Raw genomic sequence first — 72,089 nt, 5'->3', positions numbered from 1 at the left:
TTTATGTGATGCTATAGAATTCCAATCTAGGTGAATATGTTATATTGAGGCATTTTCAATGAGCAGCAAGTAATAACGAAAAAATGTCGCCGTATGAAATAATTTCACACAGCATGTAAACAACAGTAATAATTACGCTTTTATTTATAGGCGATAAAACACTTTCATACATCTATGTATAATTAAATAATATGTTACTGGTTATTGTTCATCAGTAGTAACAGTTTTGTACAAAATAGATTATCTTTTAATGAGTCTGAAATTTATGGTGCTAATGTAGACAAATTAAAAATATCCCTATATTTTAGACTGAATTTGTGCTCCTATTTGGTATAATAATCACAATAAATATTGAACAGCATGCTTTGAAGCATATACAGATTGGTTCAAAGTTGTAATTAAGTCGCCTTATTTTCAATATACAACAATATCAGCTATTATTACAAACTGACATTGATCATGATTTCAAATTGAACATCGAATGAATAAAACCACAATAGAATATTTCTCAATATTAACTATCATCCAAATAAACCCAACTTAAAACCTTCAAGTTTGTCAAAATGTTTTGTGTATCATAGTCATCAAAAGGTTGTAAAAACTTTCTGACCAGGAGGAGGTTTTATGCTTTCATTTCTAACAACCACGTGTAGAGTGTGACAAAACTGACATAAAACCTATGCTCCTTAGGTAGTTCGCATATCAAGTTTTAATGATTGCATTAAAACTGGGCCAATTGATCATGACATGGCTTTATAGCGGTTGACAGGAGGTTGTTAAAGTAATGTGGTCGTCAGTGAAGGTGTTATAATATGGTTATATCAACTGCTATAAAACTTCAATAAAACAAAAATTGTTGCTTGGGTTGGGCACAGGTTCCCAGGGTCAATTTTCTGGTCATAACTCCATATTGATTCTGATAAGACGCCAATGAGTGGTTTCGAAAAAATCGGACCTCTAAGCTCAGTTTCACGAACTAAACAATTTTATGGATGTTGCGGATCTTTCTGGTGAACCATCTCGTGGTCCCAAGGGTCCATTTGCCGGTCACAATTCTCATTTTATTCTGATGAGCAGACTTGGTAAAAACACCGCTCGGTGCGGCTCGGTGGCAACCTACTCATGTATGCACAGCACTGGGTTTCTTCGATAAAGCACCCGGTGTCGGTGCAACATGTTGGCACGCCACCGAACCAAAAGAGAAACCCAAACGCGGTGCTACGGGCTTCGGCTCGCCACCGTGCGGCACGGAGCCAACGGAGCTCATGATTTCGTATCGTTCGTTGTTGGTGATGCGCTATACTCGGTCCCATTTGCGTTTTTGTCAAAACTGAGTTTTTCAATGGAAGTGGTAGCAAGTAGCTCATAGTTTAATTATACTCGATGAACTCAAGAAATTTGTTCTGAAATAGTTTAGAAAAATGGGTTAGTAGGTTTTCCCTTTACATAAGAATCCATGGTGCGAAGCAAACTTAAAACGCGTTCTTAATTGCGTCCGTCATTTCTCTCGACAGGAACAGGGTCCGTTCGGATACGGATGTGTTGGCCATTTTCGAAATGTTGAAAATTATGAATAACCGGGTGAAGCAAAATGTCTAGATCAACCATAGAAAAGGGCCCATCAGCATTTGTAAACAAATCGTTCTGAAGCCCTTTCCTAACACAGCAAAGGCCGCCTACGCAAACCAACACCATCATCGGATAAGGGAAAGTTTCCCCTACATGATATGGCGTTGGTTTGCGTGGGTGGCCTTCGCTTAGTGAGGAAAGGTCTTTAGAACGGTTTGTTTACAAATGCTGAAGGGCCCTTTTCTATTGTTAATACAAAACTTCTTTGGTGCTCTGGTGCTAATTTTACCACTCATCATTCTCGTCTACGATTATGTTTGGTACATGTTGTGCCGCGCTGCGTAAACTAGAGAAAGTTTTCTAAATAAGAGGCTATTCATAAACTACGTAGACAGTTTAGAGGGGAGGGGGGGTTGGTAATTATCCACGGCCCATACAAATTTTAAAATTTTTGAATGGACAATTGTTTACGCAGGGGGAGGGGGGTCAAGAATCCCAAAAAACTGTCTACGTAGTTAATGAACAGCCTCTAACGTTATAGTGCAGCAAATTGTATTCGCCAGTGAAAATAAGAACAAAACAATTAACTTGTAATTGACCTTTGCGGAAAAAAAACTATGGTTTTAAGGCAATTATATTTGCCGCATTAATGCTACATGGTGAAAATCGCTGTTGCATTAATTCGCATTGACGGCATTGGCTCTTCACAGTGTGATAGTTCCTTAGGTGCTGTTCATAAACTACGTAGACAGGTTGGAGCGGGGGGGGGGGGTTGGCAATTGTCCACGGTCCATACAAATTTTAAAATTGCAGGGGGGGTCAAGAATCCCAAAAAACTGTATACGTAGTTAATGAATAGCCCCTTTGAGATTTTTCATTTGAGCGACAGAGTACGGAACAGCCCGCCATGCTTCACGCACAGAATGACAGTTGTTTGTGGGGTTTTCCCATAGGAGTAAAGAGCTACAGTATCACCGGAAAGGTCAATCAGAAAAGGAACGAAAAAAAAGATTAGCTACAGGTAGACTGCGATAATGGAAACAAAGAAGAAGAAGCACGGTATGTTGTCTGGCACCGGACCCTGGCACGGAGCCGCACGGAGCGCACCGAATAATCATAGCACGGCACCAAGCCGAATAAAACGGCTCCGCGTTCAGGTTTCTTGTTCGTATCGGTGGCGAGCCGACAAGAGGTACCGAAACCGAGTGCGAGTTAGCTTTGAACGGGGAGCAATATTATTGCACGGCTCGCAGTGCCGGTGGGTGTTTTTCCAAGTCTGCTGATGAGACATCTATGCGTGATTTAAAAAAAAATCATATGAACTCTATGATCAGTTTCATGAGTTTACCTCTTTTAGGGATAATTTAATCCCGCCGGAGGCCCATTTCGTGGACCCAAGGGTCACAACTCCGAATTTATATTATAAGATGTCAATGAATGGTTTTGAAAAAAAAACCATGCAGCACTAGGATCAGTTTCATGAATTGACCACTTTTGCTGATGTTCTTGATCTTCCAGTGGACCGCCCCGTGGTCATCTGAGTCTATATGCTGGTCACAACTTTGAATTACTTCTGATAAGATGTCTTTTTGAAAAAAAAAAACGCGGAAGTTCTAGGATTAGTTTCCTAAATTGACCACTTTTACGGATGTTCCGGATGTTTTAGTGGACCACCCCGTGGTTTTCAGTGACCAAATTCCAGTCACAACTTAGAATTCATTCTGATAAGACGTCTACGAGTGGTTTCGAAAAAATCCGCGAAGTTTTAGGATCAGTTTCATGCATTGTCCACTTTTACGAATGTTCCGGATCTTCTAGTGGGCCATCCTGTAGTTTCAGTGTCCATATTCCGGTCACAAGCCCGAATCCATTCTGATAAGGTATTTATGAGTGGTTACAAAAAAAAACGTGGAGCACGAGGATCAGTTTAATGAAGTGACCACTTTTACGGACGTTCCAAATCTTCTAGAGGACCATCTCGTAGTCCACAGCATCCATATTCCGATCACAACCTCGGATTCATTCTGGTAAGACGTTTATGAGTGGTTTCGAAAAAAAAACGAGAAGCTCCAGGATCAGTTTATAAATTGATCACTTTTACGAATGCTTCAGATCTATCGGAGAACCATACCCTGGCTCCCAGGGTTCATATTCCAGTCACAATTCCGAAATAAATTATGATAAGACTGATGGTTTAGAACAAATCACGGAGCTCTAGGATCAGTTTCATGCATTGACCACTTTTACGGATATTCCGAACTATCCCGCGGTCTTAAGGTTTCGTATTCCGGTCACAACTCTGAATTAATTCTGATAAGGCGTCAATGAGTGGTCTCAACAAATCCGCGGAGTTAAAGGATCAGTTTAATAAATTGACCAGTTTTACGAATGTTCCGGATCTTTCGTTCGATGAGACCATTTACCTAGCGTCTATACTCCGACAACAACCCTGAATTATTTCTAAAACAAAGTTTATGAGTGGTTTTGAAAAAAAACCCATGGAGCTCTAGCATCAGTTTCATGAATTGAACACTTTTACGGATGTTCCGGTTCTTCAGGTCAATCATCCCGTGGACCCCAGGGTTCATATTCCAGTCACTACTTCGAATTCATTCTGATAAGACGTCCAAGAGTAATTCAGGATAGTGCCGTTTTGATTGCACCGACTGTTGCCCCAAGCTTTCGATGGCGACTTCTCTTCCCCCAGAGCTGGTTCGATCAAGCCTCACTGTTTCTTCGAGAGCGTGGTTCTAAGGTCTGAACGTAAGTCGGGGATTCATTCGCGTGATGTCAAGACTTATGTCCAACCACTTCGCTAGACGCACATCTCTACAGAATAAACCTCGTTTACAGCAATATGTGTAGGTGCAGAAACGTTTATGATGCCTCCAGAGCACGACTGTTGGATACCCTTGTGACCCGAGGTTGACAACCCTTCCGTGAAGTAAGAGATGTATTGGGAACCCGTGATCTTCCCTACATGCAGACGATCTACGAATTCCTTTGTTTGCCTGATGTTAGAGTTTGATGTGACCACCCCTCCTTTCCAAACAATTTCCAGCAATTGTGTCCCAGTCTTATTATCCTTCTGTTTCTGTGCTACTTGCCCCTGCCTAGCCAGGATTTGGTCAACCGTCCGAGAGTTCTGAAGGAGGCTTCAGAAACCAGTTTCCTACCTAGCTTCTTCCAATCGAAATTGTAACCCATTAACCTCGAGCCCGCCACGAGTAATTGGTACTCAATACTAACATAGAACTACTGCTGTTTAAAATGTAAATTCAAGCATTGCTGATATTTGGCTCCGCAAAGTGTCACACACGACTGAGCCTAGTAAATAAATGAACTAGTTAAAAAAAAGCCTCACTAGACGGACATCGGGAAAGTTGACGTTAATTTCGGACTTCAGATGGGGCTCAGTTATGAGGAGGGCAATATCTATGTTTCGTTCATTGAAAAGCTCAACGAACTCCCTGTTCCTGTTCTTGAGCGAGCAAGCAATCCAGTTGACTAGCTTCAACACTTCAGAGACCATATTCGATGACGAAAAGGCCCAGAGTGTAAATTTGACCCTAACGATTTTTGCAGCTGTGCAAACGAGTGGCAAGCTGGATAAATCGAGGACTAGTTGCTCCGTTGGAAACAGAGTGTCTGTCTTCGGTGGTGAGTCATAATTACGCCAGGATCGTTCCAAAGAGGGGAAGTACTTCTGAATGCAACGGTTGTCGCATACGTTTGTGGATTCGATTTGAGCATTCCAGGAACTGATGCAGCAGCAGCACTAAAGCAGTTATTGATTGGAAGCGGCGGAAGCACTGGAATTGGACGCCGTTGTTGGATGGCAGGAAAGTTCTGTTCATTGTTCTCTGCTCCGGTACCCTTTTCCGGCCTGGTTGGTTCTGCGTGAAGGCCCTTTTTTTGGCACGAGTTACTAGTTGTCCGATGAGCAGCCTTATAGTTTGCGCATGCTGGGTCGGCTTTCTCCATCATCTCACAGGCATAAAGCGCGTGCTGCTTGCCACAATCGTTGCATCGGTAAACCATATGGCAATTGTTCGTACCATGCCCGAATAGGAGGCAGTTAGAACATTGGATGACGTCACGGTTGACGGGCTTGTACTGTGCCCATTTCACCACGATGTGGAACAGAATTCAAATATGCTGCAGATCATTGAGGCACGTTGAATTCTTCCCAGTTGAACTGCTTGACATTCAAGAATAGAATGAAAAGCGAGTGCTCGGCGCCGACATCCCAACAAACACTTTGAGCTGATTATAAGCTGAATAAGCCACTTTCTATCTGAAAAAAGTTAAGTTAATTTTTTTTATTAAGGCGACTTCCAGTCTAGGGCTGGTTCACCTACAGTGCTGAAAAATAATATGTTTACCTGCATAAGCTCTTGTTCAGCTTTCAATGTTTATTGGTAATGCTATCTTAGTGACTGCTGGTTGACTGAAGTCATGCCACAACATGGTTGTTACAGTATTTTGAGCTCTCCGTCTCTTCATCTTTGTTATTTTCGTTCCCCAATTTTTCAAAAGTATATTGTTGAAAATCAATAGTTGGAATCGATACGTAGAGACAAGTTCGAATGATTGATGCAAAAACATTGTAATAACCGAGTTATTATCGTTAAAAACCTGACCACTTTTCGTTACATGTTAATTTTTAAGCGTACCTTCACATAGAACAAACAAAGACGTCAAAAATATCTCGATTCAGTGGTGTCCATCTCAAACTGTGATGGCGTTGCTTGGAAAATTATTGGACCGATCGATTTTAGCATACGCAACTTGGAGGAGTACTGCCTACTATTATTCATGAGGAGGAGAAACATGACGAATGACTGTGCTTTCACTGAGGTGCTGCTCTAGGACTATCTCTAACAGGAGCAGTTGACGGTCCTACTTAGGTGAGTAATTTACTAACGTTTTTTAATTCATGTTGAAAATAATCTCGTTGTATCTGTTCTACAGCCTGACGATCATTACCCAGACGAAAATTAGACGCTCCTAGACCGCAACATGGACTATTTATATCCTGATCGTGAGCACTACCATAATAATATATAATTCCCGTAGTACACCACATCGCTATATACTAACTTGCCACCGGCCGGCAAGGATCTGCCCTTTCTTTGGAGCTGCACAAAGTGACTGCCACAGAATACGGGACTTCATATAGAGCTGCGGTTTTCTGAAGCTCATAATGCTGAGAGAAGGCTTCACAACGGCTATCACCGCACCAGAAGCCAGACGACCTGCCTGATTTTAACATGCTGCTGTACTTCAACTTTCTTGTGCACGGGAATGATTCTATGAGTGTTGCTGCGTGAATAATTAGCAATAATGTTTTATTTTAATATGACTTAAAACAAACGATTTAATTATCGAACGTGTCTATTCGTATTGTTTTTCGATTCAATTTAATGCTAATGATTTGTGGGTTTATGAATGATTAGTAATATTTCCAATTCTTGAGTTGTTTCCTACGTGTATATAGGGGAAATGACGGCTTCGGCATGACAGACTATTTTCGGCAACCCAAAAAGAAACACTATTTTCACAGGATTTTCTTACGAAAACACTTCGCTGAATGCATGCAAACGATTCTTTATGCTTTCAGCTTCAATTTGACTATATTTTTACCACTGAAAAAAAAGCAATCTAGCAGGGTTTTCTTGAAATGAAACACACGCTCTACAAATTGTAGCTGATTTCGAGTTGCCGATAATAGAACAGCAGATTTACATGCAGTTCAAATGGAACGGTTGCCGAAGAAAAACTGCCGACAATACTCGCTCTCACTAGAGAAGATTGGAGCTTTGTAAAAGCGTTTCAAAACAGTTTTTGACAATTCTTTCGGCTGAAATTGTTAGAGCAGCTGGCAGCAAAAGATTGTAAACAAACCGATACTGCATATGTGTGCGTTCCATAGAGAAAAAGGCTATAGAAAGAAGGTCGCTGCTTAGGTTGCCGAGAATACGTAAATTCCCCTAGTATTTATTTTATGAAACATTCGTAAGGAGTGTCGCAATGCTTCATAAATTATAAGAATGTTTTGGGGATTCAAACGAAGCTAGCTTCTTAGAATGTACGAATAAATTTCGTTGCAGAAAACAACGAATGAATTCTCGGCACAAACGAACGCTAACTAAAAATTATTTTCAGTGTAGAAAGAATCAATGAAGCCATAAAATGTAACGAACCGCTAATTTCGATACATCAATGCTGCTTCTACCTCCGGCAAAATTCTTGCCATAAATCTCAATTCTATTAACGGTTTATTACAGGCTCATAAACACAACTACCACCTCACCTTCCTCTTACCATCCACCACCCACCGCAGTCGTAATTTGTTCAATATAACCCTTCTGGGCCACAAACCGACCGACCTGTTACACTCCCCGATGTCACACACAGTCTCAAACCGACGAGAAGCTGTTGTGGTGAAAATGTTGTCAGATGATATGGTCGCATCATAAAACGATAAAAACAAGTCTCAGGAGAAAAAACCGCAACGAATTTGCCTGCGGCGAATTACTGCTTGTGCCATCATACCGCCACGCGGGTCGGGCCAATTTAGTACAAACCCAACTAGTCATCGCCGTGCTATTTGGTCACAGCACGTACTTCTGGCCACCTAGTTCTTCCACTGTTGCCAAAGCAGCTGTTTGAGCATGTCTCTCAAGGACTGGTCCTCGCAAATTTTGCGATGTGGGTTAGTAGTGTCATGAGTGTCATCCGCTGGTCAGACGCACTTGTTTTTGGCAGCCTGGACTGTGATCATCTCTTGACAACCAACCATCAACAAAGCAACGATCGTCCTCATCTTCGCTTTGCGATCTTGATTCGAAGAGCCGGGTCTTTGACAAAAAAAAAGATCTTCGTATCTACATGCACAACACGCAGTGAAATTGCGCACGTGATTTGAGTTTGCAATATCTGTCCAATTTGAAATCCTTCACCGGTGGTACACACCGCGGTGAGAGACGGAGAGGTTCGTGTTACCGGTTTTCGTTTGATGAAATCGGCGAAAAGTAATGTCAAACCTGTTCAATCTCCGGGGCGGGCGCTTTATTGAGCCACTTAATTAGGTTCTTTTGTTGACATAGTAGATGCTTGCACTCTCTATTGTGATATGAGACGGCAACGTCCAGCCGCCGCCGGCTTCACCCCCAATCGTCGAAGCCCGGCCCATTGACATCGATAACGACCGCAAAATTGATTGAAGGAAGATTGAAATCAAACGAATCATTTGCCGAGGAGCGTTTCGCTTGCATAATCCTCCTTGAAGCGGTACTCGATCGTGCGTGGTGAACAAGTGTGTGCTCACTCTCCATAAAGCAAGATGTGCACATGTGATTTTTCCTCTCCTGTACCTTCTTCCCGCCTCCAACTCCAATATTCGATTCGAGGAGTGAGAGTTATTAGTATTTTGAAGATACTTTTCGCCTTTTGTCCGATAATTGTTATGAAATCGAGAAATACCGATGCAAAGAGCTGCGGTGTAGAGATTTTGAGGTTAGGAATGGGTGGGCATTATAGGATGACAACGTGGGTTTCTGCTGTGGGAATTTTGATGGAGTGCGATTAGGCTGCATTTTTTCGGATCGTGAGGTATTTTTATTGCTTCCTTTTTAAGGTCTTCGTTAGGAGTTTGAGAATGGCAGTCAGCTGACCGAGTAATCTAAATTGATCTTTTACTAATGTTTACGTCCTAATTTTAAGGGATTTATATCCTCTTTACTGGTTAGACGTGTAAACTTTGCTCATTGAATTATGTCAATCGTCCTAGCTTGCATTTCATCGATACGAGTAACAAGTTCAAACATTTACGAAAGTTTTCAAATGAGAGTTCAGATGCCCTAGGGGCAAGTCTTTAAAATTATAATCGATTTTCTCTTCGCATAACCACAGTTCAGGGAAACAATTTTCCGAAACTATTACACTACAGTGTAGGAACGGTTGTATTAGATTGCTAATGCTTATGATTCTCAACGCTAGATATCTTGAAGGCCAGTCCAAAGAACTCCATTAAATTGCATTAGGGTCTGTTCACAAATTACGTAACGAGGGGAAATATTGAAAAGTATTACAAATTGTCCATTAAGCATTAGCATTTGAAAAATTGCTGCAAATTTCAAAAAGTTCTGAGCATTTCCCGGAATTTCCAAGAATTTAAAGGAAGTTCCGAAACCTTCAAAACCATCCAGAACAACATAGTATTTAAATACCTGTTATGGTAAGCTCCAATAGCTTTAGGGCAATTCAATCGATTTTAAGAAAAGTTTGAGAACATACGTGCAGATCAATGAACTTCAGGGCAGTTCAATTAACTTCAAGAAAATCTCAGGAACTTTACCGAAGATGCCAAAACGGACGGCTCCGGTAGTGTAGTGGTAAGCGTGACTACTTTCTCACCCCAATGGGTCTGGGTTCAATCCCAGCTGAGGTCGGTGGAATTTTTCTGAGGCATACAAATCTCTAGTCACGTCTTCCTTCGGAAGGGAAGTAAAAGCCGTTGGTCCCGGCCCATGTGTGTTGAGTGGGTGCGATATCCCACGCATGTGTGGAAGCTGTCTTCCTGCACATTCGATTTCCATCAATGGATGGCAATCGATGTCCGTCGGTGATTGGCACTAGATTGCGGAAAGAGACCGACGTTAAATAAAGGAATGGAGAAGAAGAAAAAGAAGATGCCAAAACTTCAGTAGAGGTTAATGATCGTTACGGAAGTTACATAACTTCAAGCACAAGTCCATGATTAGGAAAGTTCTGGGAATTTCAGGAAAGTTCCGAGAATTTCAGGTAAATTCGAGTACTTTATGACAGTTCCATTAAATTCAGAAAAATAGCGAGAACTTTCAAGAAGCTCCAAAAATTAAAGATAGTCTTGAGATCATCAGGAAAGTTTAGATAACTAAAGAAAAAATGTCCGAAACATCATAGTACTTTCGTGAAATGCTTGAAACTGTAGAAAACATGTGACATTTAGAGGTCTTACTGGAACTTTTATTAATCCCTACGCTTTGATCAGAGAGCGTATAGGACATCGTTGCACCAGGTTGGTCGTGGTACATTTCGAGTATGAGAAGGAGATTGCAGTTTGCTCAAAAGTGCCAGGGTAAAATGCAATTACTTTCAATGATTACCCGTATTCGCGTACCCAAGTAACCATATAATCACAAAATAACTTTAAATGTAGGTTCAGAGTGAGAAAATGTCACTGCGATACGATATGGTAAGTTGGGTATTCAGATGAAACTATTACTTTAAAAACTAATCCTGGTTGTATCTCCTTTTCGTTTGCATGTAACACTGATATTACTAACGTACTAACTTGCAAAAGAAGAAGACGACTATACAGGATGAGTGGTACCATAAAGTCCCTTCTCGGAACGAGTGTATTGTTAATGGACTACGATTCAAAGTTGGCTTCTGTGATGATAAGTATCACATGAAAGGTAAAAAAGGTAGCATCATCTACACCGAAATGTAAGTATTATTGACAATAATCATAACAATCTACTCGCATAAGTGATGATTCATTATATATATAACATATACATTCAAATACATATACAAAAGGAAAAGAGAGTCTAACAGGGCACCCGATTGAAGCGATTTGGATACGTGGAGAGTGGGACTGCCAACTACCTGTTGATAACATTTCGTGGATAAAGGGTGGGCTCTTCTCCCCACTCATTGGGGATCTTCCTGTTCGGGGGCTTGTCTTTTTGACCAATTGTGCGATCATATTGCTAGAAGGTGATTCTTTATTGTTCTATAGATGCGAATAGGCGACTTTGCCTATCGATCCACCCAATCCGTTTTTTTGCCCTTCATACAGTGACGTATTGAGGACATTCAGAGGTTATTAAGCTTGATCAAGACAAACAGAGAAGAGTTTCCACTGCTATCGGATTTAGTTTCCGTGCTACAATGGGTGGTAAACCACTATCATCAACATCACAGGAACTTTTAATAATGTCAGGGCCAGGCATGGCTCTGGATAGATATACAGTTTTGAGTTATTGAAAAAGATTGTAGCTTATATCAAAACCTACAAAAGCTTCATACATCATTTCATGGAATTCTGTTGATGAAAAAAGTCAGAGGCAAATGAATGTAAATGAATGCACGAAATTAATGTAAATGATTTGCCATGCCTAGTCGAGGCTACCCATCGAACAATTTGAGCTGATTAAAAGTTGGATAAGCAATTTTTCAGCTGAAGAAGCACATATTTGCCTGAATAAGCTCTTATCCAACATTCAATGTTTGTTGGGTACTGCTACAGGGATATCCAGAGAACTTTGGAAGGTCAAGAGAGCCTCAGAAGTCCAGAGAACATTAGGAAAATTGTTAAATCTTTAGTCTCTTTATTTCATTTAAGAATTTCGGTAAAATTCAGAGATCAACCGAAAATTTAAAAAAATATAGACATATTTCTGGAACTTTTAAAATTTCCAGAGTTTTCCTACGCCAAATGACAAATCTATCTGATGAAACAAACTCCAATTTGTATTAAACTTTCTTCTTTTTTTTTCAACGGTTTATTTGTTAGGCTCAAATGTCCAGAAGGACTCCCCGGAGCCGAGAACCATTAAATAATTTTATAATTACATTAAGATATTAAGACGGACATAGTTTATGCGTTCTTCTTACTCTTTCTTGGAGGCGATAGAATATGTTTCGCTTTCATTTGAGGAAATGCAGTGAGTTCAGAAGACTCGTACACCTATGTGCATATCGAGGCCCAAGACAGGTGGAAATTTCTCCCGAACTACACGCTTCCATCACCGTGTTTCCCTAGCACCAATGCTAGATTGCTATCCGGGACATCTTCTGGAGGGAGGTTATACACTCTGACATATTGAACGGTGCCCCCCGCAGGCGACATGCGTACCTCGACTGACTTCCCATCGGGATAATGGAAACTTAATTGTTCACGGTTGTTTAGCAAACAATGAAGCAATGAATCCTATGATTTGAACTTGATGCACATAGATTCCTCCGCTATACGATATGAAGCGATCATTTGAGTTGGATCCGAATGATGTTTAATCAAATGGAAAGTTACAAGCCCTATTTACATCATGAATTCAAATTGAATATTAAAAGTAAACTTTTGAATCTTATGCAAGAAGATTAAAAAAATGTTCGTTTTGTAACCGAAATTAAACATTCTAAGTATTTTAATGTTGCTTCATACGCGAAGTTTGCGATTTTCAGAGTTGGTTGGAAATGCTATCTAACATGAAGCTTTAGTGTGATAATTGATTGGCTAGAGAATGGTCTTAGAAGAGGGTAGGTAGATAGTTCCGTTAGAGTACGGCGGTATGAAAATTTAATATAAGTTGAACCAACTCTGAAAATCGCAAACTTCGCGTATGAAGTAACATAAAAACACTTTGAATGTAACAACTCAAGGTGGGAGTAGCCGTCAACAATGCTGATGATGGTACAACAGCACGCAATAACCACCCTACTGCTTTATCTCTGAGATGGGTGTCTAGCAATCATTTATGTAAGCTGAATTTCTCGGTAAAAAATATTGTTTGCTGTTTTTCAGTATAGCATTTGATTGCTGATGATCAAGCAATCTGTTTTACTGATATTGAAAACTTAAATTTGGTGTGTACAGTCATATTTATGAAAGGAATAATGCAAAATTGAAGAATTAACGCTGGATGTACTTAAGTAATATTTTGTTAAGAAAATCTTTAATGTTTATTAAAATCTAGAAAAACGTCGTGTCATACCTATAAGAAACCAATTACCATTTATAAAGCTGCTGAAGGAATATCAACGATAAGTTATAAGATAGACCTTATTTCCTGATTCAGAAATCTTATAACTGTTTTGAGAGTTTGAGCTGGTCTAACATTTTTCGAATATTTGCTGTAGAGAAAAGTATTTCGTTAGACTTAAATGACTATCGTTGAAGCAGGCTTCAAGCATTAAACCTTCAACAGCTTGTTTGTAAAATATATTCAATAATTTTGTATTTAAATCGGTGGCCACATTGCAAAATTGGTCAGATTGCCCCACTTTCCCCTAGTAGACGAAATACGCGTAATAACGAAATTAATAGGAAATAAATCAACACACTCAAAAAGCTCTTCAATTATGAATAAATTTAGTAGAATTTTTCATATATTTACATGGGAGTTGCAGTTCGTAACTTCGACTGCCATTTTCCATATGGGACTGTCGTACAATTATAAGAAGTAAACGCAGCACAGTTTTGTAGTATGTATTTTCAATCGAACTATTAAATTATAGTGCTGTACAGTGTACTCACTAATCCTCCAATATATTTTTCTCTTCCCTTAATTTTTTAAAAAAACACAAGTTTACTTTTAAAATTCTGCAAACCCAATCTTAAAGTGTTCCTTATAAAATAACACTGTACGACAAACAGGAATTAGGGCACCAAAGTTCATGAATATTGTCATTGATTGTAAAACATCGTCCAAAAAGCACTGTTGCCATCTGTGCTCAACAAATGGTGGTAGTGTTCGAACGACAAACTGCATAGTAGATGGCAAATCGTGCTGCTGGTGGCAACATTACCAATTGCCAAAAAATAAACTTACCGTTGAGTTAAAATAATCATTATGTTAAACATTTTTGTCTGATTGTCTGTGATAATTTACTTTGGATCAAGACGATGGAAGTAAATATTAAATAAAAATGACAATCATTCGAAGGAATACGTCTGGGAAGTGATTCAATTTGCTTTAAAAAACTACAAGTGATAGCCCAATGGAGTTGTACGAATAGTTGACGTAGGACTACGCTCACAAGGGACTGCCCTATGGTCCAAAACTTACTCTTTAACAAATTTATGGTGGTCCTGAAAAGGACCGTTTAGTCGTGATAGTTGAGTAATGCTGAGTTATTAGGGTGATGAGGCTGGTGAGCTATATGTTGTTTGGAATGAGGGTGACGCGCTTGGCATAGATGGCCCACAGCGACTCACGAAGAGCTACTGATTCCGATCAATAGCGGTGCGGCTTCTTCCTCCTTCTATGGATGCTCATGTGGGCTGCAGCTCGCTGCTTTGAGAACAATGTTCAACGCGCCGAAAGCACTGCTGCTGCTGATGCCAACGACCGGACACCACAACACACGGTGATTGGAACTGAATCCGATCAGCGGTTGAGGGCAGTCTTGATAGCTAACTGCTCGCGGGGAGCATTTCGTTGTATACTAGAGAACACCACCACTCACCACGCGGTGATTGAATAAACACCGTTTGGTGAGGCCGGATGGAATTCAACTTTGAAATCTGTATTAGCGAAATCACTTTTCGCAGGCAATCAGTGATAATTTTAATTATCATACGTGCAATTTTCATTCATGCAACATTCGTGCAATTTTCAATAGTGGTATTTAAAAAATGATAAACTCTTAATTTTAACAGATGCGTAGAAATATTTCTGATCGATTTGTGTTAAAATTATTGAAATTGGTCCAGGGACAGCTTAGCTGTTAACGTTCAAAATCTTTCATAATTTCGTTACTTGATCCATTTTTTATTTTCACAAAGTATATCTGCATATAGAAATCACAGACATAGTCCTACGTCAAAAATGGAAAAGAAAACTCATATTTTTTGCCAAAACTCTTTATCACAGTAACTATACTTGATATTTAATGTTTAATCTATCTTATATGTGAAAAAGATTCAGGTGGTGCTATCAAATCAAATATATCCAAACAAAAAGTTTCCTAAATTTGGCAACACTGCAAATACTTTTTAACTTGTTTTCACGTTTTCTTGCTTCAAAAAACATTTGAAACAGTAGGCAAGACCAATCAGATTTCTACCTTAGAAGAGCGGGCGAAAATAAAATTGAAAAACATGTTTTTTTCTCATTCTTTGTTTCAAAATGCTGTATCTCAGGAAAGACGCAAATTACTTTTTGTCGACAAATGCTTCTGTTGTAAAAAAGGATGGGAACCATGATGGTGCGGTCAGATTGGAAATCTAAATACACACATGCTGAGATAATTGCGTTTCATGTTTTTAAACGCAAATATACAATATTTGGCAACGCTGTACAAAAATAATAAATTCATATCTAGATTCTTTGACAAATGTTCTGATAAAAAGTATATAATATTAATTGTGTCTTGGTCTCCTGGACCAAGGGGTACATCGTTCGTCCCAAAAAATTTGGATTCTTAAAATCTAACTAAAATAAACATCTGGGTTGATGCATATATTATGTGACGCTCTAAGCGGGGAGGGAGGGGGTCTAAGATTTTGTGACAAGCAATGCATTAGGAAAAACGTCACGATAGGGGGGAGGGGGTAATTTTTTGCTCGATTTAGCGTGACATAATTAATGCATGGGCCCTCTCCTCCAATCTGGTCTATTACAATTGTAAGAGGTAAATTACACTTTTGTATTTTTACACGGTCACTTGGCGCGGAATGTTTCATATGTAATTTGCATGGCAATCTTTCTCGAAGGAAAAGCGGACAAAGAATAATGGTTTGGATCTCTATACAAGCATATCTGGTGAACTTAGTCAGCTACTTATGGCTATTGGGATGGTTATGGCAATTTCTTATTGCATATCCATTTACGCTTCTATACAGCTGTTATTCTACTGTTTAGTTGAGTGTGAACTAAAAAGGCGCTTATTCAACCATTTCCCTATTATCCAATAATCACTACACAGCTTGATCTTGAAGCCGGGTTAAATATTGTTTGCTTTTAATATGATGGGAGGATTTATTGAATGTGTTTTACTGCGAATCAAATTACTCGAAATGTAGCTAAAGGACACACACCCCCAAATTATTACCCTGCATCGAAACCTGAACTCGAACTCGAGATGACCGCATCGGCAAACCTTGACACTACAAACTTCGCTACGCCAACACTTTGAATTGACGTAAACACATCTACATGACTTTCTACAACAAGATCGCTGAGTAGAGTGTTTATAGTAGTGCACATGAATCAACTTTCTCAACTTCAGCTTTGCAAAGGAGCGGAGTAAAAGCTGTAAAACTGCACAGGTCTGAAAATAAACCTAGGTGACTTTAAAGTAGCACTATCACAGTTTTTTACCTGAGTACAGGTTGTGTAGTTGTTAAAAAAGCACTTTATTAGTTTTGTTTTGCAGCTACAAGTTGAAAGTTGATTAATATTTGCATAGAAGTGACATTAGCGTTTATTGGCTGCTTTACAGCACAATGCTGGAAAAGGTGGTTTATAAAGCTGAAAATGTTAGTTGGGTTGACCTTCAAAAAACTTCATATTTCTGCAACTAAAGTTGGGGATCGGAGACTTTGAAAAAAAATAATTATGAGAATTTGAAAATTTGGAGTTGAAGCTTGACATTTTTTAAGAATCTAAAACTTATAAACAAATATAATGGCGCTGAGCTAGGGGGTAGTGGCTTTACCACTGCTGCAAAATCTTGACCATACACGGCGATATTCGTCACTCACTCAAACTAAAAATGATCTTCAAAGATACAATTGTCAATTAAAATCATAACAGTCCCACGTGGAATTTTTATCAAATATGAGTTATCCAATAGAAACGATTGTAAACTACCTGTATTTATTACTAATAGTCACATGTTTTGTTTAGAAAATATGGTGAAAATATCAAAACTTAGTTGTCCTATCCATGTATTTTCAACAGCGTTTTTCACGGCTTGCTGTTTTTCCAGATGGGACTGATCTGCTTTTATGTAGTCGGTGACAAACATGTGCTGCTGTGTCTGTAACGAGATTATATGGATTAAGCAAAAGTCAAAGTGAACACCAGTTTGTGCATTTAACAAACATGTAAAAGAGTAACAACAAGGGGAAGCCCACAGTATTAATTCAAATTGGACAAACAATTTCATCTCAGCTGTGTATTTTCTTTTCTCTTAGGATACTGTGAATATTAAGACCATACTGATCCTCCCTAGCAAGAAAGGTGTTCAAGCACTAAACAAAACAGCAAATGAAGACACAGAAGGCAAAAAAAATACATCTCCATTCCAAGACGAAAACAAACCGATCGAGGATGATGGCACAGAGTTGATGAGATGTGCCGATATTTAGTATAATAATAATACTAATAATACTGTTCGAAGAAGAAAGTTACGAACGAAAGTTATCTCATCGTCGTTGGATGGTCGGTATAGGCATTGTCAACTGTGGCGGCGATCGTTAAGTGGGTTGCGGCTCTCAGTCTGTGTGTGCATGTACAGAAATCCTCCGAATAGCACGGTGGGTGGTGCCGTCCACCCATTACAATTTCTCGGCTGTCTTCCAACCCATTGAGCTGATTTTCAGCTTAGATGACATGTGTATGGAGGACCCTAATCACATACAAACAAAAATCAGCTCAATTGTATGGATGACAGCCGAGAAATTGCCTAGGGTGGACGACACCACCCACAGCGCCATTCGGAGGATTCCTGTATTTTGAAATATTGGCGAATTTCTTTAACCTCGATTCATAAACTTGGCGTCGTTGACATTTTGATGGAAATTTTGCCGATTGGTACCGATTGTGATGCATGATTATGAATGGAAGATTTTTTCGTTTTGAATTAAATTGTGTTTGATGAAATCCAGCTGCAGGTGCAGCTTTCTTACATAAACATGATTTGAAATGCGATTTTCAAAGCAAATCAAAGTTCAACATAAACGGTGCGATAGAAAAACGTAAGAATCGTCTGAAAAGAGAGATGCCATTATCGTGATAAATCAAAAACCTTCACAATGTGAAACAACCAATTGAAGGTAATTGAAACCGCAAAATGAAACAGCCAATTGAAATTAATTCAGCAGAGTTATATGGAATAATTTCTAAAAAAAACATGTTGCTTGAAAATGTGTGTTTGAAATTACGGTCAGCGGCAATTTTATATGATTTGATACCAAGACCTATTCGTGAGGATTATATCAATCACTTTACTCTAATCAATATCGTCAAAAAACTGATCGAATAAATAAGGTCTACCGGTGAGTTGACATTTGCGCTTATAACCTTTAAATTCAACCAATTTATGTTTGTTTTGGAGTGACATCCAACGTATTTACCCACATGCAATCTTCACGCATCATCATTCGGTAGTGATTCGATTAAGCATATGAATATTCATAAAACCATATACGCCTATACGATGCCTGAGCAAAGTGGATTGCGGTTGTTGATCTAGATACCGTTTTTATGACTTTATTTCACCAAATCAAAGGCAACCGATTTACCTATGCGAAATCGTTTCAACCTGTTTAAATGTGCATGCCACCATCTGTAACATAAAAAAAGACGACAATCAAATAAATTTACAAGCTCGCTGCTGCCCAGCCACAAATATTGACATAATTCAACTTGACGTGATGCTCTAACCCGCATCTCACCGAAGGTCAGCAAATGAAGCGCGCTTCTCCACAACCACGGCATTATGATGCAACCGATAACGATGCGTCTCTTCTTTGCCATCATAAATCGCCCCTCAACTACTACTACCTAGCTTCCTTCTACGGACTTCTGGCTGCTTTGAAGCACCTTTTGAAAGGCCTTTTAATCATTTGCACACGCACGATCGCTTATGTATACTTAGACAGCTCCAAACATTGTTCATCATAGCACATTCAAGGGGCGGCGCAAACATCCAAAATAAACAATAATTAGCCAAAGATCGTATTTGTATTTCCCCTCTCCATATTCAACAACAAATGTCACTTGCATAATTTTCGCTTTTGCTTGAATAAAGCTCACAAAATAAATCACTTGCGCTGGCCGACGTCGGCTTGCTCCACGCGGCACACGATCGGGACGTCCGCCAAGCGGGTATGGTTCTGACGACCGCGCCGTTGAATAATCTCACCGACCACCTTCCTCCGGTAGGCCATCCAATTAAGATCGTCCAGAAATTGCTTGAACAGTTGCTCCCGGCTGGGAATCGCCAGTTCCAGATACATCTTGACACGTTGCCAAACGTTTCCGGTATTTTGATGCTTCATAAACAGCCAATAACGGGGAATCAGCATGCACTGGACTTGACTCCGGGCCACGATGGAACGATCCTGCATGCGTTCTCCCAGGCCGAATACCGACCCGCAGCTGAAGGATCCAACGTCCAGAAAGTGGTGCTCCAGTTGTTCCTCGGCGGTTGGTAGCTGAGTCAAAAGAAATTTTTTTGAACAGATTAGTTTGTTGAAAATTGAAGCACAGACAAACAGACGCAACATATGCTAAACGCTGTAAAATTTCATTGACATTTTTTCCCCTTGATTTGTTTTCCGTCGATCTTGTTTTCCGTGCTGAGCACCAATGCTACCGACGCCAGCTCCCACACCTGGATCCTACCTATCGACCCATCAACTCATGAACCGGGGACCAACGGCTTTACTTCCCTTCCGAAGGCGTAATCAGAGCCTCAAAATCACGGCGGCGCCATCTGGCATTAAACCCAGGCCCTTTGGGAGAGAGGCAATCACGTTTACCACTACACCGCCGGCGCCGCTCGTTGTGCTATGTTAAATTAGGTGAGTATACGTTGCATCAACGAAACACACGGACGCGGATACAACGTATGTATGTTATGAGTCAGGTATGACATTAGTTGTCAACTAGGCCTACAACTCGTAAAAAGTTGACTGAAAAGAAATTTTAAATTGTCCCTACAGTTCTCTGAAGTAGTCGCTAGTATACTTGTGAAGCCTTAAGAGTTACCCCCATAGTTCACGCCTGCCTGAGTTAATCGACCCCTCTTTGCATATACACTACTTATCATAAGTATGGACCCACATAGAAATGTATTGCAACACTCATAAGAACATTACATCTCCGTGTAGAGTTTAGCATCACTCAAAGAAAATGTGTCAAAGTGTTCGACATTAGTTGGGAATACACCGACTAGCTGCAGAAGTGTTCTGAATCACATCGGAAAGTACTTAATCACATTAGAAAAGATTGGAATCACTTCGGAAAGTACTGAATCATTTATGAAAGTACTGAATAACTTAAGAAAGCACTTCAGAAAAGTATGAACTTAGTTCGGAAACTGAATCACTTCATAAATGTATCCAATCACTTCAAAAAGTATTGAATCACTTCGGAATGTATTGCATCACTTTAGAATTATTCGCAATTACTTCTGATAGTACTGAATCGATTCAAAAAAAATAACTTAATTAATTTATTTATTTTTCGTCAAGCCAGTGAAGAAAGTACTGAATCACTTCAAAAATTAATCCAATCACTTTGGAAAGTTTTGAATCACTTCATCACGGAAACTGAATAAATTCAGAAAAAAAAAATCACTTTAGGTAGTGCTGAATCACTTCAGTAATTAAATCAATCGCTTCGAAAAGTATTGCATTACTTTAGAAATGTTCGGAACTACTTCTGAAAGTATTGAATCGATTCACAAAAGTTTTGAATTACTTCAGATTCTGCTGAATCACTTCAGAAGAGTTTAGAATCACTTTCGAATGTATTGAAACAACTCAGGAAATTTCTAAATCACTTCGGAAAGTACTGAATCATTCCATAAAAGTATGTAACCACTTTCGCAAGTACTGAATCACTTCGAAAAGAACTGAATCATTTTAGAAACCTTAAGAATCACTACAAACAAAGTACTTAATAATTTTTAATCATTGAATAACTTTGGAAAGTAATGAAAGTTTGAAATAATTTCCGTAAGAACAGAATCATTAACGAATGCACTGAATGACTTCAGAAATGATCAGAATCACTTCGGGTAATATTGAATAGCCTCTGCAATGTTCGGCATCAATTCGAATCTACTGAATCGCTTTAGAAAAGTTCATAATCACTTCGGAGAGTACTGAATCATTTCAGAAAGTACTGAATCACTCCGGAAAGTCCGGAATCACTCCGGAAAGTCCGGAATCAAACCAGAAAGTTTGTAATCACTTCCGGAAGTAGTGAATCACTTCGTAAAGAATTGAATCACTTAGTAGTGCACTTCGGAAGAACTTATTCGCTTTAGAAAAAGCCGCAATCCTTCCGGAAAGCACTGAATCATTTCACAAAGTACTGATCCATTTCTGAAAGTAAAAATCCCTCAATAAAATTTGCAATCACACTTTATAAAAGTTTTGAATCATTCCGAAAGTAATGAATCATTCACTTCCGCAAGTAGTTTCACTTTATAAAAGTTTGAAATCACTTCAGAAAGTACTGAATCACTTCAGAAAAACTCGTCAACTCTTTGGATAGTATTAAATCACTTCAGAAAATTTCTGAATCACTGCATCTGTCTAGAAAGTTTCTAATCACTTCCATTCGGAAAGAACCTGAATCACTTCACAGAATCTCGGAATAACTTCTGATATTACTGAATCACTTCAGATTGTTTCAGATACACTTCGGAAAGTACTGTACAAATTCACAAAAGTTTTCAATCACTTCCCAAGGAGCTGAATTCTTTTAAATATCAGAATCACTTGATAAAAGTTTGAAATCTCTTCACAAAATGTTCAATCACTTCAGAAAAAATAGAGTCAGCGCAGAATGATTTCAAAATTTTGTAAATCTCTTCGGAAAGTGCTTAAACACTTCAGAACATCTCTAAGTCAGTTCTAAAAGTACTGAATTTCTGCAGAAATGTTTGAATCAACTTAGGTTTCCAAAATCAATTCTTTCCAAACTTTAAATTCTTCAAAACAATGCCGGGGATTCGTGGATGACTTGGAGAAGGAGGGAGAGCTGGTCAATATGATTTGGCCAGCTCAGTCACAATAAAAATGAGTCCACAATATCATCAACATTTGTGGATTTGTTTACAAATTTGTTGGAAGTAAATCAAGGATGATGCGATAAGAAGACTAATAGAACGGATGCAAAAAATATGCAAAGCTGTGATTAAAGTCAACGGTGGGTATATCAAGGAATCCAAAATTTGATAAACAACAATTTTCCTAGAGTGATCCAACTTTTTTCCGAAAAACGTTCAATCTTCTCTGCAAGCAGTTTAAAACATTTCGAAATTAGTCTTTTAACTATTCTATAAACATTCGAAATATTCCAAGGCTGATCAAAACTTGCTTTGAGCTGAATTCAAACTTTTCAAGTGTTTCAATACCAGCTAAAGCGATTCCAAACTATTATGGAGTGATTAAAACTGATCACAAGTGATTCAGCACTTGCGGAATTCTGGACATTTCTGGGATGATTCGAAGAGATTACAAACTTTTCTGAACTGATTCAGTTCTATCAGAAATGATTCCGAACATTGAGGTAATTCATTACCTTCTGACGAAATTCCGAAAATTTCTGGATTGATTCAGTTCCATCCGAAGTGATTCCGATTTTTTCTGAAAAGATGTTGTTCTTTCCTAAGTGGCTCAGAATGTCTCTGAGTGATTCAGTACTATCCGAAGTGATTTTGAACTTTTGTAGTTATTGTGAACACGTCTTTTTTTAAGTGTAAGTGTACATTCAGACGTGATCTCAAACATTTCTGAAATGATTCAGTACATTCCGAAGTTATTCCGATCATTTCTGAAGTGATTCAGTAATTTCAGAGGTGATAATGAAAATTTCTTAAATGAAGCAGTTCAACAGTGAGCATGCATAAGGGCGTATACGCGATGATCGATTCTCGTAGTCGATTTTCTCTTTTGTTAATAACTCGCTAGAATTAACGTTTCTCGGTGCGTTTGCTGATGCTTTTGATAGCCAATACAAGCTGTTACAACTCTGCATTGAACAAATTCTAGAAAATTGTTTCGCTTAGCTGCATCAATGCAAAGAGAAAATCGATGATGAGAATCGATCATCGCGTAACGCCCTTATGCATGCTCACTGTCGAGTTCATTCCGAAGCAGCGAGTCCAAACATAAAAAGCAACAAACGATACAGACAAAATGGTTGCTACGACTACCATGACAAACTCGCTCTGTAACATAGCTTGATCGGAGTGGTAGAAAGATAATGATATATTGCTTGCCTGCTTTGTTGAAATATACACGGATGAGGACATAGTTTGATCTGAATCGAGAAAATACATAACAAAAAAAATCCAATTAACACACGTGTTTCATCTTCGGCTTTACTTCGTGAAGCAGCTTGCCAACAATTTGCTCGTTTCCTTTTACCGCCTTGAGTGAGCTGTGTCGCACGGCCGCTTGTCATGAAAAAAAGGAAGAAGATTATATCATTATTGCTTTCCACTTCTGACATAGCGTTATCATTCGGTTGATCGCTTGTCATTTTGTCATTTGGAGATATTTTTGATTCCTTGTTCTGAAGTGATTCGAAACTTTTCTGAAGTGAATCAGTGCTTTTCGAAGTTATTTCGAATATTTATTAAATGATTCAGTTCTTTCCGAAGTGATTCCGAAAATTTCCGAAGTGATTCTGAACATTTGTGAAGTGATTCAGTACTTTCGGACGTGATTTAGAACATTTCTGAAGTGATCGCTGGGAATTCTTCTGAATATTTGAGGTGGACAAAAGGGTGAACAAAGAGGTGAATGCCTAAGCTTTTTCACATTTATATCGCTGTGAAGCAACTGAAAATTGTTGAGGGAATTTATATCTGTAACTGTAACCAGTTCGCTTTTGTTTGCTAATCTGGTTAAGATGTCATACTTAATTATCTTAAAGATAAATCGTCCAGCTCAAACCTTTGTAGAGGTGGCACCATCATCATCATATTAAGGGGCTTCCCTGAGCTCATTTGATAAAGGCACAGCTACAAAACAAGACCATGCTGGAGGTGGCTGGATTCGATTCCCGGTCCAATCTAGGAATTTTTCTGGTTAGAAATTTTCTCCATGCTTGATGGAGCTTCACTCGCGAGTTTGAAATGAGCCGAGCGTAGCATTTTTCTGAGGAGTAGAATGCCTACTGCCAAATCATTCCACTGAGCTTCAAAGCTTGTGAGCGAAGGGGGATAAAATGAGAGTGAAGTTTGCTGCCATTCATGTTCATGCTTTCTATCAGATGCTCTTACTCTCACTCTGGGTGAACTCTGAGCTTCTTGCGTCGACCAAAAAAGTCATCTGGAGTCTCGACAAGCGCCCCTCACGTCAAATCATCCTCTCGGTGAAGTTCACTCTCCCTCTCTCTAGAGGAGTTTGTTTACTTCTTCCATATTCCTGCCACCACTCACTCGAGGTGAGGGCTGGCTAAAATCGCAAGACATGAGTGTTTTAAACCCTTCAGTGAGTATGAGGAGTTTCGGCAAGCCTGAATTTCTCTACTTTCCTGGACGGTACAGGCATCGAAAGCTCTCAATAAATAAATCTAGATAAATTTCTAGATAACATTCTCTTCATCGACTTTCTCTTTCGTCAATGACTCAGCTGTAAAACTTTTCCCTGATGTATTTGACGTTTTGAACGCAAGATAAGATCTTCCTTTATCAAACCATGTGGTAAAAAGAGCGTAAAACCTGTTTGCATAGCAAAAGGTTATCAAAAGAGAAAGTAGATGAAGAGAATCGATCGTGTGGCAAGTCCAATCATACTTCTATGCCCAGGGAAGTCGAGAAATTTTCCAATCCGAAAAATTCCTAGACCGAACCGGGAATTGAACCCAGCCACCTCCAGCATGGTCTTGCTTTGTAACTGCGCCTTTACCGACTGAGCTAAGGGAAGCTGTTAACTATGTCGAAATTGTCTGTAATTTCCTCCGCCAAAATCGTCTGGAACCTCCTTCTTCGAAATCAAAAAAATAGGAACATGGCCAATACTGATGCGTTTCCCCTATGCTATTTTGCCTAATCCATTTGATGAGCTGTCAAAATTTTGTCTTCTCCTTATTTGTGTTTAGATGACTGTAAACGAAAATACCGGATTAGTTTCCCCAACCATCTAATAAATATGCACAATGTGCCGAGGAGTTCAGTAGTTGGAAAAGACCAATCTTCAATAAATGAATAAAATAGAATATAAATAAATAGTTTATGCACGGCCAATGAGAACGACCTAAAAGTACAGCAACTCAACGATGAGTAAATTTACCTCATGTTTTTCTGTGGAAAACCTGCCGGAAAATGAGGAAAATTGACGAAAATGTTACTCAGTCTAGGAGTAGTACCAATAGACTGAGTAAATCCAATCTTTACTTTTATCATATTCTTGATTTTTTCCTAAACAAACCTGGGTTCGCTGAGTACCTGCGCTTTATGTGATTAATGAGTAAACTAAACTGAAATTTGGGTCGCTCTCATTGGCATTGGGTGAAATCCGTTGGAGTACTTCCTTGAAATCAAAAATTCTCCATGAAAAAACTACAAGGGACAGCCCTATGGGGTCGCACGCAATGGTGACGTAGGACTACGTGGTCTTATATAATAAATCTTATTTGTTAACTGCAGCAGGAGCTTGTGTTTTGTGTAGGAATATGAATTTGAGCGGAGTTCTCTCTGTTTATACTCTTTAGTATGATGCGCTTGACATAGATGGCCCACACCGACTCACGAAGAGCTACTCATTTCGATCAATAGCGGCGCGGATGCTCATGTGGGCTGCAGCTCGCTGCTTGCAGGCAGCCTTTCGATGTTTACAGGCTGCTGCTGCTGCTGATGCCGACGACCGGACAACACCACACACGGTGATTGGAACTGAATTCGATCAGCGGTTGTGGGCAGCCTTGATAGCTAGCTGCTTGCAGGGAGCCTTTCGTTGTGTACTGGAGAACACCATCACTCACCACGCGGTGATTGAATAAACACCGTATGGTGAGACCGGATGAAATTCAATTTTGAAATCTGTGTTAGGGAAATTGCTTTTTGCAGGCAATCGGTGATAATTTAAATTTTCATAGCAACAGTTGCCCATTTATGCAATTTTCAGTCTTTAATTTAGGTGCGTAGATGCGTACAAATATTTCTGATCGAAATTTTTTTTTTAAATTTAGTTTTAAAATTATTGAAATTGGTGCAGGGGCAGCTGAGTTATTAACGTTCAAAATCTTTCATAATTTTGTTACATGCTCCATTTTCGGTTTTCACAAAGTGTATCCACATATAGAAATCACAGACGTAGTCCTACGTCAAAAAATGGAGATCTGACCTCAGACGGAGCTTCCAACTAATTGACATCTTAGTTCCTCATCCAGTCCTTTTATAGTCATGCAGGATATAATTTTAGTTCAATGCATAACACGTGAGTTTTCAGCAAACAGTAAGCTCACTTTTCCCTTTTTTCTTATTCCTTTGCCCATACACACACATTCGTGGTTTTTGTCTTGCTATTTTTTTAATTGGAAAATTGTTGAATAACGTATGTTCTTATTACTGAATGAACCACGTATGTTTGTCTACAATTATAATTCGTTAAAAATCCATACCTGTACGACAGCAACCGGATCTTCAAATTCTTCCTCCTCTCGTCCACCGTTCTGCAACAAATTCATTCGAGATCCAGCCAAACTCAGCCGAGACAGCGAAGCCATCAAGCTTGGCGGAAGCACCGATTCCAGAACTTGGGAATCTTTGCTTTTCAACGCACCTTCAGCGATGCGAACCTTTCGCTCCTCGGATTCGGCTGGCAGTAGATGGTAGCATTTCCGCTTGCCACGCATTTTCTTCATCACTTTCAAACCCTGCAGAATCATGCACTGGCCGGTGAGAACAAAGTACGCATATTCCAGATCATTACCCATCTCCGGAACGGCAATCTGCTGCTGCGGTTCGTAGTGTGCCACCTTGGCTAGGATGCAGCACTCGCGGATCTATTATAGAAGAAACATCCTGAGTTAAATGTCAACAGTTTAAAACCCCTAAACTCACCTGATCCTCGGTCCAGTGGTCAAAGTACTGGAAGCGACGGATCGCTTCCTGCATCCGGTCCCATTGCAGCCTCAGGGTTGGTTCCAGCAACCGCTTGAAATCCTCTCGGGAAACAGACAGCAACTCACAATCGGCTACAGGTATTCAACGTTCAGCACAGGATTCACAGCAGATCCGTTCGCAACGCCACCGAAGAAGTAAATGAGCACAAAAATCCACATTACTGGCGAGTTCAAATTCTGCTTTCAGGTATGTAGGCACGGTGATTCCCATTATGTTTGGGTTTTTCCTTTTTAACAAATTTGAAATCGGTCTAACTTTTTGTTCGCTTATGCAGAAACTCCTGGGTCGCTATCGAACAGCGCCACCTAAAAGTTTCATTACCCTGCGCCTATATTATCCCTATGAAAATAACATAACCAAATTTTTACAACCCACCCGCACACACACATTACAAGCAAATTTCATTCGTTTCCGGATTTACTTTCATATCACTTCCTAATTCTAGCATTGTTAAACGCTTTCCCACCCCCTACATTCTCCCGCAACTCAATTTTTATGGAAAAACTTATTTAGGGCGCCAACCACCTTGCCATTACACGCGGCTTACCGCAAACGCGCGCGGTTCTAGGCGACTGACGATGATGAATGGAACCTACCCCAAAAAAATAAAAATCCGGGAAAATAAGCAATAAAGCAACCTAATCTATTAATCACGCTAATGGGTGGGTTGCGGAAGCTCCCTCTACAGGACAGAGAAACACGACATTTTGTCAATCGATTTACAAAGGTTCGTCGTCTTCGCAGGGTTGTGTAACTCATCGCCAAAAAGTTGCACCAGGAATGTCACCCACCTCCCACTCCCGAGCGAACCAGCAGCGCATGGAATCGTTCCCACGCTTTTGACTTGCAGAAAACTGAATATTAGCACGCGATTTGCGAATTACCTTCCATGTGCTGATGCTGACATGGACTGAAAGTTTTGGGGCCAAATTGAAGTCAAAGGAAAAGTTTTAATTTAACTCATTAGTTTGCTACTTGAACAATTGGGAACCGAGAGTGAGGATACAGTTTTGGAAAAGTTCCAAACAAAAGCAGGGACGTGTGTGACAGTTTCTGGGCGTTATTAAACTTAGCTTGAAACATTCAACTTCATGAAACATTAATGACATTTGTGATGCTAGAAGCATTGTGCCAGCCAGCGTTTTCGTTAATTTAGTTGATGTTTGTTTAGTAACTAGCTGTCTACACTTTTACCATTGTCCTCACATACCAGTACTCAGGTCTTAGGAAAAATTGGGTTAACATTTTCAGGGCAGACATAATGCGTAACCCTTCCATCTTAGCTAGTAGCAGGTATAGCAAATAAAATATACATCCAATAAAGTAGGGTAAATGATGGATTCGGCACCCATTGACAGTTTTTGGCAACATAAATTAAACGGATTTTCTTAACAAATCACTTTGCTGAATGTATTTCAACGATTCCTTAATCTTTCAGCTTCAATAAAGGGTATCCCACATCAAATTTCATCACGGAAAAAACGCTGTAGAAAATTACCTAGTTGACCGACCCTTTCCAAACTATCAGACAATAATATATAACCAATTAGTAATCTTTTGGCATATTTATTTCATTCAACTTCAATATCATAACCGTACGCTCGCACCTTACGCTTAACTCCACTCATTGGGTTCTGTACAACATCTGGCTGCAGCTTCGTCTGTAAGGAAACCTACTTTTTCTTCATGATTTCCTCAGATTTGACCTCCTAGGGATGCTTCCTTAGTGCCTGCTTTATAATAGCCCTGTATTTTTCGATGGACCTTAGTTCCGGTGCGACCTTAGTTCCCCCAGGTGGTTCATGTCCTTGAGTACGAAAGTGACCCCGTTGGCTTTGTACAACTCCAAGACAACATTTGAATAGTGGCTCGAAGCTAGATCCGGCCAGAAAATCGTAGGGCTCTCGTGTTGCTTCAACAGAGGAAGCAGACGCTTCTGTAGACACTCCTTGAGGTAGATCTCCCCGTTTACAGTCCCGGTAGACACGAACGGCGCACTCCGTATGCCACATGAGAAGATCGCTTGCCAAATCATGTATTTCTTGGCAAACTTTGAATGTTTCTGCTTCCTTACTTCATCCGGAATATCAAACTTGTGCTGGGTGGTGAAGAACAGTAGCCCCTGAAGCTGCCGGAAGTCCGCCTTGACGTAAGGCTCATCATCCATGATGAGACAATGAGGCTTCGTCAGAATCTGGGTGTAGTTTCTGGGCCCGTGACTTTCCCACCGTATTTTGCCGTTCGTCACGATTTGGAGCCTTCTGCACTTTGTACGTATGCAGTCCCTCTCGGTCCTTGGTTCTCTGAACGAAAGACTTGGACCGATTCAATTTTTGGCCACATCCCTGACCGAAGTATTGGGACGCTTTCACGACACACTTGTGATTCTGATCACTAATAGAACATCCATTCTGACCGCATTTCTTCTTCCGTTCGATGCTCAGAGCTCGTAGTAACGTTTAATCACACGACTCACCGTTGACTGCACGATTCCAAGTTGTTTTCCGATGTCCCGATGAGAGAGTTGAGGATTTTCCTGGTGCTTGCGCAAAAAGGCGTTGCTTTTCGAGTGACGCAATTTTTTCAACTTTCTAAAAACTGACAGCGACAAAAATACAGTTGTTACACTCTAAACTACTTCTCCCTAAATTTTCAAGAGAAAATACCCAATGGATAATTTTCTACATCGTTTTTTTTTTCGTGATGCAATTTGATGTTGGACACCCTTTATGATTACATTTTTACAATCGAGCAAACCTGTTTTGTCAGGTTTTTCTTCAAATGAAATATAAGCACTACAAGATGAGGCCGATTTTGAGATGCCGATAATAGAACAGCTGTTTAACACGTATTTCGAACGGATAAGTTGCCGAAGAAAAAGAGGTTGCCGACAATACTCACACTCACCTGAGAACTTTGGAGCGTTGTAAAAACGTTTTCAAACCGTTTTGGTGCGTGACGCTAAACAATTGCTAATAGAAGTTTGGACGCTGCTCAGATTGACGAGACTACGTAAATTACCCTACGAGCAATTCCAGACAAATTTGTAAATCTATTAATTTTCGTATTTTTTTATTTGGATGAAAATTTTTAGAAACGTTCCTCGTGACCAAAAATGCCATTTTGCATTTTCAGATCGAGCCTTAATTTTTAAAAGGGAACATTGAAAAATGTTAAGCTAATCTTCAGAAAACTGTTACTCGAAAAATGTTTGTCCAATCGTTTTCGTGCCATGGACATCGTTGTAGGGAGTATCTTAACTATTTGAAAAAAAATGCACTGTAAAAAAAATGTCATTACTTTTTTTGAGAAAAAAACAATTATCAAGTTTTTGTTTTAAAAACTTCTTAAAAAAAATATTTGTATTTTTTTATACTATGATATGTTTTAGGGGACAATTAATGACACCTAAACTATAGGTCAAGATGAATAAATGATGGACAAAAAAGTTATGATTTGAAAAAAACTCAAGTTGTTGGACAAATATCCTTAGTATCGGGCCTTATTACGAGTGTCACTTCACGGTGAAACCTCCCGGTGAAGTGATTGTCGTGTAAATCAAATGGGAATCACTTCAAGGTGAGTGAAACGTTGTTACTTCACCGTGAAGTGACATCGGTAATAAGGGCCATCTTCTTTAATATAAACAATGTGAACTTTTTTCACGCACCTCATAATATTAACTTGGTGTTTAAATGCTAAAAAACACATTTAGATTTTTTTAGCCATATCTCGGCTTTTTTGCCGAAATTCGCACAACCGAGTGCTCGGCAATGATCTCAGCAAATAAACTTTTGCTGAAATGACAGCTGGTGCTCGGATGAGCAAACTAATATCTCGGCATAATGAAACTGAAATCTCGGTCAAACGTGTAAACAATCTATTAAATTTTAATTAAATGGAAAATTAAAATTTCATGTTTCAGAGTGTTCAATCAGTCAATATTTATTTATTTGTATAATATGATTTTTTTAAAGACTCAAAATTATCATATCTGGACCTATATTTAGGAACCAGACAGTGAAAATTGGATGATCTAAGGCTTTTACTCGAAAAAAATGCACCATTTTCAACCGTGGGTAAAAGTAGATGAAAATCTGGGTATTACTAATTTGGAGTGAATTGTTTACATTTGCAAAATTTCATAACAATCGGTTCAGTGGTTATTGAGATGTCATCGAAACAAGAAGAAAATCGCCGGAGAATTTTGCGCGCCGTCATGGACAATCCGACTGCGACCATGAGATAATAGATCGGAAGACAACTGGGAATCACCTATACAACTGTGTCTCGGGTGGTACAATCGTTTAAGGAGTCCCAGACGACCGAGCGGCGGGCTGTAAGTGGAAGAAAATCGAAGACAGCTGACCCTGTGAAGGCCCGGAAGGTGTTGGATTATTTCAAGCGTAATCCGAACCTTTCGATTCGCGACGCGGCTCTGAAGGCAAAGTGTTCCGCCTGGTTCGTTCAGCAAACCATGAAATGAACTGGGCTTCGTGTATTCAAGGTCCGGAAGGCACCGAACCGGCGTGATCAACAAAACACGGTGGCCAAATCCCGCGCAAGGAAGCTGTATCGAGAGTGGTTAACGAAACCGATGTGTGTGGTTATGGATGACGAAACCTACGCAAAACAGATACCGGGGCTGGAGTTCTACGTTGCCAAATCACGGTTTGATGTTCCGGAAGACATAAGGAAGAAGGAAGTGGACAAATTCGCCAAAAAATACTTGCTCTGGCAGGCCATATGCCAATGCGGTAAACTGAGTAAACCGTACATCACAATGGGTACCATCAACAGCGAAATTTAACGCACCGAGTACATCCAGAAGCGTCTGTTGCCCTTCCTGCGGTCCCACGGAAGCGAGACATTATTTTGGCCGGACCTGGCATCATGCCATTACGCGCGATTGACGTTGGATTGGTACAGAGACAATAACGTTGTTTTTGTACCAAAAACCGCCAACCCCCCAAATTCACCAGAGATTCATCCGGTGGAAAGATTTTGGGCCATACTAAAGTCCAAGGTGTTTAAGAACGAGCTGGAGTTGAAGAAAGAATGGATGAAAGTGACCAAAAAGGTCGGCTCCACCATTGCACAAAATGTAATGAGGGGTCTTAAGGGAAAGGTGCGGGCTTTCAGTTATGGAAAGGAAATTGAATAAAGTAATTATACCGAAACATAATCCATATGTATTAGTTCATTCCCTGAAAGTTTTAAGAAAATCCGACCTAAAATAAATTTTTGGCGAACACTTTTGTCTGGTGCATCTTTTTTCGAGTACAGGCCTTATATATGATTATTCATATGCCGCTGCAGTTCGACGATATAGCCCAAAACTTTTGCATGGCAGAGGAAGTAAGTTGAAATATACACATGTATTTTAATTATACCCACGAAAGATTTCGTCTTCCTGCCGTAGTATTCCAAGAACGCACTCTATTGTCACGTAACACGCAAATATTTACAAATGCAATGAAAATAATGGCGGATGCAAGCTAGAATGTCGAAATTCGGTAAACAAGCAACAGTAAAACAACAAATCGGCATATCATTACCGAGGTCATTAGTAAATTATCAGTAAATTATGATGATGCCGTGCAAGCTCGGTTATATATATTGCCGAGCTCGAGAATTTGTTTTAAGAATGTACTACCTATTGCCAAAGATCGAACTGCTTTGGTTGAAGGTTGTAACTAGAATTAATAATAATTTATTGACTATACATACAATCATAGACTACTATAAATTGTATACCATGCTGGAGGTGGCTGGGCTCAATTCCCGGTCCGGTATAGGAATTTTTCGGGTTGGAAAATTTCTCGACTTTCCTGGGCATAGAGTATGATTGTACTTGCAACACAATTATACTAATGCAAAAATGGTACAGGCATCGAAAGCTCTCAATTAATAACTGTGGAAGTGCATCTAGAACACTAAGTTGAGAGCACGCAATAAGCTAATATGCGATATGCAATAAGCTTGAAATGCGAAGAACAAGAAGAAGAAGAAGAATAAATTATATTATACATGAGGGTTCTGCTCGATATGTCGAACTCTAACACTCCTCCTTGATCTTATTCGGCAGTAACCCTAACTGTTCAACTAAAATTCTAATTCTGTGAAGCTGCAACGGTTTTGTGATGTCGGCAAGCATATTTTCAGTTGGACATTATACTAGCCTAATAGCGAAAATGGCTCTAATGTTGGCCTATGGATCTAAGATTGGGCCCATCGCTAAAAATCTGCTATTTATCAATTTTAGATGAAAGCATCATTGCTGAATTTATGTATGGGTCCAAATAAGGGGCATTTAAAGGGTGATACGGTCAAAATTTGGTCAATATCAACTTGACGTATTTCTTTCAATTTTGCATTTAAAAAACCTGAACACCCCTCATTTTGAAGGTGTGTGTGTGTAGAATGTTGCTCCTATTTTGATTTTGGAATTCACTCTTCAGTTGTCAAAATGCCGTCCAAGCAAGAAGAGCAGCGTATCAAAATTTTGCTCGCGCATCGCGAAAATCCGAGCTACTCGCACGCAAAGTTGGCAAAATCGCTAAAAGTTGCCAAATCAACCGTTACAAATGTAATTAAAGTGTTTGGGGAACGTTTGTCGACAGCCAGGAAGTCTGGATCGGGGGGAAATCGAAAACCGGAAGCCGCTGAGACGACAAAGAGAGTTGCCGGTAGTTTCAAGCGAAACCCTAACCTCTCTCTCCGAGATGCCGGAAATAAGCTGGGTGTATCGTCTACAACCGTGCATCGAGCCAAAAAACGAGCCGGACTATCGACTTACAAGAAGGTAGTGACTCCAAATCGCGATGATAAACCAAATACGACGGCCAAAGCGCGATCCCGGAGGCTGTACACGACGATGCTGACGAAGTTTGACTGCGTGGTAATGGACGACGAAACCTACGTCAAAGCCGACTACAAGCAGCTTCCGGGACAGGAGTTTTATACGGCAAAAGGAAGGGGAAAGGTAGCAGATGTTTTCAAGCACATGAAACTGTCAAAGTTCGCAAAGAAATATCTAGTTTGGCAAGCCATCTGTACCTGTGGCTTGAAAAGCAGCATTTTCATAGCTTCCGGGACTGTCAACCAAGAAAATTACGTGAAAGAGTGTTTGAATAAACGTCTGCTGCCTTTCCTGAAGAAACACGGTTGTTCCGTACTGTTTTGGCCGGATTTGGCATCTTGCCATTACGGTAAAAAGGCCATGGAGTGGTACGCCGCCAACAACGTGCAGGTGGTTCCCAAGGACAAGAACCCTCCCAACACGCCAGAGCTCCGCCCAATTGAGAAATACTGGGCTATTGTCAAGCGGAACCTAAAGAAGACCAAAAAAACTGCTAAGGGCGAGCAGCAGTTCAAGGCAAACTGGCTTTCTGCGGCGAAGAAGGTGGACAAGGTGGCTGTACAAAATCTGATGGCAGGGGTCAAGCGTAAGGCCCGGCAATTCGGATTTGGAAAAGCGGAAGCCTAACTGAATATTTTTCCTGAATTTTATACTAATTGAACTTGAAAAAGAAATTTAATTTGATTTTTTAAATAAACGATTTCACCGATTTACACGCGTTTTCCCTTGACCAAATTTTGACCGTATCACCCTTTAGGTCGACATTACATCCATTTCCCCTATGTTTCTTCTCTTGCAAATCCCTATCACAGAAATATATTGTTTCAATGTGCTTCGAGCATCTCTCAATTCGGTCCTATATCTTTATTCAGCTCTGGTTGTCGTCGTATGCCGGTACTTTGAAACATCCTCCCCGAAATCTGCTAACAACTTCACCCAACTCTGCCTCCATAGACGATAGGGCGACGCAGCTCTGCTTTCTGGATTCCCAGCTGATGATGCCACCTCCGAAAAGAATCAGAAAACCGCTCACGATGATTACCAGCCCAATCAGCATCCGCAAAAAGCTCCAAGTTTGCCGATCCCAAGTTCAATCTGTGGTCGCATGTAGTCTTCAGGTACCTGAGCACCCTTTTCGCGTCCTGCCTATCCAGCTGCGTACACACTTAGATTTTTTTGCCGAGATTGGTACCACCGAGCAGGCTCGGCATTTATTTTTACTGAGATTTATGTTTGATAGCCGAGATCTCGGCAAAATTCCCGATTGTTAACTGAATCTCGGCAAATTTTTCACTGAGATCCAGTAAAATAGATTGCCGAGCTGCTCGCTGGTGCCCATCTCGGTAAAAAAATCTAAGTGTGTAGGACAACTCGATTCTCCTATTACTTCTGCTGTAGGTAGGTCGAATCCAAAGGAATCTTGAACGGTTTAGCGTCTTTTAACCCATGGTTCTCAGCGAGCTGCAAGATGTAGTTTCGTTGGTTTAGCTTGAATCCACTAGGATCTCGTTCAACTTCGACCCCAAGAAAATGCTTCACTTCCCCAAGGTTGGCAACTTCGAAGTTCTTCTGCAGCTCACGGAAAATTGCAACAAAATCCTCGTCAGTTTGGGTGACAATTAGCATGTCGTCAACGTAAACTGCCCATAAAAGCATAACTGTCCCATATGAATAGTAAATCAAGCAAAGATGGGACAATTATGCGAGTATCGGCAGTAAAGGGCGAACACGAAATTATTGCAACACTTACAATTGGCTGTATCTTTATTCCTACTACGCGTAAATTAATCAAACTTTGTATCGTTTACATCCTGAACATTGCGTTATTGGCGTTGACAGCGACTCTGTACCTCTTTATTTCAATGGTAAAATCCATAAGCAAACGTCAGACTGTGCGTGAAACATGGCGGACTTGGTACTATCCTTTCACTCCACTGAAAATTCCCATGAGAAACTGTCATTCTTTTATAGAAGAGACCAGGGTTGCTTCCACTAGCATATAGCAAGTGATAAAAACATATTTTTCGGAATTATGCAATCGTTAGATAATATAATAGTATGTTGTACTTGTAAGTAACGATAAGAGGGTTTAAAGTATTTGTTTGTCTCAAAAAAACCTATCAATTTTGCTTTCAGAGCGTCACAATAAGCGATCTTATGATTCGTGAGTGTTCACGCAGAGTGAGCAGTGAACGCTCATAACTTACAGTGTCATCTTAATACTAATTATCACTATACCATCTCATGATTTCATAATTCCGACAAACATGTTTTTATAGCTAGTGAGTGGAAGTAACCCTGGAAGAGACGATTTTTCGGAGGTACCGTCAACGCCAATTGTCTGTTTCGATGCGGCTAAGATGGAAGTGAGTCAAGTTTAGACGCGTGAAAAAAATTTGTTCACTCACATGGAAAATCCGGAGCTGTCCTAAGGTGCTTAGGAAAAATACTGCATATCAATAATTCAACCGTATAAAGAGTTATAAGTTCAAGGACCGGTTGACATTGGATCACAAGCATGGAGCAGGAAGGAAATCGGGAGCCGCATGTAGGAAGGTCGGTGTTTCGCAAAGTTACGTGCAGAAGGTCAAGGCAAGAACTGGATTACATGCTTTCAAGGTTCAAAACTTCCCAAACCACGATGAACGCCAGCAAACTGTTGCCAAAAACCCGCACAAGGAAGCTCTACATGGAAATGTTGACCAGATACAGTTACTGTGGGATGGATCATGAAACATACGTCAAAGCTGACTTCCAACAAATACCAGGACAGGAGCTTTACACCGGAAAAGATAAGTTTCAAGTGGATGATCTTTTCAAGAAACTTTTTCAAACTTAATACCTTATTTGGCAGGCTATCTGAACCTGTAGCAAAAGAAGTAGAATACTCATCATAAAGGGCACCATCAATGGTGAAATTTACAAAAATGAATGTCTCCAAAATACGTCTGCTGCCGTTTTTGAGGAGGCAAGGTGAAAAACCATTGTTTTGGTCGGACTTAGCTTCATGTCAGTATTCTAAAAGCGTGCTGGAATGGCATGAGGCAAATTCGGGGCGATTTGACCCCAAGAAAAGGAATTCACCGAACTGTCCAGAACTACGTCTAATCGAAACCTATTGGGCCATGATGAAGCGGGAACTTAGAAAGTCCAAGGAGAAAGTAAATGATGCAAATGACATGCGGAGGAAAACGATAAAAAAAATAGAAAAAGGTGCCAGACACGTCTGTTCAAGTTCTTATGGATGGCGTGAAGCAAAAGTGTCGGGTATTTTACCAAACAACCCCCCAAAATTGATCCAATATATGTATACTGACTTAAATACAACTATAGAACCACCCTACAAATTTGGTTTTTATCTGATAAATACGTAAAATTTGAGAGTAAATTAAATGTGTTGCAATAATTTCATGTTCACCCTTTAGAGTAGGACAAACGTGATGGAATTTCCCCTACTTCGGATGTACAGACACGGATCTGCTGTCGAAGCCTTGATCGGAACACTTCGTCGATCCACTCCCAAGTAACAATTCAGAAACCATTTAGCATCCACTCAGATTTATGATTGTTTTATAACGGCAATGAACAATCCATTTTGTTTAAATATAGCATTTTAAAGTGTAAAACATTCCTGCTTAGTAATTCAGCTTTTTGCTGTTTTAAAAACCTTTTATAGTCTGGCAAGAAAGTCAAAAACTGTCTTGTTTTAAAAATAAATTTAAAACAGTTATCAATCCCTCCTTAAAACTGTTCTGTAATTCAAGCATAAACGTCATTAGCAATTGTTTATTAATGTCATGATAAAATACTTTATAAACGTGTTCTATCATTATAAAAGCAACCACAAAACAATTAGGTTTTGCATTAGAGTAAAAAGCATTTATTGTTGCTTTTTAGCTTTTTTAAAAAGCATCATTAACTCCCCAAATACTTTGTTTACAAATTGAGCTTAAAAGATGGTTCCTCATAGTTAATAAATGCCAAATTTATGACAAGGAAATCTCGAAGGATAGACGAAGTAGGATGAAAAAATAAAGTCAATTTCAGATAAATTTACTTCTTTAGAAGAACCAGCACACCACCAACGACTGTCCATCTGTCGGAGAAGAGTAAAGTGAGCGGGGCCCTCGAACTCATAAAACATTGTCTAAAGTTGAAAAACATACCAGCCATACCTTCAGATCTTGCGATGACAACCGAAATAACAACCGACAGCAAACCACTGAAACTGTTAGTTAGCGGAGATTAGCTGGTTTACGATCCAAAGCAGCGATTTTATTCGGCGAAAGAATCAATTCTTTGAAAATTTCATTCAAGCGTACATCCCTGCATCATTGGATGGTGCACTTCTATAACCATCCGGAAGAAGGGGATCTTTTTCGGGAATGATGCGCTTCCAGCTGTTCGAAATGCGAAATGTTGTAAAACAGTATCGCAAACCATCTGAGTAACTGCTCCCAATCTATCGGGAGAAAACCGCCTGGAAGAATCCTGGATCTCACAGCGCAACTATCGAAAGCTAAACAAACTTTGACGTTTAACTTTTTGCAAGCAACTTTACTTCCATAAATGCTGCCATAAATCTGAACGGGTTAGGATCAAGCAAAATGGCTTTAGATAAATACAATTCAGCCTGCAAGTTTTCTTCATAAAAGCCATTTTAAAACCTTATTAATTTGTTAAGGAATTCTTGAAAGCAAAACAACTTTTCACAAATGACCCATGGAAATCAACTTTTATGCCACCGCCATGTTGCAATTAGTTTGCTTGTTTTTTACCATCTTCGATTTTGAATCAATATTTCCTTAATATAACTATATTTTGGTAAATTTAGAAATGAGCAAACATTTAAATGCGAAAATAAAGAAAAAAATCTCGGCCAAGCTCGATCTAAATAATATTTTTTTTTTTTTCAATGTTAAATAATTGGTCAAATCGACGTTTTACGAGGGTGGATTTAATTTTTTCGATATTTTCACGTACATTTCACATAAAGTTTAATATGGCACTTAAAACTAGGCCACTTAATGAGAACTATTGTAATAAATTTGGATATTCAACAAGATTTTTATACCGTCAGTTTCTATTTTAATTATTTGGATAAGATCAGATTCATTAATCCTTTTCTATCTTGATTGATGCTTTCCTAGTGGATTCAGCATGCGGCTAGGGGCAATGGCTCGCAAAGGGTTTTTTATTGTTGCTAAATAGCTTTTATTGTAGCATTCAAATGGTTCTCAATGCGTTCGTCATACAACCTTTTGCAGTTAATCAATCTTGAAAAGCTTCGAGAATACACCTTTTAGAACCTTCTCCAGGGTGGGCCAACTAGACATATTCTTGTCTTAATGAGGTTTTGGTGGATGCATTAATGACAAAATAGCCTTGACTAGGGTTTTATGAATGTTGTTTTATAGTTGCTTTGTAGTATTTCAAAAAACTTAAAATGTTACTTGGGCTGGTTCCATACATGGGTGGATATTTAATTTTAACCCGTTTATGCTCTTCCTCACCAAGTAGACTATATTTGGGTTCCCCGTGGAGTATCCTTCAGGCTGCTTCATGTAGATGGGCTCTTCCAACTGTCCATGAAGGTACGCAGTCTTCACATCCACGTGTTTCACTGATATCCGACGGTGGTTTGCAATGGCTAGGAGAGATCGCAAGGTGACTTGTTTGGCGACAGGAGCGAATACTTCGTCGAAGTCCACGCCAAACTTCTGCGTAAATCTTTGTGCCACTAGCCTGGCTCAATGGTGCACACTGGTCCACTTCACATCCTCCTTTGTCTTGAACAGCCATTTACACCCCATGGCTTTATGGTTTGGTGGCAACTCTACCAATTCTCAAGTACCATTTGTGATGAGAGATTGGTATTCCTCGTCCATTTAAGCTCTCCACAGATCACCATGTTGTCCATTCTGTGCATCGGATGGGGTATGGGGATCTCCAGTACCCTTAGTTTGATTGGTGACGACAAATCCCTGCTGCAAGTGGCTTCAGAATCATCACCACTAGCAGCGGTTGCCACGTTGTTGCTAGTTGAATCTGTAAAACAATTGAAGGGCAATTCCACGGCTGCGGCGGCTTTCAATCCTTCTGCTGCTGTTCCTTTTGCACGTCTGTCTCCTCCAAAATTCGTTTCAAGAATGCCGTCAACGAGCTTAGGTACCTCAAATCAAAATTCCCAAACCGATGAGATTCCGGTTACATACGGTCTACCACGCTCACTCGATTCTACTCATTCTTTTTTCACACTAACTCTATCTACTACATTCCTATACGCTTCAAATGGTGACCTTGTTAGGAAACTCATTTCCGTTATCAGATTGTAGTGCTTTTAATCTCTTACCAGTCTGTCTTTCAGCCATGCACCGGAAATCTTAAAATGCCTTGAACACGCTTTGCGCCGCATTTTCATTCAAGATATACGCACTTTTCTCCGCGACTTGTCATCGATGAAGGTGTGATAATACCGGCTGACACCTAACGACTCCGCCTCCATTGGTCCGCAGATGTTTGAGTGTACCAGAAGCTCCGTTGCCCTCCACCCAACATTGCTGAAAGTCAAACGAGTTAGCTTACCCAATGTACAAGTCCTGCAATATTCAACCTTCTTGAGTGCGTTGCTGAAATCGATGCCCGAGACTAGGTCGTTTCTCAGACGCTGTAGACTGTTGAAATTGATGTGACCCATCCTCCTGTGCCACAACTCAATAGTGGCCGCCAACGAACAAACCAATGCTCTTGTAGGCGGTAGCTGGTCCAGCTTGAATATACCATTCGTACGACTCCCTGTGGCAATTACGTGTCTCTCAGGATTTGTCACCGTGACACCGTCGGTGTTGAAAGTTACGGTGTTACTTCGTTCAACGATTTGATTCACTGACAACAAATTAACCGATAGCTCCGGAATAACGTGGACTTTGTGCACCTCAATCGGAGGATCCTTGGGACAGCACTCAAGCCTCAGCTTTATGCTTCCCTTAGCAACCATTGAAAGGCACCTCTGTTGACAGTTATCATCATTCCGCCGTGTGGCTGAACGTTTTCCAGCACGCTCTCCGTCTTCGTAAAATGGTTTGACGCACCGGAGTCAAAGTACCAGCTTCTATCATCCTCTACGGTCGTAGAAAGGACGGTGCACTACCCATTACCTTTCTTTGACTCCTTCTGAGGACACTCCTTGGCAATCTGCCCGTACTTTGGCAACGTCGACATTTGGGACCTTTACCTTTAAGCACTAGTTCTGTTGCGAGAATTTAATATAGGTACTATTAAGATTCAATCTGTTATTTATCAATTTCGTTTACTACAACAATGATCCCTGCAGAACCGTTTCTGGGAGCTCTCTTCAAGAGTATTGATCAAATGTAGAGTCAGTAACAACAGTGTGGTTGAAAACTTCGAAGAAATGCTCGAATTGAGCATCCAGTCTAGATTCGTGCGAATCTATCTTAATTATATGTCATCGGATATTAGCCTTCCTTGCTATAACCCCTCTCGTGTATGCTTTACTAACTACAGTTCCCCCATTGACTATGATCTCTCCATTGAACAGGCTATTCAAGGAGTTCCTGATCACCCTATCTCAATTCTCCGCATTTTTGCTGAAAAGTACCAACAAGTCAATTGCAATAGAAGATTTTTCACTGATGGATCAAGCATTGATGGATCCACTGGCTTTGGCGTCTTCAATGAATACTCAACCGCCTTTCGGAAACTTCAGGAACCTTGTTCCGTTTATGTTGCTGAGCTAGCAACAACTTCGCATTGGGGATGATTTCCGATATGCCCATAGACCATTACTAAATTTTCTCGGATAGTCTCAGTTCTATTGAGGCTATTCGGTCGATAAAACGCCTACCTCATCTTATTTCCTTTCAAAGGTAAGGGAACAGATGAGTTTGCTGGTCGAAAGATCATATATGGGTCCCCTCACATTACTCAATCCCAGGCAATGAAAAGGCAGACTCTCTCGCAAAGGTGGGCGCACAACAAGGCGAGATTTATGATAAAAGAATTTCATTTGACGAATTTTTCCCATTAGTACGTCAGAGTTCTCTTTTAAGTTGGCAAAACGATTGGACAAGTAATTCTCTTGGGCGGTGGTTGCATTCCATTATTCCAAATGTTTCTTCGAGAGCGTGGTTCAAAGGTCTGGATGTAAGTCGGGGATTGATTCGTGCAACCACTACTCGCTAGACGCACATCTCTATAGAATAAACCTAGTTGACAGCAATATATGAAGGTGCATAATTGGTTATGATGACATCGATCACGTACTTTGGTATTGCCCGGGTAATGACGCCTCCAGAGCACGACTATTTGATACCCTAGTGGCCCGAGGTAGACAACCCTTCCGTGAAGTAAGAGATGTATTGGGAACACGTGATCTTCCCTACATGCAAGCGATCTACGAATTCCTTTGTTTGTCTGATGTTAGAGTTTGATGTGACCTTCCCCTCCTTTCCAAACAATTTCCCGTCATTGTGTCCCAGTCTTATTATCCTCCTGTTAGTGTGCTACTTGCCCCTGCCCAGCCAGGATTTGGTCAACCGTTCGAGAGTAGTATCTGAAGGAGGCTTCAGAAACCAGTTTCCTACCTAGATCCTTCCAATCGAAATTGTTACCCATTAACCTCGAGCCCGCCACGAGTAATTGGTACCCAATACTAACCTAGCAATACTGCTATTTAAAATGTAAATCAATTATTACTGATTTTGGCTCCGCAAAGTGTCACACATGACTGAGCCTAGTAGATAAACGAACTAGTTTAAAAAAACTACAACAATGATGACAAAACTTTTTTTTTCTGATTGTTTACCCTAATTGACAACCCACGTTCTATAACCGTTGACAGTTAATTTATCTGCTAACTCTTCCACATACACACACACTCTCATGTTGATTCGAGGGACTGTCCAGTGGCAACATTCTCCCTCTCGTGACGCCTGGAATCCGTTTCGACGTAACCATCAGAAACTATATCCAAAACCACAAGTTTGCAAACCGGTCTCCTCAATACCCCGCTAGATATATCTACGTCGGCTCGACGTGCTACACCATCGTTGCCCGGATATGTACGGATCACACGGCCTCGTGTCCACTGGTTACGAACTCCTTCGTCTGATATTACCACTATCGCTCCTTCCCTGACTGGTGCCACGTCTTGAAACCACTTGGTTCTGCGGGAGATGATTGGTAAGTACTCAATAATCCAACGCCGACAAAACGCATCCAGCATATGTTGTAGTAGCTTCCAACTCTTCAATAGAGCTTTTATTTCATCCACGGGAGCTTTGACCGGCTGTCGAACTCCGCTCGGACTAAGCATCAAAAAGTGATTCGGAGTCAACGACTCCTGCTCTTCATTGCTCAGTGGCACGAACGTTAACGGTCGTGAATTGATCATGTGTTCTGCTTCGATTAACAGTGTCATGAAGGATTCATCGTCTAGCTTGCGTAACGTTGGCAATGATCCCAACGCAGTCTTTACAGATCGTACCATCCGTTCCCAACATCCACCCATGTGAGGGGTAGAGGGAGGGTTGAAACGCCATTTGGTGTTCGTGACCGTGCTGCTCGTCGCGACGTTGATTTCTCGTGACTCACTTTCCAACTCCCTGCTAGCACCAACGAAATTGGTGCCGTTGTCCGTGTACACTTCTTGCGGTGTTCCTCTTCGGGCGGTAAACCGTCGAATGGCTTTCTTGCACGAATCAGCTGTCAAACTGAAGACTATCTCCAGATATAATGCACGAACGGTAAGGCACGTAAAGACCGCCACCAAGCGCTTAAAGGAACTTCGTCCGACCTTAACGAAGTAGGGGCCGAAATAATCGATTCCTACAAACGTGAACAGTCGTAGGAACGGCGTTATTCGGATCCGAAGCAGTTGACCCATCTTTGGTGCTACGGGTTTCACTTTATAGCCGCGGCACCACTGGGACCGAAGTGCTGCAGAGCGTACTTGAGTTCGGAGTTTTGCAATGTAATATCTCTGACGCACTTCATTGACAATTGTTTCATTTTTAGCGTGACGAATAGCGAATTTGTTTTTGTTTCAGTTCCAACCTGGATCGGGTATCAAGATTGGGTCTCCTTGTTGTCTAGCAAACGTTAGTGTTAACGTTTGTTTTTGTAACCTGGCTCGGGTTGAGGTTCGCACTGACAAGAAGCTCGGGTTCGCACGGGTTGGAACTGGTTCCAACCTGGATAATAAACAAATTCGGTAGAAGTTTACGGTGATACCAATCAGGTTGGTAATCTGATGACCCCTCGGCAGAATGATAGGGCATCTGGTATCGTCAGGAACGTAGTCTGCTGCTGCGATATGGCTATTACGTGGAGAACTCCGTGCTGTTCGAGTAGAGGAGGTAGCTTCACTATAGAACTGCTTCTCTCAAATGCCTTCTCCTGTTCTTTCTTCAATTGACTGTTTTGTTTTAAAGTAGCTACCTCTTCCAGATAGCACCCCGATTGCGCAAGTCACCACAGACTCCGCTCTGCTTTCTGCAATTCTTCACTGCTTAACTCTTCTGCACCTCCGCACTGTGTATTTCCAGCTCGTCGCAATCTTTTCTCTTGGAAGCGGTAAACGTATGCTACACTCCGCAACAGACGCTCGTATTTGGAAAATCGTTCCATCTCAATGATCGGAACTGTTAGAAAGTGACTGCAAATTATACCGATCGTAATTCTTCCGTTGTTTCTTCCGGTACCTCGAATCCGCTGCTCGGCCACTCACTTTTCTTTCCGTAGAGAAACGCAGGACCACGTATCCACCTACTTATCTGGCGTGCAGTTTGGGCCTTTTCCCCATTTTGTAGCTTCATCTGAAACATTGATTTTCGAGACTCCTGTGCAAACAGGTTCACTCTGCTTAAATCTTAGACCCTGGTGCTTGTTGCTTGAAAACACAGCACCTGCCGATGACGATGGTGACACACGTAGTTCCTGCAGCAGTTTTGTCTTCACGACATCACCTGTAATAGTCGTTCCGAAATTTTCTAATGCCATTATCATCGGCCGATAATCTTCTGCTCGTGGACGGCAGGAGAAACGTGGATAGCTCTGGAAAACCATCAGCAGAAGACCGCGATGTGCACCAGAGTGTCGGTGCTCAAGAAGTTCTGCAAGGCGGAGTATCTGGACGACGGAGATATGCAAGGTCATCTTTTCCCTATGGACGAACTCTTCGCTAGTTTGTCCAACGTACTGAAGAGTATGCCAGATTCCTTCGACACCCTTACGACAGCACTGTAGAGTAGATCGGGCGAAGAGCTTACCTTGGAGTTGGTTAAGAGGATGCTGCTAGACGAGGTTCAGAAAAAATCGAGCGGTTGAAGAAAATTGAAGCCTCCACCGAAAGGCAAAGGCTTGTATCATCGATTCGGGAGCAACGTCTCACATGTGCTCCGACCGGACGTTTTTCGATGAGCTGAGAAGCAGTTCTGGAATATCCATCACTTTGGTCGATAGAAACGAGACACCCGTGGTTCCGGTAGGTTGTTTTGCTACGACGATCGAGGTGAGGAACAGGAAGTCATCTTATCGAATGTGTTCTGTGTTCCTGAACTAGAGTCGAACCTGGCTTCGGTTAGCCGACTGATCACCAAGGGAGCTGAAGTAACATTTTACGGACTCACGAGAAAGTGTTATCAAGCGCCGAGGAAGAGTTGAAGCTGTTGCAAGAAAAAGTTGGAGGATTGTTCTGTTTGAAAATCGTCAAGCAACAAGAAATGCACGCCGAACAACATCCCAAGGACTGGGTGCACGTGTGGCATCGAAGGCTAAGACATAGGGACCTTGAATCGATCCAGCGTGTGGTACGTGAATATTTGGCAAAGAACGTGGCCATACGACATACAGTGATCATGCGAGTGCTGTGCAGAGGGTAAGCTGCCTCGTTTCCAAAGAAGGCCGAAAAGCAATCAATGAAGGTACTCGATCTCATCCATACAGACATCTGTGGCCCGATGAACACGCCAGGAGGTACTTTCTCATGATGATCGACGAATGCAGTCAGTCCACCGTGGTCTATTTCCTCAAGAAGAAGTCCGAGGCTGCGGACAAAATCGAGGAGTATGTCAACATGGTATGTAATCGTTTCGGAAGGAAGCCCGTTGTCATTCGCGATGCGGGAAGTTCTACAGGGCTAACGGAATCGTCCCAGAGTACACCGCAAGTTACGCACCACAACATAATGGAGTTGCGAAACGCAAGAACCGAACGTAGAAGCAGTTAACACGGCGGTTCATTTGCAGAATCTCTCCCCCGTTGGAGAGTTTGGTAAAGAGAGATGATCAAACCGATTTGTACCTTCCTAAAGTTGTCCTTGCGCGCTTTCTACTCTCTATATGCAATTTTCACACTGCCGTACTCTGACGGAACTATCAATTCTATACTTAAATCTCCTCATCTATAGTATAAAATTTACCACTTTAGTCTGCTATTTGAAATTAGCATCTTCAACTATATTTTTTAATGTTTAATTTATATTTTAAAAAGGTGCAATTTTTTTTTAATTTCCAGATGTTCCCTACAACGTTGCCGAAGGTACCAAACCGATTGGACAAACATTTTTCGAGTAACAGTTTTCTGAAGATAAGCTTAACATTTTTTTTTATATGCCCTTTTCAAAAATAAGGTTCGATTTAAAATGGTGATCTGAAGATACAAACTGGAATTTTTGGTCGTGAGAAACGTTTTTAAAAATTTCCATCCAAATAAAAAATACGAAAATTAATGGATTTTCGAATTTGTCTGGAATCGCTCATATCCTCATCCAGAACGACAGCGAAGACAATATCCCATACCCTAACCATAAAATTTGTTCACAACACATCAATAGCATATAATAACATTACATTCGATTACCGACCGCATTTGGAAACAACGCCCACCCGATTTGAGCTCCCCAAGATTGCCGACCACAATGACGACGGAATTGCATGTCAATATCCCATCTGATCGTGAAACGATTTTTCAAGAGTTGGGTTAGTAAAAACATGATAACATTGCCCCCGAATGGTTTCGATTTGTTCCCGCACAACAACGCGAGCCCCGTGAGCCGAATTAGTCCATGTAGGTAATAACCGTGAGATAAACTTACTTGCAGTGGTGCAGGTCGCAGTTCGTGAGCAATCGTAGAGGAACGCAATTTCACCAAACATATCCCCCGGCACGCGAACGCCGCACGGTACATCGACGTGTTGTTTGTAAACCTGGGCGAAAACAAGAAATTCAAAATATTCAGTCGATTCGATGAATATCATAAGCGCTACCGGATCCCACTGCAACCGGCTGACGGTGATTTCCCCATTCAGAACAAAATAGACCGCAAATGCTTCGTTTCCTTCCCGCAGAACCGTACGACCGGCACTGTAGTAGTGAAAGCGAGCATAATTGGCCAACTGTTCACGCGCTGCCAGCGAGAATCGGGAAAAACATTTCATCTTGCGGAAAACTCCCGCCAGCTTGGCTTTCTGTTCCTCGGTTCGGTTACGCACCGGTTGATTGAGGATGATTTTCTCCTTGAAGGTTAATTAGGATTTATAATAAGCTGGGGGACAAACATGCTTGGATACTGTACTAATATGGACAGCAATCCCTTGCGGCTTTTGCGTCGGACAATGATGGCAATGTTCCGGCGGGCATTATCCCCGAACTCCTGGTCCTCGATTTCCGACAACCAGTAATTGTTGCAAATCACCATCCGGACCAGACTTCGGAAGCGAAAGCGTGCCAAAAGGCGACGCTGCATTTTTTCTTCCTGTGAATTTGCATTCAGTAAATGTTTGAATAACTTCAAAACTACGAAATGATTTAGGTACTTCCGTTTTCTTTTTCGTGGCCATTTTTCGGATTTTCAAATGCGTTCCTCTTTTGCTTGATGGAGAACTTGACAGTCGTTTTTGCTGCTCGCCTACCGCAATCAACACGGCGATGAGATCGACTCAAATTTGAATTGAATTCGACTCAATTTTGCCAAAAGTGCGGATTTGCTCAATTTTAAGTTGAATTTTCCGAGATTTTCTAGGATTTTTTTTATTTGGCGAAACTTGGAAGCGGTTCCACTTAGTCTATTCGTATACTCCTAGCCTATGACTGAGTGGCATGATGCCAAATCTGGCCAAAATAGCGGAGCTTCGTCGTGCTGCTGCAAGAACGGCAAAAGGCGCTTCTCGAGGCACTCAGATTTGTAGATCTCGTCATTTACTGTGCCCTTTGTCACGAAAGGCTCACTCCTCAGTCCGCAAGAGCAGATGGCCTGCCAAACGAGATATTTGGAGGCAAACTTTGACATTTTCTTCTTCTTAAATTTGTCGTCCACATCGAACTTGCTCTTGCCGGTGAAAAACTCCAACCCCGGAATTTGCTTAAAATCGGCTATTATATACGTTTCGTCGTCCATCACACAGCAGCCATATTTTGTCAGCATCTTCTCGTAGAGCTTCCGTGCCCGAGTTTTAGCCGTCGATTGTTGCCGCTCATCGCGGTTTGGGAAGTTCTGTACCTTGTATGTATGTAGTCCAGCTCTCTTCTTTGCATTCTGGACGTAGCTCTGTGACATGCCGATCTTTTTAGCCAAATCACGGCTTGAGACGTTGGGATTTGCTTTAATCATCCGCTTCACCTTTCCCTCCGTCTTTTTGTTCTCCGATCCCGGTTTTCTTCCAGCTCCTTTGCCGTGGTCCAACGTCAACCGCTCCTGGAACCGCTGCAACACTCTGGAGACGGTTGAATGGTGAATGTTCAACATTTTTCCCAACTGCCGGTGCGACAGGTCAGGAAATTCCAGGTGTTTGGAAAGAATTTGTTCTCTCAACTCGCGTTGGTTCACCTCCATTTTCGTTGAATCGAAAAACACGACTTCGAGTTTGACAGCATGTACACAATACACATCAATGAGAAAGTGTGCAAAATTAGGTTGATTTTTACCCAATGGTAAAAAAGTTATGCCCTGTTGAATGTGTCGCAATAATTTCGTGTTCGCCCTTTAAATGTTGAGTCGAGTCGATTCAATTTCGTCAAATGTAGATTTATTCAAATTTTCCAGGCTTTTCCAGGAAAAACTTCTGGAACATGTGGAAAATTGATATAGGTTTCACTCAGTCTATTAGTATACTCCTATACTGAGTGCAATTTTCATGGATTTTCCTCATATTCGAGAAGTTTTGCCTGGTGGCTTTTGCCCGGAAAATTCAACCCACTTTTGAGTAAATCCACTTTTGATGAAATTGAGTTGACTCGACTCAATTTCGACAAAAGTGGATTTACTCAAAAGTGAATTGAATTTTCCGGTCATTTCCAGGAAAAACTTCTCAAATATGAGGTAAATCGATAGAAGTTTCACTCAGTCTTTTAGTATGAGAACAACTCAAATTTGAGTTTAGTTTACCTACAATCGCCAAATGTGCAGGAACTCAATGATGAGTAAACTTGCTTCATGGTTTCCTGTGGAAAACCTAAAAAATCTTCCAGAAAATGAAGAAAAAAGTGAATCCAATCTTTACTTTTTTTCATATTCAGGAAGTTTTTCCTGGACAAACCTGGAAAACCATGAGGGAAATTTACTCATCTAAACTCAAATTTGGGTCGTTCTCATCCACCGTGCAGCCTTAGTAAAACTTTGGTGGATTTTCCACATATTCGAGAAGTTTTTCCTGGTTTTCCATGGCTTTTGCCCGGAAAATTCAACTCACTTTTGAGTGAATCCACTGAGTTAACCCATTTTTTTTTACTGAAGGGTGAGCTGAATTTTCCGGGCTTTTCCAGGAAAAGTTTCTCGAATAATTTCTAGCTTTCCACGGCTTTTGCCCGGAAAATTCAACTCACTTTACGAAATTCGGTCGTCTCGACTCAATTTTGAGTTGATCTGATCAACCGTGCTCCCCTGAAAAAGCATCGCGCTTTTGTGCTTTTCATCGATTATCGAGCTTCTGGTGACGACCGCTTGTGCAGCGCTGCAGTCCCGCAAAACAACACCTCTCATCGATTTTTCAAACTGTCACGTGCTCGCGTTCGTTGATGGACGAAGATTGCGTGATTTCGCAGACGGAATGTCCACTTTCGGTGATAGTAAAAACCATTACTCGACCCTGCTAACCGAGTGCCATCTGGAAGGACTGAAGCAGGAGCTGTATATACGCGAACGGATTGTGATTTTTATCCAACGAACCGAACTGTGGAACCGGATTAAACGGTACAGTTTGGAGTTTCACGAACGGTTCGTTGAAGCCGGGTGCAATCCGGACTTGCTGCTGGGGCCACTGATCGTGACACTGGAAATAGATTACGGTGCACTGAAGAAGTTTGGTAGGTTTGTTTTTTGGATAATATTTGAAAATATATGATTATTGAAACCATTTTCAGACAACGGCGTTCTGGAAAACTTCATCCGGGAGCCGATCTACTACGAAAAGGCATTCCGAGAGGTGACTCTGAGCATAGCAAATTCCTTCTTCGAACAACTGGAACGGTCATTTAAGGTTCGACTGGAACAGATCTACTGCCGATTGCGAACGAAATTGCCCCTTGAAGAGCGGTACTTGTTTCGGACGCAACCGAAAAACGTGTCCATAGGGTTGACGGTGTTCCGGTGCGTTGTCCAAGGGTACAGTTCCCTGCAGAAGTATATGTGAGTAGTTGGTATGATGTTATGTAGTAGACCCTAGACTCTCACTGATGGTTATCATAGGTATTACCTGTGGCCTAATTGCGGAAGTCGAAACGAAGCATTTTTTGTATGAACGCTTGTACGAAAAAGTCTGTCGTTTCGAGTTCCAAAATGAGACCCCTGGTTGAATGAATCTGTTATATCATGGATTTTTTTTCCTGATACTAAATTTGGGGTGTTTTGAAGTGCAATACGTAGGATGATTTGCATTTTTCTCCCTAAATAAGGCCTTTTAGGATGTTCTGGAGTTCAATATTCGCAATTTTCTCCGTAAATAAGAACTGATTCGCGATTTATAAGGCGTTTTGGAGATTAGTTGTTGGGAGTTCTTCTCTAAATATATTATTTTTTATGTGTTTCAATATCATTCATCGTGTATTTCCCCAAGGCTTGTATCACGTTTCCAAGAGCTTTTTTGGAGTTCGATATCGTTAATGGTGATTTTCTCCCAAAAAAAACCTGAATCGCGTTTTGGATTTCAATATCTATCGGTATCGGTAGGTAGGGTTCAGACATTGGTACTCAGTACGGACATTGGTACTCAGTACGGAAAACAAGATCGACGAAATATCTTTAATTATCTTTGGCTCAATGATTTCTAGCACTCCTAGAACTTTTACAACTCCAGCTACAAGAACCGCGAAAATTTTACAAAACCAAACTATAGAAGCGTCGAAAAGTACCTGTAGTTTGGATGCTCTTAGAGCTTCCGGATAAAATCCAGCAGTGCGGAAATCTCTGAAACATCTAGGACTTTTGGAACTTCAAGAAATCCCAAACTTTTGAAACTTCCTCTATAAACTATAGAGCTCCTATAAAAATTAAAACTCGTTGGAGCCCTCATAACTTCAAGAGATTCTCATACTCAAGCAATCTCCCGGATTTTCAGAAATGGAAAAAGTCAGTCATTTTTAAAACGTGTGTTTCAGAAGTCCAAGAGCTTCTGAAACTCAAGTTTAAAATTCTACACTCTAATTCCGAGAACTGTAGGAACTCTAACCGTTTTTAAAAGACTAAGAACTCTAAGTAACGTCGAGTGATTCCGGTAGTTTAGGAGTTATGATAACAGTCGAAAAACTTTTGGAGCTGCACCAATTTCCGAAATTTCTAGATCTCTAGCAACCCTTCGCACTCTTTGGAATTTCAAGAAATTTCGATACTCCACAAATGTTTAAAACTTTCACAACTTACAACTCTAGAAAATCAAAAAAATTCTGTCTGAACTCCAGGTACCCTTCAAATGCCATTGAACCAACAATCAATACGAAACTAACGATTTTTAATTGGCTCACTACTTGACTAGCCTATTGGTAGCAAGCAAATCGATTAACATACCCCATTCTAGTCGAAACTCTAGTACCACGCTATGTTTGTTTTGATTCGCTATGAAAGTTTGACAGATAAAATGAGGGGTTCGTGGATTTTCCTATGTTTCGAGGGGTGCATCGATTAGCTTGGGACCGAAGATAGTACCAGAGCTGAGCCAAAAAGTTGAGCACGTTTCTTCGGGACCTTCTGGTCTTAGAGTTACCTCTACCCTGACTTTAACCAACTCTGTGGACCTGACTTGCATTCTGTATGCTAATACCAGGAGCTTATAATTTTGAAATTTTTCAAACCTTCCTCGTCCATCTACCCTCGACAGCCTGCAATCGGTTTGGTTGTGTTCGGTCGACCCGCACCGCATTGCCATCACCGGTGAAATCAAGCGGGCTCCCCAGTGCGAAGACTGTGGTGCTCCCATGCAGGAACATCAACGGATCCGCGCCGTTTCCGACTTGTGCACCGTACGAGCGTTCGCTTCCGACAGTCTCAAGACACGTACGACCGTGGGTCGAATCTATCAGAGTATTCTGGTCCGTTTGGCTGACGATCTGTGTGAACCACTGAAATTGGGCCACGAATACGTCATTACCGGTGTGTTCAACCCGTTGAATCAGCTGTTTAACGCGTGGGCATTCGAGGAGCTGTAGCGATGGAGTCGACCGTGGGGTTGGTGTCAGATCCGGATGAGTTTGAGATGATTGAAAGACGGGGAGTAAAAATTTATCACATGACGAGCGATGAAGAGAACGGCGGCGATAGTTTGCGAGTCGAAGTGTCCAAGCAAACTGGACGCGAGGAGAACCTGGGGATTATGACGGGATTGGAGCCGCATATCATCAACGGAGATGTTGGAGGTCTTGAGTCACAGATAGTTTTCGAAGATGGGGACGATGAGATCTTATCGCTGATTGAATATAAAGTAAATGAACAATCCCCGGCTTTGGCCTTAACGTGGAGCAGTGACATAAACGACGATGAGAAGCCGTTGCAAGCAACCTTAACATTTGAAGCTGGAAATTCTCAAAACTGGAAATTTACGCAAGCTCGAACACCTGTAGAAACACAGCAAACTCAAGACTCTCAAATGCTTGATTTGTCACAAAGTTCGTCGGTCTACTTCAAACAAGAGGACACGGACTCGTTCATTCCGTTCTACCGGGAGCTCTCGGAAATTCCAGTTTCCATACGCAATCTTTACTCCTCCATAGCTGAGAGATACAGCGACTACTGCTTCTCCTACATGCTGGCAGCTCAACTCTGCCAAGAGGAGATACCCATGAGTACCTATAATCAACTCAAGTTGAGTCTTCTGCTCAGCATAGCTTCGGTCCAAAAAACCAGCCAATCGCATCCCTTCCACGTAATGGCTCTGGGAGCCGACACGTTGATATCCCACCTGGCGATGACCTCTGTTGGCCAGTTGGCTCGTCGTTTTATGGCCGGAATGTTTGATCCCTTGGCGGGCGGACGAGTTCTAGAAGACAACTTTGTCGAATGTGGAGCCACGACGCTGGCACGTACCGGAGTCTGCTACATCGGCGATTGGGCCATGCAGAAACCGAGCAATTCGGCGCGTATTCTTCGGGAGATTGAATCCGACCAGGTTATTATCGAAAACCATCCGATTACTTACCCGTTGGAGTGTGCGATTTGGAGCTGCTGGAACTATACGAAGAAGGTCAAACAGGATCTCAGCACGATCATAATGTTTTTGAAGTAAGTAGTTGGATGGTTTCTGCGTGGATGCTCGCCAAAACTTTGTTTTCTACCTTTCAGTGCCTTTGGGATACCGATCGTTCAATCGGAGCAGGCTCCGGATACAATGATGGACTTTATACTGGAGAGGTCTCTAGTGGGGTATGAGCCTGATCACGAACAAGTTCTGGTCCCCGAAGAAGATATTCGGCAGTTTATAGCAATTCTATTCTATCAACAAGTACAGATGACTGAGGCTGCTTCCAAGTTGCTGAGTGACTACTTCGTTGCTACCCGGTTAAACGTACCAGGTATGTCCCAAATCAAAATTGAAGTATTGAACTGATCCTGATTGCTTCCTCTGCAGAATCTCTCACCCAAACCTCGTTTTCGGCTCTGCACAAACTAACAGAAGCTCATGCCCGGCTTTGTTTTCGCAGCGAAACGACCCGAATGGATGCCGTCGTTGCCATCATGATCTGCGAACGTTTCATCCACGCGGTTTTCTCCAATCCAGGTAACGCAGCCCCCCTCAGAGATAGTTTTGAAACCATAGATGATCTTGAGCAACACTTGTACCGCTTCGATCGGTGGTTGACGGACTTTCTCAGCGACATTAATCGTGTTTAAAAACTGTATTTATCCTAGGAATTGTACATTATTGCTTAGCATAAGTGACCTAAATATAATCAACCATCCCTTTGATCAACTCGAACGTGTCCCTAGCGGTGTTCTCAATACCTGACGGTGGCAGAAGGTAACCATGCGTTCCCGTATCCGGCAAATCTACCGAATAGCTGTACTTGATTCCGGCTTCATACCGAGCGAACTCCACCGACGTACCTGAACTCGGATAACTCATCTCACCTTCGCTGTCAACCCGGTAGGAAACGTGACTTCCCGAACCTCGCAACGCTTCGACAGCAACGGCAGCCATCTCGTGCACGTCCCCGGATTGTTCCGAACCCTTCGATCGCTTCTGATCCGGATAGCTGATCGTCTGACCATACGAGTGCAAGGACAGATAGATTTGGATGTTTCGACGATCGTTTGTCAAGAATTTGCTGAGTGCCTTGGTTTCCGGTTCGGAAAGTGGTTTGTACCCGGAGTAGTACTCACTACAGGCAGATTTCGATGCACCCTCCTGATTCCAACGGTGATCCCAGTTACGATTCAGGTCTGCTCCGAAGCAACTTTTATCCGAGTCAACGGAGAGGGAACTCTGCGACTGGAGCCAGTTGAGACTGAAATAAAGTCACATGTAATAGGTCATCAGTGATATTTCAAACCCTTTGTTACTTACGCAGTAGATAGAATTCCGGAACTTTGAGTATCCCGGTGAATGGATCGTGATTTACGCCACATTCGGTCATACTCGTGGCTATATTCGTAGCCATCTGGATTCAGAACCGGCAGGATGTACCAATCCATTGCTTTGATGTTTTCCATCTCCGTATCTAGAAATGTGGTCGTGATAAAAATAATTGAAATAACTCGACCAACGCTACCTTACCATTACTGCTGATCGCTTTCACTAGCGAATCCAATATCCAAGTGGCAACGCTTGGTCCGATCCACTCCCGTCCATGGGCTCCTGCTTCGATGAAAACGGCAGTGCGCTGACCTTTCCGCTTCACAGCATTCGCCTTTTTCCCTTTCATATACTTTGAGTTGCTCACTTTACCCCCAAGTGATCGCTTCCCTTCGTACCGCACTTTCACCACAGTCAACGGCCGTCCCTCGAAACTTCTACCAATGTGAATCAATTCCACATTCTTCGGGAATCGCCGCGCTAAATAGTTCATAAACTTCACTACATCGCCATACCGATGGTAGCGATACCACGTCAGCGGGTGTCCGTTCAGCACCTCCATCTCAATCTGCTCGCGTCGGGTCATCTTGGGGTTCTCGTACAGAATTGCTTGCCCCAGGTTCCGAATCACGACTTCCTTCGTTATGTCTTCGTCCTGCAGGTATTCGGCCATAGTTTCCAGCATATGCGGGGGTACAAGAATATCGTTAGCTCCCCGGAGGGCTGGTCCTTTCCACCATTGAAGCTTCACACCCTCCGGAGATTGTCGATAGTCCTCCAGCGATCGAAGGTGCTCAGTGCTTCTTGGATAGACACGCCACAGCTGATAGCCACTGTAGTGTACCTTGGTGGGCTTCGTTAGGTGAGTTGTCGATGGAACTTGGGTGGTGGTTTTTGGTTTCCTAGTTGTGGTAAACACGTGTTGAGCGAGAACACCTAGCCATGCTTCTGGTTTTTGAAGAGGATCCGATGCCGGAAGGAATGGTATCAAAGGTCTGGGAGAAGTTGGCTTCAAAGCGGCTGCATGAGTGGGTGCTTCCCCTCCGAAGAGATTCGGGAGCCAACCGATGCTCGATTCGGTGGTCGTTGTGGTCGTTGGTGCCACGGTTATCTCAAGGGGTTCAACAGAACTTTCAGTAGTAGGTCCATTGTCCCACGGATTCCATGGGTTGAAGAAATCCCAAGGCATCATGAACTGGAACCAATCAGTGTAAGAGTTATCTTCAGTTACCGTATTGGTATCGAATGCAGGAAGCTGAACCTCCGGTTCTTCAATTTCGTTGTACAAATACGGTGGATAGTGATACCAAGGTTGCTGCTTCTCAGTAGCATCGTTAATTCGCTCGATTTGAGTCTGCGCGTCCTGATCGGAGGTACTACGTGTTGGCCGTTTATTCAGCTCAACGATCCTTGGGGTTGTACCGCGCGATTCATCGTAATCGTCGTACTCCACCGTAGTTCGAGGACCAAATCCCAAAGACCGTACGAACCTTCCTATAGACGAAAAAAGTCCCGAGAAAAAATTCCCTCCACCACCACCACCATTGTCTTCTCCACTATCGTAATCATCCATCTCTTCATCACTGTATTCTTCAACGCTAGACGGTTGCTTCTGATTCTTCACCTTTGTAGGTTCTGCGTTTCCTATATCACTGTTTTCATCTTCATAATCGTAATCTTTGTCATTCACAAAACCTCCAACCTGATTGCCTGTCTCTTCCGCACTTTCACCGTATTCTTCACTGTTTTCCTCTTCCTCCTGACTGCCCTCGTCATCCTCGTCGTCTTCTTCGTAGCTTGTATTGGCAAACCCTGCATAGTAATTTTCCTCTTCCGATTCACTTTCTTCACTACTTCCATCTTTATCATCTATCACTGCTTGCGATAGAAAAGGCACCGTTGCTGGAGTTGCTGGCGTATACTCACTAGTGACATGAATGTTCGTCGTTAGTTTATTTTTGTTCGACTGTCCAGTGGAACCCACTCCCAAAGGAATCCCACCCACCGTCACCCGCTTCGAATCATCCTGTCCCGGATATTGCTTGGACGTGAATCCAACCGGAGCAGTAACCAACTCCTTTTCATTCACTTCAACCAAATTTCGCTTGATCTTCTTCGCTTTCTTCGCCAACTTCTGCTTCGGTAATTCCTGCTCCTGATCATCGTCCTCAATCGAAATGTACTCGGTACTGACGAAAGCATCCTGCATGTAGTTGTACATACTCTCCAGAACTCCGCTGATGGAGGAGATCACCGGTGGATCCACGTAGACAATCTGCTCGATTGGTTTCTTGTGCTTGGATGACTTTATTTGCTTATTGACTGGCTTCGCTGGCCGGGGTGAAGTGGTAGCTGCAGCAGTTGCCAACGTCGGCGGTTTAGTCCCCTTCTTCTTGTCCTTCACCTTAGGCTTTTTCGTGCTAACATCCGTCTTTGTCATTGGAGTTGTTGAAGGTTTTTGTAAAGTACAGTTCATGGTGAAGTACTTTCGTAACAGCTCCAGAGTTTCCGGGGAAATTTGAGTATGGTTCTTGACTACTGGTGGTGGTTTCTTGGTAGGTTTTTTCAACCGTTTCATTGGGCGTGCCGTAGTTGTCTGAATTTGCTCCACGTGATAGTCTCCCTTGTAGATAGGAGTGGTGTTGTTCAACGTATTCAAAACAGGTGACAAGTCATCCGCGTAGTTCACCGTACTCGTAGTTGATGGCTCCGTTGTCGTTGTAACGCGAAAGATCGTTGGTAAGTGCGTCGTATTGTTGCCCCATAATAAATCTACATAACCACCGGGATCGTTGCCCACTAAATATTGATAGTAATGCAGGGGATTCGTAAAATTGTCCTTTGTGATCAGATCGTTCTTTGTCACATGTCCACTTGACTGTGTTGGACTCAGCAGTTTGATCTTGTCGACTTCGTACTTATCGATCTTATGGTTGTTCACGTATACTGCATTAAGACCTAAACTTGCACCAAGTCCCAGAAGAAAAATGAAAAGCTTTCCACCGAACATTTTCACCAATCCGAATTAACAACAAAACCGAACCGATCGCCTTGAATAATGCGCAAAGACTAAGTCAACCTTGATTTTCCACCCAAGCACTTCCCATACGCCAGCGCTCATCCACCGGAACCGAAGCGCCATCTAAATCTCAGAAACGCACTAGGAATCAATGAACCAGAACCGGCGCACTTGTTTTCTGCAATCAAACGAGCCATGATCCGCGATTATCCCGCCGCAGCAAGCGACGACAACGACGAAACGGTTGACAAACTTTCTGGGATCAACCTAGCATATGTGAACTTGGATGCGCTCTAGTTCTTGGATCCGCGCATGATACCCACCAGCAAGGGTTCATAATGAGCACGTGAGTGATTTTGAACGCTTGATCTTCGGCGGGACCGGGTTGACTTTCGCAAGTTGTGTGGAGACAATGATGACAATCGCATCGTCTGCAAACATTGTAGGCAGGTAGGTACTTGTTTGCTGCATGGTTGTTTGCATACGATAAATTATGATGATGCGGCTGGCTATTAGTTCAACTATTAAAGTGAGAGTTACGGTTTTTTTTTAGAATCGGCTGTTGATGGTGCTCCCCACTGTCACTTTCGAACAAAAAAGATGTTTGTTTTGGTTTGTCGAGTCATTTGATAGTGAAAGTTGACTACAGCTCGATTGAATTTAAGATTAAATTAGATGAAAACTTGAAAGGTTGTGGAAGGATTATTTATACGAAATTTTCCATGGAAATGTTTGCCCAAATGAAGTCTATGATTTTCAGTAAAATTAAAAAATCTTTTAACTTCAAAAAGTAAATTCCATCGTTTTTAGGGTGGCCAACCCATTCGGGAAAAGCTATAAATGCGGGAATCGAACATACATATCCGCAGATATAAATATTTCTTGTAGGATGATTTCTGGGACAGGATCCAAAATGAAATTGGTGTTGTGCTTCTACACATCAAGAAAATTTTGAGATTGCTCTCAATGCTCATCCCCTCACAATAAAGGAGCTAGAGCGCAAGTCAATCCAAGTCCGATAGTAAAGGAGGGGTAATGGCTGCAGGCTACATGATCGCCATGGGAAGGGATAATAATTAGATTGAGGTAGGTGGTTGGATATTTTTTGGATTTAGTTGGCCACGATACTGCAAAATGATATGGAATGTGTAAGCTGGAAATAATTTGAAATGTGAATGAGATATTTAACTATACATCAATTCATTACTAAGAGTTTTGCTCTGCTTTGAATCAAATTTTAGTTTAAATAAAGAGAGAGAAGCACTATTATTTTTCATTTAATTCCACTACCTTATTTTCTTATCCTTGACAGATACGCGTATTTCGTCTACAATGTGCAGACTTCGTGTTGTTAGTTTTCTTGAAGGTCTTGTACTTAATGCTTGATTTGTCTTTCGCTTCGTATTACTAAGAATTGTCTCTATAAATAGATAATAAAAAAATAACGCTTCCCGCTGACAAGCTGTAGACCGAGTGCAGAATCTTTGTGATGATACTTTCCAAACGTGCATACCCATAGAAATAAATCCAATACATTTAAGGATTTATTTTAAAAAGAACACATGATTTCTACTGTGACTAAATCCAGCATTCCTACTAAACTATCAAATGCTGTGCTTAATCATTTATTATTAGTACAGAGCAAAAAACAATGTCCGGTGATGATTAATCTTATGCTAGATTACCTCTCACCCCAGCAGGACTGAGTTCAATGCCAGTCGGCACCGCCGGGATGTTCTGAGGCATAACATCTCTGATCACGCCTTCCTTCGGGAAGTAAAGCCGTTGGTCCCCGGTTCATGAGTTGATGGGTCGATAGGTAGGGTTCAGGTATAAAGCTGCCTCCCTGGTGTCGGTAGCATTGGTGCTCAGCACGGAAAACAAGATCGACAGAACACAAATCAAGGAAAAAAAATCTTATGCTTTTATCAGTGGGTTCTAATGCACTTTTAAGCATCAACACTGATCTGGCAACACTAGTGTGCATCTTTCCAATGAGGTAAAGATCCAGATCAGCCCTGGGACCTGGTAGCCTAATTAAACTACCTCAAGGTTTTGCCAAAGCCCAGGGAGATCAAATTTGAAAAAGGTTCAGGAAGAAAGATGATCGCTTATATCACCTGCCCAGTCTGCCAACAGCTCAATAAACGAAAAGAGCTTAAGGTGGTGAAGGAAGCTACGAGAAGCTGACCTATTTTCAATTTGTCTCGCCATTTCAACAGCCACAATAGCACCACGTCCATTGAATGAGCTGGTTGATACTGCAGAAGTAGACGACCGGGATATTGTGCTTGAAGTGCAACAATACCGGTTTTGATACTTGATGCTGATGGACGTTTCAGAAAACGATTACGGCTGATGAATGCCCATGAGGGAACACTTGAGGAGCAAAAGGAAGAAATTAGTGATTTACTAACTTACCACTTTGAAGAAATTGGAGAAGATGCTGGATATGAGTTGGAAGTGCTGAATGATATAAAGGAGCAGGAAGCTACCCGAAATCATGCACAGGGTTCAACGTCTTGGAGGAGCGAAGTCAACACTCAGAACGCAGGAAGGCATGACAGAATTACCCAATTGGAACATCATTTTTAATCTCATGGGGGCAGTAACTTTGAAAATGTATTTCTTTTCAAACTGATTGGGGGTGGCACACTTGCCCCACTTTACTCTACACAGAGTTCTAGCGTAATTTTATGCAATATATCGTGCACAAGAAGTATATCTCACTAATCATTGCAAATTACACGACATCGCGTAAAATGCTTCTTCTTATATCTGAATTTTACACTGCGCAAGTAATTCTCTGCGGCATCTCTTATAAATTTACAACGACTTTCGCGTAAACTCTCTGGACGTATTCAGAGTACCTGTCTAGAAGCAGAAAAATCAGACTGCCATTTTTCTTGTGCGTTTTGGTTGATTTTCATGGCCAATCAATCTACGTTATTTCAATTATAAAATCTTGTAAATGGATGGTAATAGTGATGGTTGGTTGGCAATACATGATAATTAGATGATTGTTATTTTTTTTTCGTTTTCCACGGTAACAAAAACGGATTGCGGTATGCTGGGTCATGCTACCCAGACCGTCCAGACCGATATAAGACGTTTCTAACTTGAATATAGGGCCATACTCACACACTTAGAAATAAATATTACACGAGGCGTAATCCATCTTTGACGTAAATTATGGAACATAAACAAACATGTCATGTAAAATTAAGTGTTCCTAAACCGAAGCATACGCAACTCGACGAAAAGTACGCTTGATTGGATTGATTTTCTCGTTTCTTTCAACTGATTCTTATGTCATTTGGGCCGCTTGCATGTGTCGGTCTCAGGGCACGGAAATTTACATGACTTTTTCGTAGTGTGCAGTAGCAGTGGCCAGAAATGACGCTTGACTAGACTTACATAATAGTTATAAAAAAGATTCTCTACCGAAAATGTTTTAGTTACTTGATAATCAAAATTAATTGTGCTTCTTATATGATTAAACTTTATTAATAGGAGTAAAATTACACGATCGTTGAAAATTCCGCGATGATGGTTTGTAATTTTACATGACTCAAAAAAGTAGCATGAAATTTTCTGAACACGTATAAAAATATGCTAAGGACGCATTAATATTATCTGCGCTATATTTAGCGTAAATTTACATGTTTCTTTCGACCTGTGTACAGCTTTCATTTAACAGCTGAAGTAGCTCTCAAAGAACACACAACTTGAGGACAGGAGAAAAGCGTGAAAAGTTGGGTACACAATACGGTAAAGGCATGTAAATTTCAGTACCCTGACACCGACAGCGCCCTAATGACATAAGAATCACACACTTAGAAAAAATCATGTAAATTTAGGTGTTCTGGGACTGACATATACGAGCGTCAATTTTGACATAAAATTAAGTCATGATAGACGCGAAATTCAGTTCAATCGTCGAGTAACAAACTTTTCATTCTCGGAGCACTTAATTTTACATGACATGTTTGTTTACGTGTCATCCTTTATGTCAAAGATGGATTCCGTCACGTGTAAAATTAGGATTTTCGAAGTGTGCAGTTTAAAGAGACAAGAAAATCAATGCAATCAAACGCTGAACATTGCATTAGGTCCTAAGTAACATTGAGCGATTCTCTTCGTCGGCTTTCCCTTTCGTTAATAACTTGAGCACCTAACCGTTTCTTCTTGTGTTTGTCGTATTGCATGCATGCAGCATGCTGTATAAAAGCTGGGACGGGACTTGACAATCGGGTAGCGATTTCGAGCCAATTTACTGTCAAATCCGAGCCAGTTTCTGATTGGTCGATTTGACAGTAGCAATCGCGGAATAAAAATGACAGAATGATTGCATCAATCTGGCTGACAGTAATGCCAGAATCAATTTTGACGTCAATGGCGTTGTTAATTGTTTATTTTTACTAAAGGAAAGTTGAAAAATTGAGTGCACTGATTATTTTAAGCGATGGATATTGTTGTTTGATTATGGTTGTTTCTATTGTGTTGTGCCAAAATGATGTACAAGCTGCTAAACTGCGGTAGAAAGTCCGAATAAAATCCAAATTAAGATAGAGAAAATATTTTACATTCCTGGCATCATTGGTCAACTCTGTCAAACACGATATGCACAACTTTTCAAAGGGCATTCTTCAAAAACATTAAGAAGAGTGAGAAGCTCGATTGTCAAGTCCCGTCTAGGGCTCGGTCTCGGGATAAAAGCTTCTTTTTTTCGATCTGTGTACTGAAAATTCCTGGGAATGTCTTTACATGCACACTACGAAAAACACATGTAAGCGGCCCTCTTGACATAAGAATCAGTTAAAAGGAACGAGAAAATCATTTCAATCAAACGTTCTCTTCGTCGAGTTGCTTATCTTTCGGTTTGAGAACACTTAATTGTACATGAAATGTTTGTTTACGTTCCATGAGTTACGTCCAATATGGATTACGTCTCGTGTAAAAGTAGATATTTGTAAGTGTGTGGTCGTGGGGATACAAAGAGAAAGTCGACGAAGAAAATCTATCAATGTTACTTAGGGCCTAATGCAATGTTCAGCATGAAATGTCGTCAAAAATACTATGCAGTAAAAATGACTTTTCATAGTAATTCCAACCAATCCTACTGTCACTCCCAAGTAACATTGCAAGTTTTATCGAGGTTTTAAAGCGTTCTACAAGTCTAAAACACGGTCTACAGAACCCTCATGAAACCCAAATTGTTACTTGGGTTTTATTAAGGGTTTTCGCAATATGAATGTACCCCATTCTAGTCGAAATTCTAGTTCTACACTATGTTTGTTTTGATTCGCTATGGAAGTTTGACAGATAAAATGAGGGGTTTGTGGATTTTCTATGAGTACCAGAGCTGAGCCAAAAAGTTGAGCACGTTTCTTCGGGACCTTCTGGCCTTACAGTTACCTCTATGGTAGTAGACAGTGTCTGTTTTTCTGATTTACCCTCACACACATTGACTATCACTTCAATCCAGTGTAGATGAATTGCGGTTGTTTTTAAAATCTTCGCTGTCAACGTGCTAGTGAAATGAACAAATGAGTTCATTGTCCATCGTCAAATACGCGTTTGTTGATTATAATCAACGCTTGAGTTTCCAACCTAAAATCATCCAAATCGGAAACGATCCTCAAAAGCAAAAAAATGAAATTCATTTTGCCATTAATGATTATTTTGAATATTATCGAACAAATGTTGACTTCGAAACAGTGGGTTCCTTGATCAAAAGCATGTTATTATGTAAAAATTAGAATTCATGCAGGTAGTTCGTTTATCAATACAGCGTATTATCAACAATCCATACGAAACTATCGATTTTAAATTGGCTCACTAATTGACTAGCCTATTGATCCCAAGCAAACGATTACCGTACCCCATTCTAGTCGAAATTCTAGTACTACACTATGTTTGTTTTTATTCGCTATGAAAATTTGACAGGAGGGGTTCGTGGAGGTGCATCGATTAGCTTGGGACCGAAGAGAGTACCAGAGCTGAGCCAAAAAGTTGAGTACGTTTCTTCAGGACCTTCTGGTCTTAGAGTTTTTTTTAACTAGTTCGTTTATTTGGCAGGTTCAATCGCGTTAGCTTTACGGAGCCGATAGTTCATTGTTGTTTGTTTGTAACAAAATTCACTTAATTCTATGTCTAGTAGGAGTTGGACAGAATACTCGCGGCTTACTCGAGGTTAGAGAGGTACATTGTCGAAGGATAGGATCAGGGGAGGAGCTTGGGGGTAAGGTTTCGTTGTCTCATCAGAGTGTTGTCGCCAGTATGAATGGTAGTGCGGTTCTAGTTTCGAGTTCGACCGGCTATGGTGACCAGTGGGCGACGATGAGACTCATCGAGACGGTGGGTCAAGACAAACAAAAACTATTAAAGAGAGACAAAAGACAAAGGAATTAAATTCTTATACTAGACATTTGAAGAAACACATAAACCGACTGCATATAGCAGATATCGCGAGTTCCCAACACGTCTCTGATAGGAACATAGGGTTGTCTTCCTTGGGCCTCAAGGGTATTCAAAAGTCGCTCTCTGGCGGCGTAATTATCCGTACATTGCCAAACTGCGTGATCGGTGTCATCATAACCGTTTCCACACCGACAGATGCTGCTGTCCACGAGGTTTATTCTATTGAGATGAGCATCTAGTGAGTAGTGGTTGGACATAAGTCTACTCATCACGCGAATGAAGTCACGACTGTCCAAGCCTTTAAACCACGCTCTCGAAGAAACATTAGGAATAATTGAATGTAACCACCGTCCAAGATTTTATTGTCCCAATCGGTTTGCCAACTCGAAAGGGTACTCTGACGCACTAAATGGTAAAATTCATCGTGTGAAATTTGCCTGTCATAAAATGCGCCTTCCTGCGCGCCCACCTTTGCGAGAGAGTCCGTCTTCTCGTTGCCTGGGATTAAGCAATGTGAAAGGTAATCATATATGATCTTTCGACCAGTACACTCATCTGCTCCCTTATCTTTGAAAGGAAATAAGATGAGTGCCTACTTGGTTTCATCGACCGAATAGCCTCAGTCGAACTGAGACTATCCGAGAAGATGAAGTAATGGTCTGCGGGCATGTTGAAAATCATCCCCAATGCGAAGTTGATTGCTGCCAGCTCAGCAACATAAACGGAACAAGGTTCCTGAAGTTTGCGGAATGTGGACCGTACACGATTGCTTTTATTGACAATAATCGTATTGTCAATACATTTTATATTGACGTCAATAAAGGGCGTCCACGATGAAATTGCCACACTATGAAATTGCTCTAACTTTTTAACTGTTGGGTAGAATTTAATGAAAATTTGGGTGGATTTAGTTCATAGTTCATTATTTACATCCTGCAAGTTTTAAAGTCCTGTGATCAAAACTCGCGGAAATGGAGTCGAAAGAACAGCTCGTGCGTGATAAAATCTTGCGCATTCATCACGAGAACAAGGATCTCTCGCATCGTTCCATCGCTAAAACGATGGGAATCGCGAATTCCACGGTGTCGCGAGTGATTAAGCGGTTCGAGGAACGGTTGACCACCGATCGGAAGCCCAGAAGTGAAGGAAAAAGTATTCCGTACAACACCAAAAATCACAACCGCGTAGTTGGGGCCTTCAACCGAACGCCTCCGTTAGGGATGTGGCTAAGAAGCTGCACCTAAGCCGAAGTTTTGTCCAGAAGGCCAAAACTAAGGCTGGGCTTCGAACGTTCAAGGTACAAAAGGCCCCTAATCGCGACGAGAAGCAGAACAAGTCCGCCAAAACCCGTGCCAGGAAGTTGTACCTCAACATGCTGACGAAAGTTGAATGCTTCATCATGGACGACGAAACATAAGTGAAGGCCGACTTCAAACAGATCCCCGGCAACCTGTTTTTCACGGCCAAGGATAAGTTCAGCGTTCCGGAGCATGTCCGCACTCAGAAGATGTCCAAATTTGCGAAGAAATTCCTGGTTTGGCAAGCCATCTGCACGTGCGGGAAGCGAAGTGCACCTTTCGTGACCCAGGACACGATGAACGGACAGGTGTACATAAAAGAGTGCCTCCAGAAGCGGCTGCTTCCTCTCCTGAAGGCCCACAACGTCCCAACAATCTTCTGGCCGGATTTGGCCTCATGCCACTACTCCAAGGACGTGCTGAAGTGGTATGCGGACAAAAAGGTCAATTTCCTGCCGAAAATGTTCAACCCTCCCAACACTCCAGAGCTCCGCCCCATCGAGAAGTACTGGGCGATTATGAAGCAGCACCTTCTTAAACGACCTAAGGTAGTGAAGACAGTCGAGGAACTGAAGAAAGTATGGGTTTACATGCAAAAAACGGTTGATTCACAGGTTGTGTAGAATCTTATGGCCGGGGTTAAGGCCAAGGTGCGGGCATTTGCGTATGGACTGTAAATAAAATACGAGTAAAATGGTAAAATGAAGTTTAATAGTTGGCAATCGGATGAAAACTCGAATTTTGCGAATCAATTTTGTGTGTGGCAATTTCATCGTGGACACCCTTTACATCGGTATTGACAATATTTCTGTATTCAAATCATCAATATTATTGTCAATACTTGTAAGTATTGACAATATTTCTTACCGCGTGGGGTTCGCTGAAGGCACTAGAGTTTTCATTGAAGACACCGAAGCCAGTGGATCCATTGAGACGTGACCCGACTGTAAAATATCTTTTCACGCAATTGACGTGTTGGTACTTTTCAGTAAAAATACGCGGGATAATAATAGGTCGAATTTGATCGGGAATCCCATGAGTTGCTTGTTTCATGGTCAGATCATATTCAATTGAGGAACAGAGATTGGTGAAGTGAGCACGGTCTGGAGTGTAACAAGGAAGACACATATCTGACGATATGTAGTGGTGGTAGATTCTCATAAATCGAGATTGTGTGTTCAGCCCAAGAATTTCTTCAAAATTTTCAATTATAAGTGTGTTCGTCACTCCTCATTTGATTAGTATTCTGAGAGAAAGCTCCCAGAAACGGTTCTGGAGGGGTGTTACTCCTGCCAGAACCTCGAGACTCATGTTATCCGTTGAGTGCATACAGCCAAGAGCAATACGCAGACAACGATATTGAATTCGTTCCAATTTTATTAGGTGACATTTTCTTGCTGAGAGAAAGCAGAAATAGCCGTACTCTAGATCAGAGAGAATTGTTGTTTTATAAAGCGTTATGAGGTCTCCCGGATGAGCACCCCACCATGTGCCACAAATTGAACGGAGAAAGTTGATCCTCTGTTGACATTTTTGCTTCAAATACGTAATATGGGTATTCCAAGTGCACTTTGAATCAAACCAGACCCCCAAGGTACTTGAAAGACAATGATTGAGTAATGTTTCTGCCCAAAAGATTAAGATGCATTTGGGCTGGGTACCGCTTTCGAGTAAACACTAGCAGTTCAGTTTTCTACGGCGAGAATTCGATCCCTAGATTCCTAGCCCAAGAAGACAAGTTATCTAAGGAACTTTGCAATGGTCTTTGCAAGTTCACGGCATGTGGACCTCTTACGGAAACCACACCGCCACCTGCAATTTGTCTTAGTGTACATTGTTCTACCAAACAGTTGTCGATATCTTTGACATGAAAGTTATAAAGAAGAGGGCTGAGACATGAGCCTTGGGGCAGGCCCATGTGGCTAATTCTGGAAGTTGTCAGTTGTCCAAGGGAAAATATTTCATTTGCTTTTCTGACAACGAATTGGACAAGAAATTATTTAAAATTCCGGAAAGTCCACATCTGTGCAGATTGTCTGAAAGAATTTCAATGGAAACTGAATCAAAAGCCCCCTTAATGTCCAAGAATACTGAAGCCAATTGCTCCTTGTGCGCAAAGACCAGTTGAAAATCTGTGGAAAGCAGCGCTAGACAATCGTTTGTTCCTTTGCTCTTACGGAACCCAAACTGTGTATTTGATAGAAAGTTTCGTTTCTTTTCTTTGACTAATTGTTTCAGCTTTGTCTCAAGCTTTGAATATTCCTCGAAGTATGTGGAGGTTTTGTGTCTAATAAAAGCTTTGAAAGCATCAGATTTTTCTACATACAATTTTGTGCATTCTTCGTCCCATCCAGGTGTGGGTGGTCTCCTTTTGAAGGGCGCACTTGGAACTTTTCTTTTTTGTGCTTCCAGTGAACTTTTGTAAACCAAATCGGCGAGGAATCGATATTCTTCCAATGGTGGAAGCGTATCTATTGATTCGGCACCGATTGTCACCGTCGTTGCATATTTCTGCCAGTCGATGTTCCTTGTAAGATCAAATAGAACTCGAGATGGTTCTGCAGAGTGAGGGGCACACTTAATTGAAATGATCATTGGCAAATGACCGCTACCATGGGGATCATTGATAACCTTCCACAGACAATCCAATGATAGCGATCTTGAACACAAAGATAGGTCGAGTCGGCTTTCTCGAACCGGAGGTTTTGCTATACGTGTCGCTTCACCAGTGTTCAAAATAGTCAAGTTGAAATCGTCGCATAAATCGTAAAAAATAGCCGCTCTATTGTCATCATGTAGATCGCCCCACCCAGTACCAAGGGGAGTTCATATCACCCAGAATTAATACTGGAGATGTAAGAATCGAAACTAGATTCCAGAGTTGACTACGGCTAATGGAGGTTCTAGGTCTTATAGTTAAACGCTGTCCAGACTGGAGAGTTATAACATGTTCTAACGGTTGTCAACTAATTGCAACACAGAAACCACCATCAAGATAGCGCTATAACATGTTATAACTCTGTAGTCTGAACGTACTATAACTCCTTGGTTTGCAACTTTTAGCTTTTAAATTTACTGAAAAAACAATAATTAAAAACTTAAAATTGGTTTTTCTCAAATAGGGAAAATGGCTCTAATGTTTATGGATCTAATATTGGGCCCTTGGCTAAAAATCTGCAATTTCCAATTTTTTTCTAGATGAACCCGAATGGTGCTAATGGCTATTTTTGGTCGCTTTTGAAAATTAAGTCGATTGCTGAATTTATGTATGGGCCCAAATTAGGGGCATTTAGGCCGACATTACATCCATTTCCCCTACTAGATTTTTTTAATTATAAAAAAATCGGGCAAGGCCACTGAATTATAAACAAGTCAACCATGTTTTTCAAGATGGACACTTTTATAGAAACAATACATTTCTAACAACAGCTTTGTCATGTCTATATCGATAAAAGTCATGGAAGGCGCACTTCATCCTGGAGCGTCTATTGGTTTGGCAGCACCTATTCAGATTGCCTGGTTAGGTAGCTTTGTAAACTTTTATTGCAACCATTTTAAAAGAGTGCATTTTTCTTCCAGTTGAAAATATTATGAAAATAAGTTAAGTTGAATGTAGAAAATTGTCTGAATTTCAACAAAAAACTGTTAGACATGTTTGTTTAAGTTAACGGATTTTAGGTACAAAAGATGTTTTCTTTACGCATGTTAATTTGGTTGGACCGTTACGAGATCTCCTAGTTTTCTACCTTTAGCTACATATTATGTTCTATTTAAGTTAAGATGTAGATACAACGATATTCAGTACAATAAAGACCAGAGCTGTTTCATATAATTCTATTGAAGATGAATAAAAATGTCGGCTTCAGCACCGATTGACTGTTTTCTGCAATTAAAGTTTAAATGTTTATTTCACTGTATTTTCCCATAAAAAAAACTTCGCTGAATACATCCAAAAGATTCCTTAGTCTTTCAGGTTCAATCTGATTGTATTTTTTTCGACTGAGCAATCCTGTTATGGGAGATTTTTCTTTAAATGAAATATACGAACTACAAAATGTGGCTGATTTAGAGTTGCCGATAATAGAACGGCTGGTTAACACGCAGTTCAAATGGATAGGTTGCCGAAGAAAACGGGGCTGCCACCAATAGCATTGTAAAAACGCTTTCATATAGTTTTGAACAATTCTGTCGATTGGAATGGATATAAAAGCAAGCAGCAGATGAGCAGCATATGTGTGCGTGACGCTGATAAAATGCTATTAGAAGTGCGAATGCTGCTAAGATTGACGAGAATACGTAAATTCCCCTATTACTGCTCCTAAAATGGAATTTTTACAGTCATCATTAATCGTAATGATTACGGATATGCTGAAAACTAGCTCCACGTTTGATGCTATTCAAACTGGAATTAAATTTGCTACTAAAATAGTCATGACTTTGAAATACAGTAATGTATTTTAAATCATTCAATATTTTTAATTGAAATGCTCGATCTCTTAAAGATAATTAAGTCGAGCTATTTAATTGTTTGAGAGTTCATAACGTGCATATCGCCGTTATAACTGAAACGTTCCTTAAACCTGGCCATATTTTATTTATCAAAATGATCGTGTTGATAAAGCTGGTGGTGATGTTGCCACCATTGTTCAAAGACGTATCAAACATCGAATTCTTTCTTCATTTGAAACTTTGGGAGTTTCTGTTGAAACAAAATTTGGACAACTTACTTTTATCTTTAAAATCTTCTCCAGGCCTCAAATTTCAACATTAATCCGAGTAGGGAATTAACCAGTAATAGACCCCCATATGGTAAAGGGTGTCCACAGTTAAATCATAGAGGTGACTCTGGGGGCATGAAGTAGTTCGCCTCCTCATGGTGTGCCCTGGAAACGTTAATTATTGAACCCAAGGGAGAGATATTACGGCTAAACGAACTACAGCAGAGTAAGGACGCTGGAGCCCTATCCAGCTCGTCCCAGGAGGTCGATAAGCCCTGCACAAACCCTCGTTGTGCAAAGGCAGGAGTGACACCGGGTTCTTAGAGTGCTAAGCACACGCAGCTGGTAAGCGGTCACATCTGTCCTGTGCTGCCGTGGACAGTTGTCTGGCTATCACGTCTGCTCTAGAACCAGAGATGCCAGATCTACGGAAATCTCCGTAGATCTACGGATTTGACAATTTTTGCGGAAATACGGATCCGTAGGCAAAATCTACGGAATTTGGTATAGTTTCTACGGTTTTTTTTTATTCAGTGTACGTCAGTCTTCTAGGTTCCTCCCTTCAGAATCTAATTTTACGATCTAGAGTATAATCTGATTCTGAAGCGAAAGAAGCATAAAGTAAAATACAACCCTGCAACTTATCAACCGTTTTCTTGCTCGCTTTCCAACGCAACGAAAATACACAACGTGCTACAAGCAGAGCTGGTAAATATCATGATTTTCATGTGACAATGAGAAAACAGGTCCTCTCACTATCACGAGACAAAACTACCTATCATGAGAATAATTCTCGTGCGGTTTTGACATCAACATTTCTAATTGTTTTAGACGAATTCAGGCTAGCAACAGTATGTAATCGGTAAAATGAATATATTTTTAAGATTTTAGCGGTACAAGTAACAATAATATTAATAAATGAGCTAGTAATTGCGATGATCACACCACTGTCATGTTCTGTCATGACAAAAATATCGATGAGATTTTGAATAAAATCTCTATCATCGTTTTCTTACCCGATGATAGTGACAGAACTATCTCAATAAATATCGCGTAAAATCTTTCATTGAAAATGACATTTGTCAGCCCTGCCTACAAGACCCAATTACCGAGCTGTACCTGGAGTTCCTTAATTTAATTCTGCCGATTGTCGATAACATTAACAAGCTTTTTCAAGCAGAAACACCAGAAATCATATCCATGCACTCTACTTTGACACGAAAAGTAAACCAAATCTTGGGCTATTTCGTAAAACCTCAAGTTTTGCTCGCTGCTTCTAATCCGAAAGAGCTTAGATTAGAACACAACGATTTCAAACCATTGGGTGAAATATACATTGGCGTTAAAGTATCAGCCCTCATCAGCTCC

The 72,089-nt window shown here is 41.1% G+C and overlaps 3 protein-coding genes across 3 annotated transcripts; 1 reads left to right on the top strand and 2 right to left on the bottom strand.

The window, feature by feature from the left end:
- Positions 1–18,891: 18,891 nt before the first annotated feature.
- Positions 18,892–48,019, bottom strand: LOC135711513 (uncharacterized). Its single transcript, XM_065234381.1, has 6 exons — positions 47,844–48,019; positions 47,536–47,784; positions 47,364–47,475; positions 27,322–27,455; positions 26,880–27,263; positions 18,892–19,726 (listed from the first exon to the last, which is right to left on the bottom strand). Exons 1-6 carry the CDS (start codon positions 48,012–48,014, stop codon positions 19,334–19,336), a joined length of 1,443 nt encoding a protein of 480 aa, XP_065090453.1. The 5' UTR covers positions 48,015–48,019; the 3' UTR covers positions 18,892–19,333.
- A 2,294-nt stretch (positions 48,020–50,313) lies between these two features.
- LOC135711465 (uncharacterized) lies at positions 50,314–52,905 on the top strand. The gene is made up of 3 exons (XM_065234319.1): positions 50,314–50,569; positions 50,627–50,891; positions 52,576–52,905. Exons 1-3 carry the CDS (start codon positions 50,314–50,316, stop codon positions 52,901–52,903), a joined length of 849 nt encoding a protein of 282 aa, XP_065090391.1. The 3' UTR covers positions 52,904–52,905.
- A 1,725-nt stretch (positions 52,906–54,630) lies between these two features.
- On the bottom strand, positions 54,631–58,328 carry LOC135711464 (uncharacterized). The gene is made up of 3 exons (XM_065234318.1): positions 55,465–58,328; positions 55,255–55,408; positions 54,631–55,195 (listed from the first exon to the last, which is right to left on the bottom strand). The coding sequence occupies exons 1-3, from the start codon at positions 58,271–58,273 to the stop codon at positions 54,631–54,633; spliced, it is 3,528 nt and encodes a 1,175-aa protein (XP_065090390.1). The 5' UTR covers positions 58,274–58,328.
- Between the last annotated feature and the right edge of the window lie 13,761 nt (positions 58,329–72,089).

Source organism: Ochlerotatus camptorhynchus, unplaced genomic scaffold (genome assembly GCF_037179485.1).
Source record: "Ochlerotatus camptorhynchus isolate MF236.1 unplaced genomic scaffold, CSIRO-AGI_Acam_v1.1 ptg000433l, whole genome shotgun sequence".
In the NCBI taxonomy this organism is placed as follows: Eukaryota; Metazoa; Arthropoda; class Insecta; order Diptera; family Culicidae; genus Ochlerotatus; species Ochlerotatus camptorhynchus.
The sequence above is the reverse complement of the archived record's forward strand: the minus strand, read 5'-3'. Positions and strand labels throughout refer to the sequence as shown.

Bases quoted from the DNA above. Each gene is read 5' to 3' on its own strand.
- LOC135711465 (XM_065234319.1), top strand. From the start codon at position 50,314: ATGTCCACTTTCGGTGATAGTAAAAACCATTACTCGACCCTGCTAACC. The intron at 50,570-50,626 runs GTAGGTTTGTTT...AACCATTTTCAG, and splicing joins CGGTGCACTGAAGAAGTTTG to ACAACGGCGTTCTGGAAAAC. The intron at 50,892-52,575 runs GTGAGTAGTTGG...TACCCTCGACAG, and splicing joins AGTTCCCTGCAGAAGTATAT to CCTGCAATCGGTTTGGTTGT.
- LOC135711513 (XM_065234381.1), bottom strand. From the start codon at position 48,014: ATGCAGCGTCGCCTTTTGGCACGCTTTCGCTTCCGAAGTCTGGTCCGG. The intron at 27,456-47,363 runs GTAAGTTTATCT...GAATACCTGTAG, and splicing joins TGCGACCTGCACCACTGCAA to CCGATTGTGAGTTGCTGTCT. The intron at 27,264-27,321 runs GTGAGTTTAGGG...CTTCTATAATAG, and splicing joins ACCACTGGACCGAGGATCAG to ATCCGCGAGTGCTGCATCCT.
- LOC135711464 (XM_065234318.1), bottom strand. From the start codon at position 58,273: ATGTTCGGTGGAAAGCTTTTCATTTTTCTTCTGGGACTTGGTGCAAGT. The intron at 55,409-55,464 runs GTAAGGTAGCGT...CCACATTTCTAG, and splicing joins GAAAGCGATCAGCAGTAATG to ATACGGAGATGGAAAACATC. The intron at 55,196-55,254 runs GTAAGTAACAAA...ACTTTATTTCAG, and splicing joins TCCGGAATTCTATCTACTGC to TCTCAACTGGCTCCAGTCGC.